At 39.3% G+C, this 72,089-nt stretch overlaps 1 protein-coding gene, 1 long non-coding RNA gene and 1 other non-coding gene across 3 annotated transcripts in view; 2 read left to right on the top strand and 1 right to left on the bottom strand.

Moving 5' to 3' along the window:
- Nucleotides 1–18,365: 18,365 nt before the first annotated feature.
- Nucleotides 18,366–21,138, top strand: LOC141630245 (uncharacterized). Its single transcript, XR_012537464.1, has 3 exons — nucleotides 18,366–18,550; nucleotides 18,646–18,706; nucleotides 20,909–21,138. It is a non-coding gene; the product is annotated as an uncharacterized LOC141630245 (long non-coding RNA).
- A 1,069-nt stretch (nucleotides 21,139–22,207) lies between these two features.
- LOC141644651 (small nucleolar RNA R71) lies at nucleotides 22,208–22,314 on the bottom strand. The gene has a single exon (XR_012544263.1). It is a non-coding gene; the product is annotated as a small nucleolar RNA R71 (small nucleolar RNA).
- A 35,245-nt stretch (nucleotides 22,315–57,559) lies between these two features.
- LOC141641284 (uncharacterized) overlaps nucleotides 57,560–72,089 on the top strand; it is an 18,336-nt gene continuing 3,806 nt past the window's right edge. The window contains exons 1-2 of the mRNA XM_074449955.1: nucleotides 57,560–57,600; nucleotides 57,682–57,795. Of these exons, the coding sequence (XP_074306056.1) occupies nucleotides 57,560–57,600; nucleotides 57,682–57,795 (155 nt within the window). The remainder of the gene's footprint in view (nucleotides 57,601–57,681; nucleotides 57,796–72,089) is intronic.

Below are 72,089 nucleotides of genomic sequence, written 5' to 3'. Positions count from 1 at the left end.
GTGGTCCATGAAAGCTTTTAGCCAGGACTCGCGTCCAAGTGTGGAACTTGGCATAGGGATTTCGTTATTTCCAGCCATTTGTTGTAAGAGTATTATCGATATAAAACGAATTCTACACTGCGGAAAGAAGAATAAATATAATAAGCATACTCATCGTTTATGATTTAAGTCTAATGCAATACTGTTATAACGCGAAGACTCAAACATTTATACAATTGACCTCCCTTAAGAATTATATAAATAATCCCAAGACTCAATTATCTGTAAACTGATAAGCCAACCTTTTGGCTAATTCTACTTTTAGAATTCTTGGTCGATAAATTTCTGTAAATTCTATCTTTAGTCCACCATAATCACGAGAAACTCTTCGGATTATAATGTTGAGGTAAACTAAGTCAACACAAACTACTTACCCAACGTAGAAGGGGTCATATGGAGAGTAAGGTCATATATGCCTACCGACGAAGAAAGGATTCATAGTTGTTTGGCCTATAAAGACTAGTCTCAATTTCAGTTTTAGAGGAAGATCCCATCAGCTTTATTTTAATTCATTTTAAGTGAACTAATATCTAGAATGCGAGAATGATTAAACTAAGATGATGGCATAAAATTGTGTGACATCTGTATGTCTATGAAAACTAACATCCAAACTACATGAGTAAATTTTCATGCATTTTAGTAGTAGGTGGTTTGGTTTAGGCGGAATATGATGCACTAACTATCATGCGAATGAAAAGCAATAGGAATGGAAAAACGTTAAACAAAAACAAAGTCCTAGTGTGGCCTATCTCCCAAAATGAACATAAATACAACTTTGGAATCCTTCCTAGGACCCGAGAAGCTTGTCTTGATGTTCCATCTTGGTCCATGTAGCGGGAGAGAGCAATCCAATCTCCATCTTTAATCTTCTTTAAAATTACAATTAAAAATTACATAATAAACCTATTTACATTCTAATTTCAAAAATGCATCAACTATAAATTAAACATTCAAGACATAATTCCTTAATTATGTAGAGTAATTTATCCAAACCACCTATTTTAAATTTATCAAAATTATGTGACAATTCCTCAATTACTCACATTCAATCTTAATTAACATTGACCTATAATATGAAGTAATCTAACATTATTTTAAACCTCTTTAAAATAATTTGGGTATCTCAAATTTGTGAACTTTTTCACAACTAACAATCATACATTTTAAATGTAATGTATAATTAATATTGGCCAAAACAAAACAAACAAAACCCAAAAAAAAAACCGTTTTTTTCTTTTTGTTCTCGGCAAAACAGAAAAAACCAAAAAAACAGAATTTTTTTTTCTTTTTTCTCTCGGCATTTTGCAAAAATAAAAACAGCCTATTTTTTTTTTCTTTGCTCACGGTTTTCAGCCAAAAAAAAAAAAACTGTTTTTTTTTTCCGGCATTATGCCCTAAAATGCGAAAAACCATAATTTCAAGATGAACAAATTTGTTTAATGTTGCTACTAGAACAAGATTGGCATAATCATCAACATTTTCTTCTAGCTCGGGGTTCAGTGTTGGGGCTTCCTTTGGGCGTGGCCGTGGGAGCGGTAGTGGTAGTTGGGGGATGACCTGCTTTGACTGTGGCGGTGTAGGCCACAAGAGACATGAGTGCACGAGTGTACCGGGAGCTTTTCTGAGATCGGCTCAGAGGAGCTATTCTCGTGGGGGCACGAGTTATGCGAGTAATGATCGGGTCGGGTCATGGTCTAACCGGGGAGGTCAGAGCAATCAGGGTGGAGGTAACCGCAATGGCGGTAATTCTTATTAGAAACCAGCTACAAACAACAACAACAATTAGGGGTCGGGTGCTAAGCCTACCACTTCAGCCAGTACTGTCCAGGGAGGTGGACAGCAGACCAGTGGAAAGTTGTATATGATGGACAAGAAAACAGCTGAGGACGACGCACATGTTATCACTGGTACCTTTCTTGTTAACGGTATTCATACCTTTGTTTTGTTTGATTCGGGGGCGTCTCAGTCGTTTGTATCTTCGAGTCATGTAAAACGGTTGGGTCTGAGGGTATATGAGTCTGTAAGTGAGAAAGTTTTTATACCTTCGGTTGAGTTTGTATCATGAGGGAGGTTGTATAGAGATGTATCTATGATAGTTGGGCAAGTTGATCTACCTGTAGACTTGCTAGAGTTTCCTTTAGACGGTTTTGAGATGATAGTCGGGATAGATTGGTTCGGAAAGTACAAAGCTAAGATAGACTGTCATAAAAAAAAGTGTCTTTGAGAGGTCCTAAGGCACTAGTGTGTCTTATCGTGGGTTTGTGGTCAAACCCAAAGTTAAGTTGATTGCAGCTGTGACCTTGAAGTCCTATCTGAGGAAGGGATGCCCTTTGATCTTGTGCCATGTGAGAGATGATCGGATAGAGATTCTGACAGTTAATCAGATACCAGTGGTGGGTGAGTTTTCAGATGTCTTTCCAGAGGAGATTCCGGGGTTGCCACCGAAGAGGGAGATAAATTTCACGGTTGAGTTGAAACCGGGGACGGGGCCAATCTCTAAGGCACCGTACCGGATGGGTCCTAAAGAATTGGAGGAGCTCAGGAAGCAGTTAGATGATCTGATAGAAAAGGGATACATTAGAACTAGTGTATCACCGTGGGGAGCACCAGTTCTTTTTGTGAAGGAGAAAGATGGGAGCTTGAGGTTTTGTATAGATTACAGGGAGCCGAACCGAGTGACGGTGAAGAACAAGTATCCTTTTCCAAGGATAGAGGACCTATTTGATCAGTTGAGTGGTGCATCAGTCTTTTCCAAGATTGATTTGAGGTCGGGGTACCATCAGGTGAAGATTATAGAGGAGGACATACCAAAGACAACTTTCACGTCAAGGTATGGCCACTATGAGTATGTGGCGATGCCTTTTGGGTTATCTAATGAACCGGTTGTGTTTATGGAGTTGATGAACATAATCTTCGGTCAGTTTTTGGACAAGTTTGTGGTGGTGTTCATTGATGATATCTTATTCTATTCCAAGACTAAGGAGGAACACGAGGAACATCTGAGGATTGTGTTGCAGACCTTGAGGGAGCATGAGTTATATGCTAAGTTGTCCAAGTGTGAGTTCTGGTTAGAGAGAGTTGCTTTTCTGGGGCATGTGATCTCTAAGGATGGGGTAGCTGTGGATTCGGCAAAGATTGAGGAAGTTACCAAGTGGGAAGCACCAAAGAATGTTGCTGAGATCAGGAGTTTCTTTGGTTTAGCTGGATATTACAGACGGTTCGTGAAGGATTTGTCCAAGATTGCTAGACCTATGACAACTTTGATGAGGAAAGAGAACAGGTTTCGTTGGGATGAGAGTTGTGAGACGGTGTTCCAAACATTAAAGGAGCTTTGGACCACAGCTCCTATCTTAGCATTGCCTGAAGGGAGTGAGAACTTTGAGGTTTATACAGTTCCTCAAAGAATGGGTTGGGATGTGTGTTGATGCAGAACGGTAAAGTGATTGCCTATGCTTCTAGGCAATTGAAGCCTTATGAGGAGAATTATCCTACACACGATCTAGAGTTGGGTGCAGTGGTGTTTGCTCTCAAGATTTGGAGACATTACCTTTATGGGACGACCTTTAAGGTATTTTTTTATCACAAGAGTCTCAAGTACATCTTCACTCAAAAGGAGTTGGACATGAGACAGAGGAGGTGGATGGAGCTGATTGGCGATTATGATATGGATATTATCTACCATGAAGGGAAAGTCAATGTTGTTGCAGATGCTTTGAGCAGGAAGAGTGTACATTCTTTGTGTACAGCTTTATCTTTGATGAAGTTGAGAGATGAGGTGGGGAAGTTTGGGATACATATGATGCAGGGAGGGGATGCCATGGGAGATTTGACAGTACAGCCTGATCTTTATGATGATATTCTAGGTAAGAAGGTGTTGGATCCTAAGATGGTAGAGTGGAGAGCTGGAGTAGAGAAAGGGACAATGTCCAGATTCTTTATTCATTCAGATGGTAGTTTGAGGTTTGATTGGAGGTGGTGTGTCCCTAATGATGAGAAGTTGAAAAAGACAATCATGACAGAGGCACATTTTACACTATATTCAGTACATCCAGGTGGTGACAAGCTATACAAGGATTTAAAAAACATGTTCTGGTGGCCTGGGATGAAGAAAGAGACGGCTAAGTTTGTGGCCCATTGTTTGACATGCCAGAGAGTTAAAGGGGAACAACGACGACCACAAGGTAAGATTCAGTCTTTAGAGGTACTTGAGAGGAAGTGGGAATCCATTTTTATGGATTTTATCGTGGGTTTGCCAAAGAGTCAACAGGGTAACAATATGATATGGGTAATAGTGGATCGATTGACCAAGTCAGCCCATTTTGTGCCGATGAAAGATACATGGACTAAGGCACAATTAGCTATGGCTTATCGGAAGAATATGCTAAAGTTACATGGGGTCCCTAAGGACATAGTATCTGACAGAGATGCGAGGTTTATCTCAAAGTTTGGAAAGAGTTGCAAGAATCTTTGGGAACGACATTGAAGATTAGTACAACATTTCATCCTGCGACAGACGGTCAGACTGAGAGAACAATCAAGACTCTTGAGGATATGTTACGAGCTTGTGTGATGAACTTTGGTGGTAGATGAGAACAGAGATTAGATTTGATTGAGTTTTCTTACAACAACAGCTATCACACCAGTATTGGTATGGCACAGTTTGAGGCCTTATATGGGAGGAGATGAAGGAGTCCGATTTGTTGGGACGACAGTGCTGACGCAGTGGTTCTAGGACCAGAGATGGTACATGAGATGGTTGAGCAGATTAAGATGAGCAGGAAAAGGATGAGAGCGGCTCAGGATAGGCAAAAGAGTTATGCAGATCTACATCGCCGGGATATAGAGTTTCAGGTTGGGGACAAGGTTCTTCTGAAAGTGTCTCCAATGCGTGGGGTTATGAGATTTGGGAAGAAAGGCAAGTTGAGTCAGAAGTTCATCGGACCTTATGAGATCTTAGATCGAGTTGGAGAGGTTGCTTATCGTTTGGCTTTACCAGCTGCGTTGGAGAGAGTGCATAATGTGTTTTATGTATCCCAGTTGTGCAAGTATGTGAGCGATCCATCACATGTGTTAGAGGCAGAGAGCATAGAGTTAGATGAGTCCTTGTCTTATCTTGAGGTGCCTAAGCAGATTCTTGACCGGAAGGTCAGGAAGACTAGGGGTGGTGAGATAGTTTTGCTTAAGATCCTTTGGTCTAATCATGAGTTCGAGGAAGCTACGTGGGAGGCAGAGGACACCATGAGAGAGCGTTACCCTTTTCTTTTGGATCAGGTATGTATGGTTACGGAGACGTAACCTTGTTTCTTTTAGGGGGGTAGGAGATGATTGCAAAGAGTTTTAAAGAGTTTTTACACCCTTTTTGTGTTGTGTCAGTATGTCTTGTAGTGGTTGAGTCGGGTTGATTTTGGTTGGTAGCATGTTTTTATGTTGAATTTCATGTTGGTTGTTGTGTCGGGAGTGTGGTAGTGTGTTTTGTTTTGTTGTGGTTTGAACTTCGGGGACGAAGTTCTTTTTAAGGAGGGAAGACTGTAATACTACGGTTTTATGAGCCTATGGGTACTCTATCGAGTGGGCCTTACTCTGTCGAGTAAGGGTGTTTTGCATTTTAAAATAGTTTCTGACTTGTAGGGAACTCGATCGAGTAGCCTTGGTACTCGATCGAGTAGGCGGCACTCGATCGAGTACGTCAGTTACTCGATCGAGTAGCCCGGTTTACGGGTAATGTTTTGTCGGGTTTTGTTAATAATGCGAATTAGTATTTAAATCTTTCCGTCACTTTCATAAAACGCTTTTACAAACCTAATTACTTTGAAAAGAGATTGCAACCTACGTACTTCGCATCCTTCGCATTATTGACAAATCCCGGAGTTTGGGAGGTCGGAATTCATCGTTCCTTACATTCTTGTGATCCTTGCGTCGAGGGTAAGATCTACGTACTAAATTTATGGTATTTTGTTAAGGTTGTTTAAACCCTAATTTGGGGGTTTGGGGATTTTGTTGTCTTTTATGATTGTTAGTAATTGTATGATCATATGTTAGGAGGAGGATTCGTAGAGGAGGCCTTTTGATAACAGCTGTTGAGACCGTCTGATTGTATTGCATTCCAGGTAGGGTTTCCCTACTCAGTATTAGTCACATGATGTGTTGGTTGTGCTTTGTGATTGTTGAATATTATCATACGAGTATTGTGACGGCTATTGGTTTTGATTGTTAATAGTAGTTGTGGTTGATTGTATCTGTCTGTGTTATTCGGGGTGTGTCCCTGGCTTAGTGGAGTCACTTGCGGGAGTGGCTTCACGCCCATTATTCGCCTTCGGTGGAACCCGCCACAGAAGGGATGTGCACATTAATGGATTTGGGTTTATCACTTGATGGAGATGAGCGGGGCTTAGGTGGGAATGACAGCGGTCCCCCACTGGCGGCGAGGAGTACACTGTTGCGATGGGTACTCTGGCAGGGCTACACACTTTAGTGTGTAGTCAGTATTGTGGATTTGATGATGGAGTTCGGAGTATATCTGTGACGATTGAGCTGTGTTGTTCGTTGTATTGTTGAGTTATATAAATTGTGTGAATAGTACTGACCCCGTCTATTGTTTTAAAAACTATGGTGATCCATTCGGGGATGGTAAGCAGTTGTTGAGCAGGTATGAGTCGAGATACATGGGATAGCTGGGACGTGTCACCTTCAGATGATAGAGTCTTCCGCTGTAGCTTGAGTAGTTGTCAGACATTTCATTTAGTTGATTAGACAGTTATTTTGGGAACTTGTAACACGTATTTTGGGCATTTGGTTTTGGATTGTATTTATTCACTAAACTTATACTATTTAAATGTTGTTTCGTTATTGTCTTATGATTATCATTGCCTCGGGAAACCGAGATGGTGACATCTTTATACCTGAGTGGTCTTGGTAAGGCACATGGAGTATGGGGGTGTCACAGGTACGGCCCGGCCCAGTTGGGTTTGAATTTTCCCCTCGGATCGATGGGTAATGGTGCTCGGACCGACTTGAGGACCAAACCGCCTTCTCGGATATTCCTGGGTTTAACCTTCTTGTTGAATGCCCTTTTTATACGTCGTTGGTATAACTGGACGTTGTGCAAGGCGTTGAGCCGCCGCACGTCTAGAAGAGTTAGTAAGTTGCTCGTACCTTCAACGGGTCCATTCCGCCTCAGGGACCTGACTCTCTAGTAGGATGCGTAGAGAAGGGACCTCTAACTCTACCGGTTGAACCGCCTCCATACCATATGCTAGGTAGAAGGGTGTGGCACCTGTCGGTGTTCGAATAGAGGTTCGGTATCCCCAGAGTGCGAATGGGAGTTTGCTCGGCCAATCGCGGTAGTTGTCGTACATTTTCTTGAAAATGGTGACGAGAGTTTTGTTAGCTGCCTCCACCGCTCCGTTGGTTTGGGGATGGTAGGGGGATGATCGATGTCGTTTAATCTTGTATTTGTCCAGCAAGGCCTGAATTTCTGCTCGGAAATGAGAGCCTTGGTCGCTGATGATTTCATGGGGTACCCCATATCGGTAGATGATGCTATTTTGGATGAACTTGGCCACTTGTTTGGCGGTCAAGACTGCATATGACTATGCTTCCACCCATTTAGTGAAATAGTCGATGGCAACGAGGACGAAACAATGCCCCTTAGTGCCTATCGGGTTAACCTTCCCGATGATGTCGATGCCCCAGGTTGAGAAAGGCCAGGGTGATGTCATGGTGTATAAAAGGGATGGTGGTATGTGTTGTATATTGGTGAAGATTTGGCAATTGTGGCAATGTTGCACGTAGTTACGGCAATCGGCTTCCATGGTGATCCAGTAGTAGCCTAACCGCATGATCTTTTGGGTAAGCATCATTGCGCTCATGTGAGGGCCACATTCTCCGTCGTGGACCTCTCCCATGACTTTTTTGGCTTTGTGATGGTCAATGCAAAGGAGGAGAATCCTTTGGGGTCTTCTTTTGTATAGTTGATTTTGGTTCTTCACGAATTGTGATGCAAGTAAACGGATGGCTCTTTGTCCTCTTGGGTCAGAGTTCGGAGGGAATTCGTTTTTGGTTTTGTAGTTGAGGATGACTTGGTACCAGGGTTCATCATAGCTTTCCTCGTCGTTGTTGATGGCACAAATGTGAGCTGGCTCGCTCCTTCTCTCGACACATAGGGGCATCGATGTCATTTCATCAGGTATGTTGACGAGCGCGACAAGTTTTGCCAGGGTGTCAGCAAATTGGTTTTCCTCTCGTGGCAAGTGGAAGTAGTCGACTTGGTCAAAGAACTCGGCCTCTTGATTGATCTTCGCTCGGTAGGGAGCTAAGCTGTCACTTCGGATTTTCCATGATCCGGACACCTGATTGATGATGAGTGAGGAATCGCCGTGGATCCTCAGTCTCTTGATGCCAAGTGTGATGGCTGCTTGTAGGCCGATGAGGCATGCTTCAGATTCGGCGGCATTGTTGGTGACGGCGAAGTCTAGTTTGACTGAGATCGGAACATGTTCTCCCTCTGGTGATATTAGAAGTATTCCTACGTCGAAGCCTCTTAGATTATATGCACCATCGAAGTATAGGTCTCATGCGTCGGAGTCAGCACAAAGGTTGTGTTCGTCAGGAAGTGACCATGTGTCGGTCGTTGGATCCTCGTTGACGGGAATTCTCTGCTAGGAAATCGGCGACTGCTCTTCCCTTGATAACCTTGAGGGGTATAAACTTGAGATCAAACTCGGACAGCATGAGTGTCCACCTAGACAGCCTTCCGTTTAGTACGGGTTTTTCGAAGATGTATTTGACCGGGTCCATCTTGGAGTAGATGTGGACCGTGTAGCTGAGCATGTAATATCGCAGCTTCTTTGTTGACCATACTAGGGAAAGGCATGTCTTCTCCAGTTGGGTGTACCTTGTTTCATACTCAATGAACTTTTTGCTGAAGTAGTAGATGGCTCGTTCTTCGCCGTCGACTGTTTGTGCTAGCATTGCTCCCATGGCTGTGTCGGTAACAGTCAGGTATAGGGATAGAGGGATCCCCGGTTGAGGTGGCATGAGGACAGGAGGTTTGGATAGGATTTCCTTTATCCTGTCGAAGGCCTTTTGACAGTCGTCGTCCCAATCGGTGTGATCGGAGGCGCGAAGTTTCTTGAAGATTGGTTCACAAATCATGGTGAGCTTGGCAATGAAGCGGCTGATGTATTGAACTTGACCGAGACATCCCCGAATCTCCTTCTCGTTCTTAGGCCGAGGCATTTGTTAAAGGGGTTTGATTTTGGTTGGATCAATCTCAATGCCTCTCTTGCTGACAACATGTCCTAAGCGGTTTCCGGAGGTGACCCCGAATGCACATTTCTGAGGATTTAGTCTCATATTATACTTCCACAGACGAACGAAGAATTTCCGAAGGGCGCTGATGTGGCCGTCCCGTTCCCTTGACCTGACAATCATGTCATCAACATACACCTCTACCTCCTTGTGCATTATATCATGTAGGACAGTGGTAGCGGTTCTTTGTTAGGTAGCCCCGATATTGATGAGGCGTAAGGGCATGACCGTGTAGCAATAGGTACCCCACTGTGTAGTGAATGCAGTCTTGTGCATGTCTTACTCATCCATTTTGATCTGGTTGTACCCAGTATACCCATCCATGAATGATAGGAGAGCATGTTAGGCAGTATTGTCCACCAGAATGTCAACGTGTGGCAAAGGAAAGTCGTCCTTTGGACTCCCCTTGTTCAGATCCCTGAAGTCGACGTAAACCCGAATTCTTCAGTCCTTCTTTGGTACAGGAACAATATTGGCCACCCAGTCGGAGTACTCAGACACTTTGATGAAACCAGCCTTGAACTGTTTATCCACTTCTTCCTTTATTTTCAGGGCCCATTTAGGACGCATCCGACGCAGCTTTTGCTTTACGGGGTTTAGCTCCGGGCTTAATGGGTATCCGGTTCTATGCAATTTCTCTGTCAATCCCAGGCATATCTTTGAGGACCAGGCGAACACGTCCTTGTATTCATGGAGGAGGTTAATGAATTGTTGTCTCTCCGAGGGGTCAAGGGTTTTCCCTATCCTAAGTTCTTGAGGTGTGTTGTCGGTTCCTACGTTAATAGGTTCGGTCTCCTCAATGATGGGGTTTCTGATTTCCCGTTTGTCAAGTTCTTTGGCTAGGTGAGGTGGGTAGTCACTCAAGTCAAATTCCTCATAGTCATTCAGAATCGCATTGCAGTTAAATTAAGACGAGTCATAAGCATGCATAGCGTTCATTAAGTTGACACGAGCGAAAAGCTCAGAGAAGAAAGACATCTCATGGTCAGTCAGAGACGGCACAGCAGAGGAGGTGGCCCCTGGAACAGGCTCCAGGTTGTCACATTTCATGGGAGTGGGGGTGACCCTAGTAGACTCAGCCTCTGAATCAGCCACGAGTTTGTGATAAAACAGCGGGAAAGGGGCCTTGAGTGGGACATCAGGAGTGTTAGGAGCTATGACAGACTCTGGCTCCGACTCAGACTCAGATTCTTCTTCACTTCCCTCTTTGAACATAGGGCCTTCTCCAGTTGTGATTTTGAAAATGTGGCCTTAGCGATCGGTCCACTTGACGATTTTCCTCCAGCCCTGTGTAGCTTTCTCCGGGTCAGTGTCGGAGATCAAGGTGGCCGGATCAAATTGGTTGTCCTTCAGAGCGATGTGATGATGTCCTCATAGTCGAGGTGCTTGATGTTATCCTCTCCAAAGAGGAGAGTGACAACTTGTTCGTCGAGGCACGAGGACGGCTTAAACTCAGTTGATGTAGCTTCAGTGTTGTTGGGGATGAAGTAGCAGTCCTGGAAGACTTCTACACCCGGGTGTCTGACCTTGGCCACAGAGTCATAGATCGGCTCAGGAAAGCCGTGGTAGAGCTCGGACTCTCCCTCAGGGACAAAGTATCAATTGAGGGTCAGATGATTGGGACGGACGAATTAATCTCTACCCCTTTTTACCCACTTCTAACACATAGAACCTTCTACGTTTCTCATTATCATCACATACGCTGCTTAACTCCATCACAAATTCACCACACTATTCTAACGTAGTTATTGTACCGACACTAACTTCAACAGAGACTCAACCACAAATAGTTCTCACCTAATCACCATACACGTTTAATTACGAATTAACATCTGCGTAACCGGTTTGGAACCTAACATCTGCGTAAGCGGTTGCGCATAGCTTAGTATCTCCTCCATAAGTCAATACCCTATCCTTAGTCCTCCGTAGGTACTTGAGGATATTTTTAACAGCTATCCAGTGTGTTTCACCTGAATTCTTTTGGTACCGACTCGTCATACTCAATACATATGCCACGTCTGGACGTGTGCATATCATGGCATACATGATTGATCCTATTGCAGATGCATAAGGAACACGACTCATGCGCTCAATCCCTTCAGGCGTCGTGGGTGACTGAGACTTGCTCAACTGCATCCCATACGTCATTGGAAGGTTCCCCTTTTTGGAGTTGGTCATGCTGAACTTCTCAAGAATCTTATCTAAATAAGACTCCTAACTAAGTGATAACGTCCGTCGTGATCTATCTCGGTAGATACGGATTCCCAAAATGCGTTGTGCCTAACCCAGATCGTTCATCTGGAAATGGTTATTCAACCATCCTTTTACCGAAGATAAGAGAGGAATGTCATTCCCAATCAAGAGTATGTCATCGACATACAATATTAAGAAAGCATTCTTACTCCCACTGGACTTGACATATAAGCATGGTTCCTCGACCGATCGAGTGAAACCATACTCTTTTATCACCTGGTCGAAACGATGAATCTAACTCCGAGAAGCTTGCTTAAGTCCATAAATGGAACGCTTAAGCTTGCATACTTTCTTAGGATGTTCAGGATCTATGAAACCTTCGGGTTGCACCATGTACAACTCTTCCTCCAAATAACCGTTTAAGAAGGCGGTTTTCACATCCATTTGCCAAATTTCATAATCATGAAAAGCGGCAATCGCTAAGATTATCCGAATGGAACGTAGCATGACTACAGGTGCAAAAATCTCATCATAATGCAATCCGTGCACTTGAGTGAAACCTTTTGCCACTAGTCGTGCCTTATAGGTATCTGGTTGCGCGTCTACAGAACGCTTTATTTTGTAAAGCCATTTGCACTATAGAGGTTTTACCTTATTAGGTAAATCAACTAGATCCCATACGTCATTCTCATATATGGAGTCCATCTCTGATTGCATGGCTTTGAGCCATAGCTTTGAGTCGGAACAAGCCATAGCACCTTTATAGGTAGCGGGTTCATTACTCTCTAGGAGTAAAACGTCATTCTCCTCGACCATACCAATGTATCTGTTCGGAGGATGAGAGACTCTACCCGACCTCCTAGGTTCCTCAGGATTATTAACCGTGTCATCAGTTGGAGGAACAACTTCCTCCATCTGTTCCTCGGTTGTTGGTTCTGGAATCTCCGATAGCTCGAAGGTTCTATTACTCGTCTTGTTCTCGAGAAATTCTTTCTCTAAGAACGTCGCACTAGCCGCAACAAAAACTCGATGTTCGGTAGGCGAATAGAAGTAATGACCAAATGTTCCTTTTTGATAACCTATAAAGTATGTCTTGACTGATCGCGGGCCGAGCTTATCCTCGTGTCTCCACTTGACATAAGCCTCGCAGCCCCAAACCCGAATAAAGGACAAGTTAGGGACCGTTCCCTTCCACATTTCATATGGAGTCTTGTCGACAGCTTTAGTCGGTCTTCGGTTAAGTATAAGAGCAGCTGACAAAAGAGCAAAACCCCATAATGAATCAGGTACTACCGTGTGACTCATCATGGATCGAACCATATCAAGTAAGGTTCGATTTCTCCGTTCGGACACACCATTTAATTGAGGTGTTCCAGGTGGAGTTAACTGCAAAACGATTCCACAGTCTTTAAGGTGTTGATCAAACTCATTTGAAAGATATTCTCCACCCCGATCTAAACGGAGTGCTTTAACCTTTCTACCCAGTTGGTTCTCAACCATGTTCTTGTATTCCTTGAATTTCTCAAAGGACTCACTTTTATGCTTCATTAAGTAGACATATCCGTATCTACTCAAAACGTCCGTGAAAGTGATAAAATATCTATAGCCATCTCTAGCGGTAATATAGTTCCACAAACATCAGTATGTATGAGTCCTAATAGGTCACTAGCGCGCATTCCAACACCTTTGAAGGAAATTCGAGTCATTTTGCCAATGAGACATGATTCACACGTGCCATATGTAGAAAAATCGAATGCGGGAATGGTCCCATTATCGACGAGTTTCTTTACGCGTTTCTCATTTATGTGTCCCATTCGACAATGCCATAGATAGGTTTGATCTTTGTCACCAACCTTTAATTTCTTATTATTCATGTGTAATACTTCCGTGGTTTGATCGAAGATGTAAATTCCATTCATGGAAACTGCTTTGCCATAAATCATTTCATTGAAAGAGAAAATACAGCTATTATCCTTTATTGAAAATGCAAAACCGTCTTTAGCAAGTAGGGAAACAGAAATAATGTTCTTAGACAAATGGGTACATAATAGTGATTATTTAAAAATAACTCAAAACTACTAGGGAGTTGGATTACATATGTGCCCTTCGAGACAAAGCAAAGCAACTCGTGCTCCATTCCGACTCGCAGTCCACATCACCCTTTTCGAGAGGTATGATGTTCTTTAGGCCCTGCAAATGATTACACAGATGAGAACCACAACCAGTATCAATTACCCAAGTTCTGAAACTTGCATGGTTAATCTCAATCATATGAATATAAGATGACATACCAACTGGAACGACGCGGCCTGCTTTGATGTCCTCACGGTAGACGGGACAGTTCCTCCTCCAATGTCCAGTCTTGTGACAATGATGGCACTCAATCTCACCGCCCTTGCTCTTTGCCTTGCCCTGTGAGCCACTAGTCTCACCGGGCCCACTCTTACCATTTCCCGGCTTTTTAAACTTTGGCTTACCTACAGCTAGGTCGCCATGAGCCTTGCCCTTACCTTTACCCTTGTTGGAAATCGTGAGAATATCCTGCTTCATGCTCCCACTCAATTTCATATCCTTCTCGGTCTGTACGAGAAGAGAGTGTAGCTCATGAGGACTCTTTTTCAAGTCATTCATGTAGTAGTTTGCTCTAAAAAGGGCAAAACCATCATGAAGAGAATGAAGCATTCGGTCAATGACAATGCTCTCACTGATACAAAAATATCCTCAAGTACCTACGGAGGACTAATGAAAGCATATGTGATGATAACCGATTACATTTAATTACGAATTAACATATTAATTCGTCCAAACTTACATCATATACATTAATTAAATATAACTTATTATACTCAATTTACGAATTGACAGTTAATTCATCTCAACTAATATTATTTAATCGGCATTAAATAATCGTCTCATCGACAGATTGACTAACTGTTTAGTCATATAAGGCATCAATGTGATTACATTTCCATAACCACATCTCTCAAACACATCCTATAGGTGTGACCTTTAGGGACCAGTTGATCACCGCCATCTGTATGATAATAACGTCAAACTTTCTAGCAAGCCAACCGTTATTAGGTAATCATTAATCAACTGATTAAAATACGAAGTATACCCTTGTGAACCAGTAAGAGATTTACAAATGTTATCACACTAATTTGTGGAGGACACAAGCTCCAACAAACTCCCACTTGTCCTCACAAGTGTATGCGCGATAACCGATTCTCATATCCTAAAATTTCTCCCACTCAATGTAAAACAATTTGCAAAATCTGTATTCACAAAGGTCGTATTTTACAAGTGATCTGCATCAAGAGTGGTTTCCCCGACTAGAGAGTAACTTAACTGATAAACGAATCAACATTCGAGCATGGCCATGCATTTCAGTTACAACTCCTCGAGTGGCCCTGAGAAATAACTATACCTGATAAGGGTTGGATATTTTCCTCAACTCGAATCCTGCAGATGTAAGCACAGTATGAAATGACCCAGAAAAAATCTACTTAGCCTCCAGTTACGGCAGACCGTGAGAAAGAAACCAAAGTCACCCAAAAACGGCCTTAATCTCAAGAGACAGTCGATAGTCAAAAGAATCAACTCTAGGAACACAATGGATGTCCTATCCACGACCTGGCACCGGATGTTTTTAAACATTTAGGTCTCCATTACGTTGTCACAAAAAATTGTCCTACGAGGTATCGTTATAATCTCGCCTTTGTGATCGATCAGTTAACAGTTTGACTTATGGCTCGTTGAACCCACCATCAATCGACTGCACAATATAATAGCCAGAGTTATCAGCTCATTAAGACGATTACGGACCAAATAAAATATAATGTAATTCAGTTCACTTTGTGGAGTTCAAAGTTGTCAGTACAATCCACATGAAAAACAAAATATTATAATAAAACGATGAAGTTATAAATAGTATATGAAAAAGATAATGTATCAAATCCATAATTAACTACTACAACTCAGGAACACATTAAATACCCATGGAAATAGCGTGCCCTACATGCTTATCATAATTCAACGATTCAGTAGTAGAATCTGCTACAACACTCTGTTTGGAACTCTTCCAGCTGACCGCAGCACCATTAAGAGTGAAGACGAACCCGGACTGAGATTTTGTATCATCTCGATCCGTTTGGAAGCTAGCATCTACGTAACCGGTTGCGCATAGCTTAGTATCTCCTCCATAAGTCAATACCCTATCCTTAGTCCTCCGTAGGTACTTGAGGATATTTTTAACAGCTATCCAGTGTGTTTCACCTGGATTCTTTTGGTACCGACTCGTCATACTCAATGCATATGCCACGTCTGGACGTATGCATATCATGGCATACATGATTGATCCTATTGCAAATGCATAAGGAACACGACTCATGCGCTCAATCCCTTCAGGAATCGTGGGTGACTGAGACTTGCTCAACTGCATCCCAGACGTCATTGGAAGGTTCCCCTTCTTGGAGTTGGTCATGCTGAACTTCTCAAGAATCTTATCCAAATAAGACTCCTGACTAAGTGATAACATCCGTCGTGATCTATCTCGGTAGATACGGATTCCCAAAATGCGTTGTGCCTCACCCAGATCTTTCATCTGGAAATGGTTCTTCAACCATTCTTTAACCGAAGATAGGAGAGGAATGTCATTCCCACTCGACTTGATATATAAGCATGGTTCTTCGACCGATCGAGTGAAACCATACTCTTTTATCACCTGGTCGAAACGATGATTCCAACTCCGAGAAGCTTGCTTAAGTCCATAAATGGAACGCTTAAGCTTGCATACTTTCTTAGGATGTTCAGGATCTATGAAACCTTCGGGTTGCACCATGTACAACTCTTCCTCCAAATAACCGATTAAGAAGGCGATTTTCACATCCATTTGCCAAATTTCATAATCATGAAAAGCGGCAATCGCTAAGATTATCCGAATGGAACGTAGCATGACTACTGATGTGACCATAATTAGCGCATATTTAGTCCCCGAATTAGCCTTGTTCCCATGCTTTTTAGTGCCTATTTGGGTTATTTATTGTCTTTAGTTCTTTGTTTTGCACATTCTTTGAGGTTTTGTGTCCTTGGTAGGAAAGGAGTGCAAACCTTGCATTTTCATGGCAAAATGAGACTAAATTGATTGAATCCAATGACCAAGAATCAAGGAGAGACAAGATTAGAAGGCGTTTGTACATATTATAGTAGTTGGGCAATGATGAAGAAAGATCCTTGCATCCCCAAGGATTTTATGAAGAAAAGGGAAGAAAAGAAGAAGAAACAAGTCTGAGCAGCAATCCGTGCGGATTGTCCTGAAGTCGCCCGTCCCCAGCACCACAATCCGTGCGTCTTCCATACAAGACGCCTGGGCAGCAGCTACCAGAAGACGCCCGTCTTCGGGCAGAGACTCACGAATCCGGCCGTCCCGAGCCTAAGACGCACGGATTCCAAGACAGCGCAAATTCGTTTCTTCAAGCTTCAAGAAAGATGCCCATCCTTCAGAAAATACCGGCGTTTCCTTAAGTAGGGACTTAATCGTCATTTAAGCCCTTAGTTAACCCTAATGCATCCACCTAATTTCCACTATAAATACCCCATTAGTCTAATTGGAAGAGCATGTTCTTCTTATCAATTCTTAGAGTAGTTAATATCAATCAAATCTCTCTTTAGTTTTGTAATCAACAATTAATCAAGTTTTAATACAAGTTTTATTTCCTTAATCTCTCTTTTGTTCAGCCTTTATTTTGGGTAATTGAAGATTATTTGGGTTATTATTGGGCGATTGACAACCTCTCAATCAAGTATCAAGTACTTCTATTATTCTTTGCTTTATTATTGGAATCATTAGTAGGTATAATTCTCTTAATCCCTTTTTAATTATTGCTAATTACTTTCATTTGTTCATCATGTTTCACTTTGTTGGTATGATTGACAACCTTGCTAGCATGTTCAACATGATAATGAGTGAGTAGTTCCATAGCTAGGGTTAATGGGTAATTAAGGGAAACCAACATGGGGAATGATTCATGCTTAAATTAATATGCTTTCATGGTTTATTTGCTTGCGTGTTTTGATCTCAACTCATGCACATGTTATGTTTGATGAAATGCGAGCCTATGAATCCTTGCATTTTTTACCCATCACCTCTCTTTTCAATGAGACTTGTAAGATATAAACCAACTCGAGTCTCATTAGACCATGCATGTTGTTGAGTAGGGAAGACTAAGTCGACTTGTAGGTGTTGTACAATCTAATCGATTCGGCTCGGGGACCCAAACTTTCCTAGGATTGTAAGATATAACCTAACTCAATCCATCACAACAATAATAGCTTGCTTATAATTTGAGGACATGTTTGTATGATCAATTCCCATGAATCCCCTATGACTGTAACACCCGCGAATTTTCTATTTTGACATTTAAAATTTATTAAACCGTTTGACTACTTTATTGAATAATTTTGAATTATTCAATTTAATTAATTTTATGTCAAACACGATTTTATAAACGTATTATATAAAAGCTCATTTTTATAAAAATACGTATTACTAAATTATATTTTTGAGGCGTAATTTATATAATAATATATGTATACGTATTTTTGGTCGGATAATAATGATGACTGTAATAATCATAATCTCCGTCTTAATTTCCGTCTAAACTTTAGACCGTCACATTTCATGTTGTACCTAATTTAATATGGACCAATCAAAAACCAACAACACATTCCCTCACCTTCAAAATATCTACTATTATCATTATTATATATTATTATTATTATTATTATATATTATTATTGTTGTTGTTTTGTAACCCGTCCCCACCCCCCATTTCCCTTCTCCTTCTTTTCTGCGTAAAACAGCAACAATAACAAAAACGCAGCAGCAGCTTCAATCCAACGCCAACCACCATTTCCGCCTCCTTCAACCTCCGTTATCTCCCTCATTTCTCAACCAAATTTAATGATTCTTGCACCCTTGGCTTCCTCTCTTCTTCCTCCTCATTTCTAGGTAAGAAAGTCTTATTCTTGTTGAATTTTCGAAATGGGCACCTTATTACAAACCCGGTTTTGTGACCCATGTTGCTCGATTTTCCTCATTCCTAGTTGAAGACCGAAGTAAAGCTCGTGCCTTGGACGTTTTCACCCGAGAATTTGAAGAGTTAAGGTAACGGTGATAGGTTACTCGACAAAATGTCGATATTTCACCCTTCCCACTCGTTTTTCACCTTTATATGTCGTAAAGCTCAGTCCTTTTTGTCCTCCTCTTGTCTGTAGTTAAGTTTATGGTATTAGTCGTTATTTCACGCGGCTGTTTGGGTATTTTCGGCTCGTTTCCTTCTGGATTCGGGTACGTGGAAGGGAGTTTCGAGTCCCTATAGTTGTCGGGTTTGTGTACTGCTCCTTTCCTATTGTTCATCCCTTTTGAGTTCCTTGGGTGAATCTTATGATGGTCATTTATACTGTAGACGTGTTTCGTTTCCGTCTCAACCCGGGTTTATGTCCGTCCCTGATGGAACGAATTTGGGCTGCTTGAAATTCTGTTTTGTAACCGAATTGGACTGTTTATTCCTCTGTTTGGGAACGGTGTTAGTGCAACCTTCAGACTGTTTTGGAACAGTCAAAATGTAAGTCATTTGGGGCCTGCGTTTAGGCTCGGGTTTAGGCGTCTTATGGCTCTGTTTTTGGGCCGATTGAGAGTCAGGATATGAAGTGAGGTGATGGGCGGTTGTGGGTAGTCGAGCATGGGCTGTGTCAGGGCTGCTCACAGCCTGCTCTTGGACGAGTCGAAGGTTGACAATGGCCTGACCGTGGCCTATGGTCACGGGTTTGAGGCCTCGTTGGTTGTGGACTCGTAAAAATGGTTGCCCAAGTTCCCTCTTTGTGTCGTATTAGGTAGTTGTGGCAACAAGTGTTTTGGTTTGATTATTTATATTTCCGTCTTGAGGATAGTATAACGGGAATTATTAATATAGTTCATTTATATTTCTTTCCACTCATGTTTTATATTTGTGGGATTTCGTTACTTAATTATTTAAATAACCGTCTCATATATTATATAACGTAATTCGTTAATATCGTTCGTTTACATATTATTTCAATTAGGCTCATATGAGATTAAAAGCTGGGCTCATTTGGTTTTGTTTGTTGGGCTCACTACCTTAAGATTTTTGGACTCACCATGGTGGAATTATTAGGCTCACCTCATTTCTTTTGTGGACTTTATTTGATTCATTTGTTGGACTTCACATGATTACATGGTTGGGCTTTGCTTGATTAACTTGATGGATTTCTTGTGTCTTCAAGTATTGGGTTTTTATAACTTGTTGATGGGCTCATAAACGAGTCACTTGGACATGGTCACATTTTATCCCGTATATTTCACATAACGTAAATTATGCATTATCACTTGTTATATTTTATTTAACCGGCATGTTAAATTATAAAATGGAGTATTCCTTAATATAATACAAGTATGAGATATTTATTATAGTTATTTGTGAAGGGTCATAATTTGATAATGCCTTGTATTGTTCTATTGTGAGAGTCTTGGTCCTATCGGATACTAGGGGTGAGCTATAAGCCCTCTAGTTGCGATAAGACCGTTGGGATTAATGTTCCCATCTGTACTTATGGTGAGATGCAAGCCACAAGTATGAATGTGACATTAAAAGATCCCGTGTCATATGATGTCTGCATGATCATTCTTATCCTTATTGTGACTCGAGTGTGACATTTTACATTGTGTGACTACTTGACATTCCTCATTTATTTGCCCTCGGACATTGGGTCACGGTTAGGTGCCATTGTTTCCGAGTTGGGCCATTTTTCCTTCCGCCTCTTCGGACCGGGGGTCACGGTTAGGTGACAAGGTCCCGTTTGAGGTTACTCGACTGTCGGGCACGGTTAGGTGTACCATGTTTCGAGTCTTGGATACGATTTGGTATCGTTTGTCGAATCGGGTGTCGTCCATCCCGAGAGTCTGGCCAGGTTTAGACTAGGACCGTATTATGATCGTCGTCCTACCAAGAGGTTGGAGTCTAGAGGGTTTGTCTTGTTTGAGTTCATACTAAGTATATGTCTTTCACTTGTTGAGTCGTGTCCACATGAGTGGGTTGACTTGGTGATTCTATTTCCTTGATTGCATATTCATCCTCATGCATCATGCCTATTCTACTAAGAAAGTATTATGCCTGTTTCACCATGATTGTTCATTATATCTCCTTATTCCTTATTGTTCGTATATGTTGCATGATTAATATGTTTGATTAAGTGTTGTTTGTTATCTGCATTTCGACATATTGTGGCTGGGAGAACCTTGAGTTACTCCCCCCACCGACCGTGGCGTTCATGTTTACATGAATGACAGGTTTTGAAGATGCTTACGTGGGGAAGACGTGTGGGCTAGCGAGAACTAAACCCTTGGACCTTAGTTTCTAATTTAGAAACCCTTGATTTGTTTATTCGTGGGATATCTTTTCCCCGCTTTCTAGACTTGGGTTGTAATAACCTAAAATTTGTCTATCGTAGTATTTGTTTCTTTTCGTTAGTGGCACCCGCGTGCTAATCTTTAGTTAGTAATTTAAAAAGTTTTTAAAATCTCACTAATTTCCGCATTAAATTATTAGTTATATTTTCCGCTTTATCGCGGAGTGTCACAGTGACCCCATGACACCCTAGTGCTTTTTCTCAATTGTTTACAACCCTTTCAATTCATCTTGCTTATTTACTTTCATTGCTATTTAGTTTAGTGACCTTCTACATCAACCCAAATTGTGACACCCCTAAGACACCACTAGTCTTAATAGAAATCTCATCTCAATTCCCGTCCCTTGGGATCCGACCTTTACTTGCCTCTTTACTAATTGTAGAGTTGTTTGTGAAGCTATAAATTGTGTTTTGGTCTAGGTGCTCCTAACGACAAGTTACCGAAAAGATTTTAGCCCCGACCAAAAATGGTGTCGTTGCCGGGGACGGTGTTATCTTTATTTAGATTTTCTTATATTGTTATTAGTTGTGTCTTTCTTTGCCTTGAGGAAGTAAAACTCCTCAAGGTTTGTTCTAATTGTTTTCAAGTTGTTTGATATTTTGCATGTCTAGAAGGTCACAAGGTGATTTGTTACTTTTTGATCGTGAAATTGAAAGAACTTTGACAACTAATAGAAGACTTGCTAGCAGAAATTTGAGAGGTATTAGTGAGGTTGTGGATATTCAACCAACTATTGAGTTTATCAACCCTTTTGCAAGAGAAGGTGAGGAGAACCCAACACAAAATACAACACAAAATCAACTCACAATGCCTAAGTTTTCATCACATTCCGTACCCACCGAGGAGAACCTACCCAATGGTACTCCCACACCACAACATCTAACCGGAAATTTCATTGCCAAATCCGCATTTATCCAATTAGTCGAAAGAAGCCAATTTGGGGGGATGCCTAGTGAAGACCCTCACTCTCATATGGAGACCTTTTGTGACTATTGTGATGCGATTTCTCAAACCGGTGTAACTCAAGACCAAATTCGATGGGTCTTATTTCTTTTTTCTCTAATTGGCACCACGAAACAATGGTTGAAGGGCCTTGATAAGGCCACTCTCGGAATTGATTCTTGGAAGAAGTTGGCTCTAGCTTTCTACAAAAAATTCTACCCACCGGAAAAGACTAACATGCTAAGAGCTCAAATTACGGGTTTTAAGCAAAGGGATGAAGAATCTTTGTATGAAGCTTGGGAGCGGTTCAAAGGAATTTGTCGCTCATGTCCTCACTATGGACTTAGCGAGTGGTTCTTGGTACAACAATTTTGGAACGGTCTATATGAAGATTCAAGGAACATTCTCAACGTGGGATCAAATGGAATGTTCACCGAAGTTGATGACAATCAAACTTGGAACAAAATTGAGGAAATGGCGGTCCATAACTCACAATATAGTAGACCTCGCAAGGCTACTAGAGGAGGAAAGCATGAAGTGGACTCCGTTACTCAATTGGGTGCTCAACTTAGTGCTCACATTGATACCATCAATTTGAAGTTTTAAAAAGCTATGGCTAGACTTGAAGAAGCCTCAAAATCACCAAAGCATCATGTTAATGCCATGACGGCATCTTCATCAATCCCAAGTGGGATATGTGAGAATTGTGGAACATTGGTACATGACTCAAGTGAATGTAGGGGAACAAATGAACAAGTGAATGCTTTCCAAGCATACAAGAGTGGTACCCCTTATTCCAACTATTACAATGAAAACACCAAATTCCATCCAAATCTCTCATACAAAAGCCAAAATGTTCAAAACCCTGAAACAACATACACCCCACCTCCCATGAGAAACCAAAATCAAAGACCCTTTTACAACCAAAACCAAGGTTACCAAAATCAAAATCCATACAATCAACAAAATGACCAAGGTTTTGATGTTCAAAAAGCGGTCCTCCAAATGCAAAAGAATCAACAAGAATTTTTCACTCAAATGCAAAAAGATAGTCAAGCAAAGGAAACTACCATCAACAACATCCTAGCTCACACCAAAATGTTGGAAACCCAATTGACTCAACTAGCATCTTCAAGCTCACAGAGACAAAAGGGGCAATTACCACCTCAAAGTAATCCCCCAAGACATGAAACGGTTAGTGCCATTCACTTGAGAAGTGGTACAAGGTATGAAGCACCAAAGAAGCAAGTTGAGGATGAAGTTGTGGAAGCTAGTGACAAGGAAGAAATTGTGCAAAACTCCAAAGATGGAGAATCATCAAAAGAAGAAATTTCAAAGAAAAATGAAGACAAGGTCAAGGAGAAGGAGCCCATTGTGATTAGACTTCCTTTTCCAAGTCGTCAAGCCAAGCCCAAATTTGATGACCAACTTGGAAAGTTTATGGAAATTGTGAAGAATTTGGAAGTCTCAATTCCTTTCACAGAATTAATCAATCACGTGCCGGCCTATGCGAAATACATGAAAGACATCCTCACAAAGAAGTCAATCCAGAAGCTTGAGACTATCGCCTTCACTAAGGTGAGTAGTGCAATACTTCAAGGGAGTTCACCTCCAAAACTCAAGGATCCAGGAAGCTTCTCAATACCGTGTACCATTGGCGACACCACGATCAACAAAGCCTTATGTGATCTAGGGGCTAGTGTGAGTGTTATGCCATACTCGGTGAGTAAAAGGTTGGGGATGGGAGAGCTTAAATGCACCAATATCACAATCCAAATGGTCGATAGATCGACGAAGACACCATTAGGGATATGGGAAGATGTTCCTGTACGAATTGGGAAATTTTTCATCCCGGTGGACTTTGTCATTGTTGATATGGAAGAAGATTCCAATCATTCCAATAATTCTAGGAAGACCTTTCTTACACACCGTGGGTGCGGTGATCGATGTGAAACATGGAGAGCTCACTCTAGAAGTGGGAGATGAGAGTATAACTTTTAATCTTGACAAAACTATGAGAGCTCCCCGTTTACATGAACCATGTTTTATGATCGATCATTATAGCCGGAAGGATGATAGGAAGAAGTCGGAACTCCAATGGAAGAAGAAAATTGAAGATGCTCCATTCAAAGAGCAAGTGAATTGCAACAAAGAGAGCTTGCAAAGCTCACCAAAGTCAAGCAATGAAGAAGATGGCCTTATTGGCCAAAACAAGCGAATGAGAAAGTTGTCTCTATCAACTCAAGAGATCTTTAGTGATCAAGTAGATGAAGTTTGTGGTCTTTGGGACGATGAGTTTGAAGGGATTTTCAATCCCTACATTGGTAATGCTATCGATCAAGACCGACAACAAGGGCAAAGATCTATTGAAGAACTTTATCACGATAATGAACAAGCTTTTGATTATTTTTTCAAGGTGTTGAGCAATATCAACAACACCTTGGACATGCCCCCTTGACATCTCATCATGAATGAGAGTTTGGTGGAGTCCTCCCTAAACCACCATTTGTAAATATTTCTAACTCCCTAACTCGCATTTTAATTCTTAATTTGCATTTTTGTCATTTTGGGATTTTTATGCCTTGATCAAGATAATTATCATGTTTGAGAGAAGTGAGGGAGGGACTAATAATTTCAATTAATGTGTAGTGCTTTAGCTTAGTGTGGGGATAGCAATTGCCTAGGCTATTCATGCCTTAGTAGTGCCCCCACAATGAAGAACACGAGATTTTGAAGAATGAAAAGTGACAAGGGATATGCAAGGTACACGGATGGAACTGAATCCGGGTAAAGGGGGTAGAATCCAAGCGGTTTCAAGAGAATCCGCCCGTCTTCAGGCAATCCGGGCATATTGGGCAGAAGACGCCCGTCCTTCTGAGCTGAATTTTTGAAATTTTGTGACTGTTAACGAATCCGGGCGTCCTTCAGTAGAATCCGCCCGTCTTCATAAAGTTTCCCGTCCTGAAAGAGAAGCCGCCCGTCTTTTTGGTTGAGGAAAACAAGAAAAATCCCTGTAAAGGAATCCGCCCGTCTTCTCTGAAAGACGCCCATCCCGCATTTTCAAATCCGTCCGTCTTTGCTGCAATCCGCCCGTCTTTAGGCGAGAATTCCTGAAGCCCATCTAGATAGAATCCGGGCGTCCCGAAGGAAAGCCGCCCGTCTTCCCCGTGCATTTCAAATTTTTCGGGTTTATTATAAACCCCATCCCACATTCATTTCCTCATTCCTTCATTCAAAACACTACCCATAAACCCCATAACTCCAAAACCCTCATCCTCTCCATCACAAAAACAAGATTCCTCAACAACATTCACCAAAATCAAATCAAAACATCCTTTTAACAATAAATTAATCACTCCTCTTTCAACAAAAACCAAAACCAAGCACAAAATCTTCAACCTTTGAGTCGATTTTTGAATTCATAAAGGCAAAGCCTTTCATCTTTAAATCGATTTGGGTACACTAGAAATTGAAGATTTTCGCTCTTTTCTTTGTTTATTCATCAATGGTAAAGACAAAGGGAGCAACAAAAGCAACAAAGGCAAAGGCACCAAAGGCAAAGGCACTCTCATCAAGACAAAAGAGTCTTCAAGCAAAGAAAGCATTGGCTATGGTGGTAGCTAGCCCAAACTTGGAGGTGCAACAACAACAACCTCCCATGGAAGCAACAACATCTACTACTCCGGAAATTGCTCAACTTTCGAATTATCCGGAGGTAATTTTCATTTCCAAATCCCATAGGAACACTTTTGCCAAGTTTGCTAGAAAATCATTTCTATCCACCAAGTTTATTTGTGAAGATGCCTTAGATAAATTGGGTGTCCTTGAGCAAACTAGAGCCTTCTTTAAAGCCATGGGGTTGGAGAAATTGTTTACAACAAAAGAATTGACATACCCCTCCCTTACCTTAGAATTTTTGAGTTCTTTGAAAGTTAACAAGGTTGAGACTATGGAAACCATCGAGTTTCGCCTAGCTAATGTTAGTAGGCGCATCTCCTTCGAGGAAATGGGTAAAGCTTTGGGTCTTAGTGATTCACCAAGTTATTTCAAGAATGTTGGCAAATATGACCCCGACCCTCTTTGGGAGGCGATTTCCGGAAGGAAATTCAAGAACTTTCATGCTAGTCGTGCTCTATTAGTCCACCATCCGGGCATTAGAGTGTGGCACAAGGTTGTAGGGAACACCATCATTGCAAGAAAAGACACCAACCATTTCACCAAACTCGATTTTGTTCTTCTTGAGTCGGCCTTGAACATTGGAAGGGAATTCACCAAGCCTTTCAACTCTCTAAGGCTTTTGGTGGATAGATGGCTAAATGTTGATTGTGGGAAGCAAGGCACTACCGTTATTGTGAATGGAGGTCTAGTCACTATTTTAACTAAATACTTTGATCCGTACTTCAACAAGGATAGCAAGTATGTGGCGAAAAAGGGTGGTCATCTCATTGATATTGATACTATGATAAACAAGTACAAGTGGGTCTCTCATAACCCTCTTGACACCAAGTATGGGTGGCTCACTAGTGAGGCTAGATCTTTTACTTTGCCTTCGAAGATTTGTCGTTTAAGTGTTCACCGGACCAACTATCTCCTTCCCCTTTCAAAAGAGGCCGAATACATTATCCGACAACAAAAGGGTGAAATTGAAATGCCCTCCTCTTCCATTGTCACACCACCCTATCCTTTCAAGTACGAAGAGTTCAAACCCGAAGGTGTTGAAGCAAGCAAAGATTATATGACTCTTCTTATGCAAGAGATGCACAAGAAAGCTTTCAAGGATCGGGAAGATGCTTACTTATCCCAATATCCACCCCTCCTTCACTTAGCTAGGTAAGGACTACTTGACCCTTCATGTCCTTTGCCTAGTTGGGCGGATAGGGAAGTCTTCTTTCCGAGTGCATCTAGGGGTGAGTTTCCGGGTGATAATGAGGTTGTTGGTGATGAAGAGGTTAATGATAACATTGATGAAGAAGCTAGTGAATAAGGAGAAGAGGATGATGAGCAAGGTGAACAACAAAGTGAAGAGGGAAGTGGTGATGAGTCCACTTCTAGTGAGGAAGATGATGATAGTGATGATATGATGGAAGATTAGCAAGCTTTGGAGGCTCCTACCCTCTTGAGGTTTATCTATTTCTCTCTTTGTTGTATTTTATTAATCTTGATCATTGTTGGAGTAGTCATAGCACCATAGAGGACAAACACCTCGGCCCCATTGAGGTGTTCTCATCTTATTGTTCCCACTTTTAAAAAAAATCCAAAATGACAAATTTAGTTTCATGCATTGCATAGTGTGTGCATGAACTACACCTAACCTTAGGACATTAGCAATAATGTCTAACTCGGTTTGGGGAAGTACATACATACACAACGGGTGGTAATCTAAATTATCCTCTCCGTCATAAACAAAAACCATGCATCATGTAGCGTAGATTAGTGAAGCTTGCATTTAGTGTAGAAATCATGCATCATGTTTGCATAATTTCCCATCATTTTGGCCATTGAGGACAATGCCCATATTAGTGTGGGGATGGGGAATTCTAATCTAACTTTTATTCAAAAATTCAAAAAAATTGAAAAAATTCGAAAAACCATAAAAATTTGAAAATTGAAAAACCAAAAACATGTTATTTTCCTTTGTAGTGTAGTCAAGTATATATTATTGTATATATTGTGTTTGTTCTATCCTTGTTCACATTGATCGACTACGCCACATCCGAGACATGAGGATAATGAGGACCGCATGGTATGATCTTTCCAATCTCCTTTTTCCTCTTTATGTTAATGACTATGTGGCTTTATTTTGATTGATGCGGTATAACAATGTGAACTTAGGACTTGTATTTAGTTTATATGTCATATTAGTTGGTAGAATCACTTGCATTAGGATGTATATAATTGTTGCATCATGGCATATAGTTGCATTTAGATGAAATTTTTAAAAAAAGTGCCTAATTGAGAACTTTGACAAGAGCAACTAAGCCATTACAAATACTTTTTCAACTTAAGACTTCGCCTACTAGAATGGTTGTAAAACACCCTAGATTTTGTCATACTAGTGTCTTTCGACCCATGACCCAAAGCCTAGTCAAGGGTTTGCATGTGAGTCACCTATCCAATCCCGTGATGCGATATGGACTCGGTTAACTTGTCTAGGTGACCTTGATTGACCTTGTGGTATGGCAACCCAAAAATATTTTCTATCAATAAGTTTGAAGTGCTCATTTCAAAGATTTTGTATGTGGAAACGTTTTATTGCCAAGGAAACCTCAAATGTTATGAAATGTTGAAATATTGAGAATTTTAGTTGTTTTGATGGAGGCGTACCACTTCGATGTGCTTTGGAGAGGGATCCATTGAATTAGGCCCCCACACGGTTGTGAATTCAACCGCCCAGAGACTGAGTGACTATCACCCCGAAAAGCTATTGTCTAGAGGTTAACCGGTTGCCTAATAAGCGATTGGCGAAAGCAAAGGACATTAGCACGGAAGGGACAAACCCCATCTCTAATTTTTGAAATGTGAAAGTTAAATGAGGCCAATTTTTGAATGCTAGTCATATCCACCCTTGTTTACAACGATTTGAGTATTTCATTCCCAAAAAGCCTTTTTGTCAAGCCACTTTGTCGAGCTTGGGACGATCCATGATCTTTACTTTTGTAGAGAACTCGAGACTTGTCATGGCATATGCTACTAGCATCATGAGGATCATCATTCCACACCATCCAATCGCTCTTGACGAAAGTATTTGGAAATTGAGGATGAAAGTATTCTAGTTTAACACCATTTGGAGGTGATTTAGTGCCATCCTCTTAGCCTTAGTGATTTGTTGAACTAGTATTTGTGACGGAATATATGCTCTTAAATTTGTTCTCTTTTAGTTGACTACGCCACTTGATGAGGAAGTGGCTATTCCTTTTGTAGATGCATCCATTATTTGATTTTGTGTGCTTAATGTTTGGATGTGTCGCCATTTTGGCAAGACCCACCATGCCTTGCAAGAAGGCATCCTACCTCATGGTTGTCTTGTTGTGAGTTGAAGGGGCAGAGTGAGACCCGATAATTGTCTCATATCGGCTATGTTATTAGGTTAGTTTAAATAATGGTCCTAGTCTTTGTCACCTCTTTACTCGGGACGAGCAAAGGTTCGGTTTGGGGATATTTGATGTGACCATAATTAGCGCATATTTAGTCCCCGAATTAACCTTATTCCCATGCTTTTTAGTGCATATTTGGGTCATTTATTGTCTTTAGTTCTTTGTTTTGCATATTCTTTGAGGTTTTGTGTCCTTGGTAGGAAAGGAGTGCAAACCTTGCATTTTCATGGCAAAATGAGACTAAATTGATTGAATCCAATGACCAAGCATCAAGGAGAGACAAGATTAGAAGGCCTTTGTACATATTATAGTAGTTGGGAAATGATGAAGAAAGATCCTTGCATCCCCAAGGAAATCCCAAAGGATTTTATGAAGAAAAGGGAAGAAAAGAAGAAGAAACAAGTCTGAGCAGCAATCCGTGCGGATTGTCCTGAAGTCGCCCGTCCCCAGCACCACAATCAGTGCGTCTTCCATAGAAGACGCCCGGGCAGAGACTCACGAATCCGGCCGTCCCGAGCCTAAGACGCACGGATTCCAAGACAGCGCAAATTCGTTTCTTCAAGCTTCAAGAAAGATGCCCATCCTTCAGAAAATACCGGCGTTTTCTTAAGTAGGGACTTAATTGTCATTTAAGCCCTTAGTTAACCCTAATGCATCCACCTAATTTCCACTATAAATACCCCATTAGTCTAATTGGAAGAGCATGTTCTTCTTATCAATTCTTAGATTAGTTAATATCAATCAAATCTCTCTTTAGTTTTGTAATCAACAATTAATCAAGTTTTAATACAAGTTTTATTTCCTTAATCTCTCTTTTGTTCATCCTTTATTGTGGGTAATTGAAGATTATTTGGGTTATTATTGGGAGATTGACAACCTCTCAATCAAGTATCAAGTACTTCTATTATTCTTTGCTTTATTATTGGAATCATTAGTAGGTATAATTCTCTTAATCCCTTTTTAATTATTGCTAATTACTTTCATTTGTTCATCATGTTTCGCTTTGTTGGTATGATTGACAACCTTGCTAGCATGTTCAACATGATAATGAGTGAGTAGTTCCATAGCTAGGGTTAATGGGTAATTAGGGGAAACCAACATGGGGAATGATTCATGCTTAAATTAATATGCTTTCATGGTTTATTTGCTTGCTTGTTTTGATCTCAAATCATGCACATGTTATGTTTGATGAAATGCGAGCCTATGAATCCTTATATTTTTTACCCATCACCTCTGTTTTCAATGAGACTTGTAAGATATAAACCAACTCGAGTCTCATTAGACCATGCATGTTGTTGAGTAGGGAAGACTAAGTCGACTTGTAGGTGTTGTACAATCTAATCAATTCGGCTCCGGGACCCAAACTTTCCTAGGATTGTAAGATATAACACAACTCAATCCATCACAACAATAATTGGTTGCTTATAATTTGAGGACATGTTTGTATGATCAATTCCCATGAATCCCCTATGACCCCATGACACCCTAGTGCTTTTCATCAATTGTTTACAACCCTTTCAATTCATCTTGCTTATTTACTTTCATTGCTATTTAGTTTACTAACCTTCTACATCAACCCAAATTGTGACACCCCTAAGACACCACTAGTCTCAATAGAAATCTCATCTCAATTCCCGTCCCTTGGGATCCGACCTTTACTTGCCTCTTTACTAATTGTAGAGTTGTTTGTGAAGCTATAAATTATATCTTGGTCTAGGTGCTCCTAACGACAAGTTACCGAAAAGATTTTAGCCCCGACCAACTACAAGTGCAAAAATATCATCATAATGCAATCCGTGCACTTGAGTGAAACCTTTTGCCACTAGTCGTGCCTTATAGGTATCTGGTTGCGCGTCTACAGAACGCTTTATTTTGTAAAGCCATTTGCACGGTAGATGTTTTACCTTATTAGGTAAATCAACTATATCCCATACGTCATTCTCATAAATGAAGTCCATCTCGGATTGCATGGCTTCGAGCCATAGCTTTGAGTCGGAACAGGCCATAGCACCTTTATAGGTAGCGAGTTCATTACTCTCTAGGAGTAAAACATCATTCTCCTCGACCATACCAATGTATCTGTTCGGAGGATGAGAGACTCTACCCGACCTCCTAGGTTCCTCAGGAATATTAACCGTGTCATCAGTTGGGGGAACAACTTCCTCCATCTGTACCTCGGTTGTTGGTTCTGGAATCTCTGACAGCTCAAAGGTTCTATTATTCGTCTTGTTCTCGAGAAATTCTCTCTCTAAGAATGTCGCACTAGCCGCAACAAAAACTCGATGTTCAGTAGGCGAATAGAAGTAATGACCAAATGTTCCTTTTGGATAACCTATAAAGTATGTCTTGACCGATCGCGGGCCGAGCTTATCCTCGTGTCTCCACTTGACATAAGCCTTGCAGCCCCAAACCCGAATAAAGGACAAGTTAGGGACCGTTCCCTTCCACATTTCATATGGAGTCTTGTCGACAGCTTTAGTCGGTCTTCGGTTAAGTATAAGAGCAGCTGACAAAAGGGCAAAACCCCATAATGAATCAGGCACTACCGTGTGACTCATCATGGATCGAACCATATCAAGTAAGGTTCGATTTCTCCGTTCGGACACACCATTTAATTGAGGAGTTCCAGGTGGAGTTAACTGCAAAACGATTCCACAGTCTTTAAGGTGATGATCAAACTCATTTGAAAGATATTCACCACCCCGATCTAAACGGAGTGCTTTAACCTTTCTACCCAGTTGGTTCTCAACCCTGTTCTGGTATTCCTTGAATTTCTCAAAGGACTCACTTTTATGCTTCGTTAAGTAGACATATCCGTATCTACTCAAATCGTCCGTGAAAGTGATAAAATATCTATAGCCATCTCTAGCGGTAATTGACATAGGTCCACAAACATCAGTATGTATGAGTCCTAATAAATCACTAGCGCGCATTCCAACACCTTTGAAGGAAATTCGAGTCATTTTGCCAATGAGACATGATTCACACGTGCCATATGTAGAAAAATCGAATGCGGGAATGGTCCCATTATCGATGAGTTTCTTTACGCGTTTCTCATTTATGTGTCCCATTCGACAATGCCATAGATAGGTTTGATCTTTGTCACCAACCTTTAATTTATTATTATTCATGTGTAATACTTCCGTGGTTTGATCTAATATGTAAATTCCATTCAAGGAAACTGCTTTGCCATAAATTATTTCATTGAAAAAGAAAATACAGCTATTATCCTTTATTGAAAATGCAAAACCGTCTTTAGCAAGTACGGAAACAGAAATAATGTTCTTAGACAAACTGGGTACATAGTAACAGTTATTTAAAAATAACTTAAAACCACTAGGGAGTTGGATTACATATGTTCCCTTCGAGACAGCAGCAACTCGTGCTCCATTCCCGACTCGCATGTCCACATCACCTTTTTCGAGAGGTATGATGTTCTTTAGGCCCTGCAAATGATTACACAGATGAGAACCACAATCAGTATCAAGTACCCAAGTTCCGAAACTTGCATGGTTAATCTCAATCATATGAATATAAGATGACATACCAACAGGAACGACGCGGCCTGCTATGATATCCTCACGGTAGACGGGATAGTTCCTCCTCCAATGTCCAGTCTTGTGACAATGGTGGCACTCAATGTCACCGCTCTTTGCCTTGCCCAGTGAGCCACTAGTCTCACCGGGCCCACTCTTACCATTTCCTGGCTTTTTAAACTTTGGCTTACCTACAGCTAGGTCGCCATGAGCCTTGCCCTTACCTTTACCCTTGTTGGAAATCGTGAGAACATCCTGATTCATGCTCCCACTCAATTTCATATCCTTCTCGGTCTGTACGAGAAGGGAGTGTAGCTCATGAGGACTCTTTTTCAAGTCATTCATGTAGTAGTTTGCCCTGAAAATGGCAAAACCATCATGAAGAGAATAAAGCATTCGGTCAATGACAATGCTCTCGCTGATTTTGCAATCAAGTGCCTCCAGCTTCTCGACATTCTCAATCATGTGAAGAATGTGTGGGCTAACCGGTTGGCGCTTCTGGAGTTTCGCATCAAAGAAGCGACAGGTATGCTCATATGTAACGATTCTCGGTGCTTTTGAGAACTCGTTAGTGAGCGTGGTGAAAATCTTGTTCGCACCATGGGCAATGAAGCGTCTCTGCAAATTGGTTTCCATTGCAAAGATGAGTACGTTCTTTATCGCACCCGTTTCCATAACGAAGTCACTATAAGCGAGTGACTCGTTGACTCCTGCATTGGGGCCTAGGTTTACCGGTATTGGCTCAGTTAAGTACCTGAGCTTACCGTCAGCAATGGCAGCATTCCGTAGTGCTGCCTCCCAATCCGCAAAGTTGGACCCGTCGTTTTTCAGCCGTGTGAACTAATTCATTTGGTCCATGAATATTTTCAGCCAGGACTCGGGTCCAAGTGTGGCACTAGGCATTTGGATTGCGTTATTTCTAGACATTTTGTTGTAACAGTAAAATAAACGTGTTCTACACTGCGAAAAGAAGAATAAATAATAAGCATGTGCATCGATTTTAATTTAAGTCTAATGATCTAATGTCATAACACGAAATGATCCCAGGAATTATATAAATGATCACAAGACTCAATTATCTGTAAATTGATAAGCCAACCTTTTGGCTAATTCTACTGTTAGAATTCTTGGTCGATAAATTTCTGTAAATTCTATCTTTAGTCCATCATAATCACGAAAACTCTTCGGACTATAATGTTGAGATAAACTAAGTCAACACAAACTACTTACCCAACGTAGAAGGGGTCATATTATGCCTACTGATGAAGAAGGGATTCATAGTTGTTTGCCCTTATAAAGACTAATCTCAATTTCCGTTTTAGAGGAAGATCCCATCAACTTTATTTTAATTCATTTTAAGTGAACTAATATCTAGCATGCGTGAATGATTAAACTAAGATGATGGCTTAATAAACATGTGACATCTGTATGTCTATGAAAACTAACATACAACCTATATGTGTCAATTTTCATGCATTTTAGTAGTAGGTGGTTTGGTTTTAGGCGGAAAATGATGCATAAACTATCATGTGAATGAAAAGCAATATGAATGAAAACGTAAAACAATAAAAGTCCTAGTGTGGCCTATACTATCAAAATGAACATTAAATACAAGTTTGGAATCCATCCTTGGACCCGCGAAGCTTGTCTTGATGTTCCATCTTGATCCATGTAGCGGGAGTGAGCTCCAATCTCCATCTTTAGTCTTCTTTTGAAAAATACAATAAATAAAATTTACATAATAAACCTATTTATTACATTCTAATTTCAAAACCCAAAACTAAAGAAAAATAAAGGAGATTCGAGATCTCATAATTACATAAAAATTATGTTTCCTTCATTACGAAAACATAATTAACTAAGGCCACACTAAGTATTACAAATTACAACCGATTGCAAAAAAAAATACGTAAATAAATTCATTCAACAAAAATAAAATGCATCAACTAAAAATAAATTAAACATACATGACACAATTCCTTAATTATGTTGATTAATTTATCCAAACCACCTATTTAAATCAAATTAAGTGACAATTCCTCAATTAATCACATTAAATTTAATCTTAATTCATATTAAACTTGTAATATGAATTTAGTCCATCAATATTTTAAACTGCTTTAAAATAATTTGGTATCTTAAAATTGTGAACCGTTTCACAACAATTAATCATACATTGTGTAGGTAATGTATAATTAATATTGGCCAAAACAAACAAAAACAAAATCCCTTTTTTTTATATTTCTCGGCTAATCAAGGAAAAACAAAACAAGTTTTTTTTTTTCGGCAATAACAGCAAAAACAAAAAAAACAGCCCTTTTCTTATTTTGTACACGGTTTTATCTGTAAAAACCGAAACAAGAAATTTTTTTTTTTTTAAAAAAAATATGTCCTCTGTGAACAGTAACCACGTGAACAGTACAAGAAAAAAAAAATTCTTTTCTCGGATGCTTTTCAAATCGGCATAAACAAAACAGGCGCAAAAAAAAAAAAAAAACTTTAATCGGTTTTTCAGGAGAAACCGAAAGGAAAAAACAGAATTTTTTTTTTAATAATACTGTTCATCCGTGAACAGTAACGGAAACGAAAAAAAAAATTCCACGGCTCAAAAAAAATCCAGCCGATTATATTTTTTTCTCGCAAACCCTAATTATTGTTTACAAACAATTTTATGAAAATCATCAAAATTAAAATTCGTGGCCTTAGCTCTGATACCACTTGTGGGATTTATCTGTATGCATCCCTTTAACTTTAAAGATTATAACGAATTATAAGATGATGAATGCTAGTCATAAAATTAAATTACATAAACAAAAGTAGAGAATGAAGAAATCAACCTTTGGTCCTTGCTAATTCGGCCTAAGAACAATATCGCAATGATATTCGCCTATTAGTTGCACCCAAGATGCTCCGAGAAATACCCCTCAAATTACTAGAATGAGTTCCCCAATTTTCTGTAAAATATTTAGGATTTTGTGTTTTTCTTTGATGAGAGGAGGCAAGGTTAGCATTAGGTTAAGAAAAAATGATCTCCTTCTCACTTCTTATATCTGAAATTAAGTGAGAATAGAGGGAGATATTTCTTTTCCTAATTTCGGCTACCCTAACCGAAATAAGAGATCACTTTCTCTTATTTTCGGTTTATTTACCTACCAAAAATAAGGAGATTAAATCTTCTTATTTTGGTAGTATGCAAAATGTATAAAATGTAATAAATATAAATTGTCATCTAGTGAGGATCGATCCCATAACCTCTTGGTTTGAGTACCCTTACTATTGCCACTATGACACATTCATCTTGTTGATTAAATATAACCGATTATATTTAATTACGAATTAACATATTAATTCGTCCAAGCTTAAATCATATACATTAATCAAATATAACTTATTATATTCAATTTACGAATTGACAGTTAATTCGTCTCAACTAATATTATTTAATCGGCATTAAATAATCGTCTCATCAACACATTGACTAACTGTTTAGTCATATAAGGCATCAATGTGATTACATTTCCATAACCACATCTCTCAAACACATCCTATAGGTGTGACCTTTAGGGACCAGTTGATCCCCGCCATCTGTATGATAATAAGGTCAAACTTTCTAGCAAGCCAACCGTTATTAGGTAATCGTTAATCAACTGATTAAAATACGAAGTATACCCTTGTGAACCTGTAAGAGATTTACAAATGTTATCACACTAATTTGTGGAGGACACAAGCTCCAACAATGCGTACTGTGATATGAAATGTGGTAATGTTGGTGTTTGTTTCAGGTTGTTAGTGATGGTGATTCTATACGAGTTTATAAGTCTTACCATAGCCATAATAATGATAGCTAAAGAAGTGTTGAGTTATAGTATGAGAATTATCAAAATAGTAGTGGGTATATACAATGTTTAATGGTTGAAAGTTTCCGCTGTGTGGTGATTAATTTGTGTAGAATAATTTGATTATGTTGAAGCTTGAACGTGTTGATAATACACTTGGATGATATGTGGAAAATTTATCGTTAATTATGTGTTTTGTATGACGTGAGTATAAATATGTTAATAAGGTAGTAAAACAAGTCTAGCCGTGATATAATATTTGCATACATAAATGACTCGGTAGAAGGTAAACCATGTTGTGTGAAGTTTGTTATAGCGTAATGTGATACGAATCGTATCTGATAAGACTGTATGATATGTTTGCGTAGTAATGGGAATATATGAGTGAATACGATAACCAGTGACGACTTCCGAACTTGGTTTGGAATCGACACGTGATATTGTTTTGCAGGAACCTTCAGTTAATTTTGTAATTCTGACCGCGTACTCAACCTTACTTGACCGAGTGCGAGTGCTTACTAGACCGAGTAGACATCACTCGATCTAGTTAGGAAGCTATGACGTCGAGATGTAGGAATTTTCTGCGGATACTCGATGAAATAGCACCTACTCGATCGAGTAGGCTACAGTACAGGGGCTTTCACGGGTTTCATAAAACCCTTGCTTTTCCTCATTCCTCTCATTCTTTCTTCCTATTTCGAAACCCTAATCTCCTAAATCTCTCAAAAACTCTTATAACTTGTGTTTGTGGTGATTAATTTGGGTAGTTTTCTTTGCTTTGATTCGTTCTTTCACTTCCTATTTGATAAAGGTATGAATTTCCTTCCTATTTTCATGTTTTCATCACTTAGAATCTATTGGAATAGTAGAATAATCTGAAATTTCGATTCATATGGACGAAAAGTTGCTTGTAATTGTTGTAATATGATCCACATGCTTCCCTTTCATGATTGTTGATGTTTATTGTGCTAAAAATAGAATAGAAATTGCAAATTTGGGGACGAATTTTCTAGGGTTTGTGAAATCAAATTGATTTTTGGGTGTTTTCTACATGTTGGATGATGAAATTGAGTAGTATATGTTGCATATATCATGTTGGAAGTTGAATTTTGTCATTTTCACCTTAAAATTTGCCTTAAAACTCCGTCTTAAAAGTTCCCCAAACTGGAATTCGTTTTCTATAATTGGGATTTTGTGTTGAATATGAACATATGTTTAAGAGTTAAATCTTTGATATAGTAGTAGTGATGTTAAATCTTGCTAAATATGTCAAAAATTGTTACAGCTGTAGAGACCGTCTGATTACTGAAATTGGGAAGTTTACTCATAATGTTGAGTGTCTGTAATGGTGTGTACCTAGTTGCCCTTTTATGAGCATACATGAATGACTCGCCTGTTTTCATATATATATGGTGTAGTATTTAAGCCTTGTCTTAACGGTTCATGTTATCCATGCTAAAATTCTCATAGCTGTAGAGATCATCTGAAATGCTATAAACTGAATTTATATATCAAAATTGGGAATTTGTTGGTGAAAGTGTGTACATAGATGATTATTCAATGTTCAATTTGTGAAGATTACATGTTTGAGTGCCTATATAAGTACGTTTAAATTGTATGCTGAAACAGATGCCGAGACTAAACCTGGGGACCCGTCAAAGTGAGAGGGGGAGGGCTTCTCAGCCCGAAATTAGGGAGGGTAGCGGACCGGTCGTACCGTCTGTACCCGAGTATCCTTCGGTAGTATTTTTGTACTTCAAATAGAGGGAGAGGTTTGTAGCGTTACAGAAACGCAAGATGAGACCCACCCGTTGTGTGGACACCACACTTCTTGATGACCTGGGGATTGAGACGGATGTCCGTCATATTTTTGAGACCTTGGGGTTCACGGGGCTGTATCGTTTAAGGAAGCATTCCTATCCTTTTCTGACTTTGGAGTTCATGAGCTCGTTTAAATACGAGCCAGCTGAACAGTTTGTTGAGTTTCGTCTTATGAACACGAGTTTTGTGTTGACCATGGACCTCTTTGCTTCTAGCTTGGTTTGGCTAAGCCTCCCAAGGATTCCATCAGCGAGATTCCAGCTGAGTGCGGGGTTTCCCGCCTTATGCCTTATCTTTCTGGGAAGTCAGCTCCCACCGCCAGTAACATGTTGATTAATGATGTTCAACATGTCACTTTGAGGGTCTTTCTTCGTTCTATATCGAATCTTCTTTATGAGAGACCGGATATGAGTAAGTTGAACAATCACGAGTTGTTGCTTTTGATGTCTTATCTTAACCCGGAGGGGACTGAGAGGGTGGTCTTCAATGCTCCTGCCATGGTCTGTGATACCGTCGTTTAGTATCAAAAATAATATTTATAACCTAAATACTACTAACAGAAGCTAGTGGTAAGCAGGGTCGAACCCCAGCGAGGTAGGGAATTATTAGTTGCCTATATTTAGTCTATAAGTGATAGGGGGTTTGATTTTTAGCTGTAACTAATGAATGAAAATAAAATAAATCTAAAATTAAAGCGAATAAATATGCGAATAAAGTAAAAGGATGTGAACAATGACTAAAAGGGAGCTAAGACGATCGGTTCACTGCCGTTTTGACGGCGGTAATCCTAAGTAAGTCTGATAAAAAACATGTAGATGGGCAAATAAGAAGTCCTCTCGGTCCAACTTAACTAGAAGCGCCTTTCAGCCTATGATACTGGTCCCTAGGTCTCACTAATACTAGCACTCGCCCCGAAAAGCGATTCCTAAAGCCTAAATTACTTATCTTTCGATCTTAACGCTATTTAGTCGTTTCAATTATTAGTTTATTTCCCTTCCCTATCTCTCGATTTTCTGGGTCGGTCAATTCCTAAGTATTTAACAAGTCTCCTTTCGGTCTCGTCCTTAATATTGCAATTAAAACATTGAAACGGTGCTAATCTAACATGATGCAGTCGATCGACCAGTTAAGCCAGTCGATCGACCAACGGGTACATTCGATCGACCAACAAGGTCAGTCGATCGACCATACCCCGACTCAGGTCTACCTATTCTACGCCGTCTACACTACATATCCCCTCACATCTTAGCAGGGTGAATTTAGCTGCTAATGGTAAATTTAACAACAACTACGAAATTGATAACAACAATTAAAGAAGGCATAATTAACGTAACTGAATAATAAACTTGTAATAATTGAATTAAGGGTTTGGGATGTTATTCTATCAGTTCTAATCTAACAAAAGAATTAAAGTAAACTGAAATTAAAGGGGATTATTGAATTAAAAAGGGCAGGAAGCAATTCCGAATGCAAAAAGAACTTTTATTGAAAACTAAACTTAATGAATGAATGATAATTGAAACAATAAAATTGAATCTGGAAAAAGAGTCTTTACTCAATTCTCCTCCCCATTCTCATGAATGAGGTCACGTTATATAGGAGTTTAACGTGACTCTTATTTCCTAAAACCTAATTTCCATGGGCTTCTAATTCTCGTTCTTTTAATTTCACATCGGAGTCGTGGTGTGGTCGATCGACTACTGAGACCAGTCGATCGACCAAAGGTGCTGTACAGTAATGCATTCTGACGAATTCTGCAGTGCGCACCGATCTTAAAACGGCTGCCATTTCTTTGTTACTTGGTCAAATCAGGTGTTCTATGCGGCGTTGGAAAGCTAAGAAGATAAGATTTCACCTCCAATTGATATCACTCAATTATCAGATTTAGAACTCTAGATATAGCCATTTTAAGCAGTCTGCAGTAATGTGAGGCGATTCTTTGCTCGTTTAAGCTTTGCAATTTGTACGCAACCATGCTTTTGCTATCTTTAGACCTTGAAACGCATCCTAAACTTCAAGTCCGAGTCAAATCTTCATGTCCTTCCTAATATTAGCTCTTGGGGTCAAGATTTGGTCCATTATCTACTCATTTGCGCAATAATCTGCAATGTTACATAAAACACGAGAGTAGACGGAAATAGGGAATATAGTAGTGTAAACTACATAATAAGGCTCTGAAATGCATGTAAAATAGGGTGTAAAACATCATATTATAGTCACGTATCAAACTTCCTCAAACCAAACCCTTGCTTGTCCCCAAGCAAGAACTAGACTCGATCTTAGAACCTAATGGAACACGTTCATTCTTAGAACGAAATGCAAACTGTAAAGCCTAAACCAATTTAATGCAACAATTGACAATCAACTAGCAATATGAATCATGCAAACGATTTATGAAGTCATTAAAAGCTGTTGAACCGTTGACCGTAGAGATTTATCAAATTGGACTCTCACGGGTCGCTCAAATCACAAATAAGCATAGGTGAATATTTGAAAAAGATAGAAAGAAGTAATTTTGTAATGACTCTCACCTAACTCCGACCTATGAGAACATGCCTGCAATCTAATATGAAAATGATCTCTACAACCGTACATATGTATTCCAACCATTAAAGACCATGACACATGCCGAGGTGATTATGGGTAAGTGAGGTAATGTGTAAGAAGGGATTAAGATGAATTTGGATAAAGGAGTTAAAAGCCAAGCTAGCAACTACTGAAAACCAAACTATAAAATATTCCAACTTCATACTCAAGATTTCAATCGAAACGGTGCTAAATATCAAGCACTAATCTCACAATTCCACAATATATCAATTCCCCAAATAATATTAATCGCAACATGGGAACAAAATCACCATCTAATAATAAATCCAATCATGTGATTTTTCGAATTTTCTTTCACTACTGCAGCAAGCAGTCGATAGACCAAGTGGGACGGTCGATCGACTGATCCTTTTTTTTTTTTCGAATTCCTGTTTTCTTTTTTTTTTCTTTTTTGTTTTCTTTCCCTTCAACATTTCACCAACATATTCTCAAAACGAGACATAAAAACCAAAATGCAATAAAAATTTCCCGAACGACTACCAATACTAGCTCAGCAAGGGTAGGCTAAATATGGAATGTAGCTTATGGGACAAAAAGGGCTATTTTGGCTTTTGTGGGGCTTATGGGTAAAATGGATAAAAGGGAACCTCTACCACATGTGTCAACAAACCACAAACCGAATGCATACAGGTATTAAGCAGATTAAGTTCATATTTATGCATATTTATATAACATGTCTCATAAGGAGTAACTACTCACATTCCTAAATAAACCGGTCATGGATGTCACCAGTTATAAGGCTCTAAAACTCAGAATATAATGTAGTTTGCCAAAAATCTAAGTCAAGTCTCAAGATTCAGCGAATAAATTAGCGAAAACTCGTAGACTATGCATATATGATTTTACTAATAACATGTTAATTAAGCACGGCTTAGGCATAAAACAACTGAAAATGCAATGTCATCTTTGAAATACTACCGTTCCGACTCGACCTACATGCTAGAATAAACGTGCAATTTTTGAATTTTTGGGATTTTTTTTCAATTTTCTTTTGAATTTTGATTTTTGTATATATATATATATAGGAAATAAATACAATGCAAGCAGAAATGCAATAAACGTGTAACTGAAATGCAGTAAAAACAATGCAAATGCGACGCAAAACCCTTCCCCAAACCAAATCACACATTGTCCCCATTGTGCAAAATCATGTAAAAGAAACAAAAGGGAAATGGGATTTTTGCGATAAATAACTAAATAAGACATGAAAAGGAACTCGGAAACTCACAAGATTTTAAGCGCGGAAGGAAACCTCCCCAAACCAGCGTGAGCTAGGAGGTTTCAGTAGCCAGCAGTGCTACCATAAGGTACTCTCTTTCGTGCTCCGCAAAACGACCAAACACAGCAGAGGAATGATCGCGAAACAGGTACAACAGCAATAGTGGTCGATCGACCGCTGGTACAGGTCGATCGACTAGGTCAACTAAGACAGAAGCTCCCGTGCTGAAAAGGGCAGTCGATCGACCGATGGGTCTGGTCGATCGACTGCCTTACTTGACGAAACAGTACTTTCTTCAAATTAACTCAAGAAATTGAGTTAACTTGGTCTAAAACCTGCAAATTGCACATAATAACGTGCCCAAAATTGCGCTAAACCCAAATGCAAAGTCTATAGTCTATAGAATCCTACGCAAACCAATAAAAGCGAAGTCTCGCGCAAACCAAAACAGTAAATAGTCTAAAAACAGCAATAAAATGGTCTTTAAAAGCATATGAAATGAATAGTTCATCCACCCAAGCTGCGGAATATCTCCGACCACGGCTTCTGGCTATAGGAAGTTCCCTCCACGGTACGAATCTCCTCAGCAGGTCTCCACTCTACTCCAACATCAGGAATACTCAGCGGGTTATTTCCAGCTCTAGCAACCTCCCAAGCTCTTGGATCATCCGGCTCATCGAACTCCAAATCATACTCCGACATTTTCCTCAGCTCTTGCTTCGTTGGGCTCTCCTCCGGTTCCTCATCTGTGCCGTAACTAAGACATCCCAATCCACCTCTCTGACTAATTGGTTCTTTCACAGCTGGAACAACAGGTGGTTCTTCCTTCCCCAAACCAGTTCCTGCAATAGTCAAAACAGAAGAATCTTCCTCTATATTGCTCCCAATCTGGGGCGGAGGTGTTATAGCAGGAATAGGCACAGGTACCGAAGCATGAATGTTTGGTAACACAACATAGGATTTCTTATCAGACACAACATTACAAGTTACAGGGCACATAGCGTCCTTCTTTTTGGGGATTTGGGCAAAAACAATTGACTGCTTCCCCACCTTGAAGAAGAGATTCTTATTCCCTACATCAGTTATTGCACCAACAGTGTGCAAAAATGGTCTACCCAATATAATTGGGATCTGAACATCCTCTGGTATATCCAAAAAAATAAAGTCAACCGGGAAAAAGAATCGGTCAATCTGCACAGGAATATCCTCTAAGACCCCCCTTTGAACCGCAAAACGATCACCATCTCATACGATCATATTAGTAACTGGAAACTTGGTTATACCCAACTTCCTAGCTAGACTCAATGGCATAACACTATTGCTAGCTCCTAGATCACATAATGCCTTCTCAATTGAGAAGGTACCAATTTTGCAAGGAACAAAAAAACTACCAGGGTCTGCTAACTTGTGAGGAGCAGTGTGAGTCAAATAAGAAGAAGACTCTTCAGTTAAAGCAACCGACTCGACCTTATTAAGTGACCGCTTTTTAGACAATAATTGCTGCATGAATTTCATATAAGCAGGTACTTGATTAACTAGCTCTAGAAAAGGAACTTGAACATTCAAAATTCTAACAACAGCTTAAAATTTTTTGAAAGATACCTGATCATTCGAAGGCACTAGTCTCTCTGGATATGGGGCCGTCAGAAGTAACTTGGCCCTCTCCTCTAGGTCTCTCATACCGGCATCAGTGGACTTAGGCTGAAAATCCACTAATTTGTCCTTGTTGTAGCTCGAACCTTCTTCGGACCGTCTCAAGAATGAACCATTGACCATTGTCGGGTCATATTTCAGAGCTTGAATCGTCCCATCAGCATTGGGAGCTTGCTTCAAAAATTGCGGGGTCGTCTTACCCCTGAACAAAAATTACCTCAACTTATCAGGTAAAGGAGGACGGAAAGGCTCGTTGTCAGCAGCATCTTCAGTCGATCAACCATGTAGGTCAGTCGATCGACTGATCTCCTCTTCCCCAAAATTCTCAGCAGAATAAAAAACTTTCTCTGAAGTACTGTAGTTGGTCAATCGACCAATGTGGTCAATCGATCGACCAACATCGCTGTTGCTCAATTTTTCAGATTTTCCAGAAACATCAAAAACTTGCCACTGTTGACTGGAAGCGGTCGATCGACCACCCTTTGAAGTCGATCGACTGCCTATGCTGCTGTTCGTTTTTTCTGATTTGTTCCTTTTCGCTGTTTCAGTCATTTTTCTCGTTGGTTCAGCCACGTCTCCCTCGGAAACACCTTCTACCATAGTGGGCCCATCAAGGGTAGACCTACTCCTCAGCGTCATTGCATGTATGGTTTCTATACGCTGATTCAGAGAAAGAAATTGACCCGGAATTTCAGCTGCATTCTTGTCTAAGTTAGCTAAATGAGACTTCAGCTCCGTGATAGAGGCCTCGTTCTCAGCATTACTTTTCTGCACTTCCACCATAAGCAACTGCACTAAATTTGTTAACTCTGCAACTTCATCATTTATTAGTTGCTGCGGCGGAGTGGGTAATGGTGGAGCTACATAAGGAGGCATATAATGTTGTTCAAAATTAAATTCCTCCTGCTTCTTCTCCAGCGTATCAAATCTGCCACTCATAGCCTCCAATTGTGCCAGGATAGCACTATTATCATTCGAGCTCAGCCGTGTGTTAACCCTAGGATTACCATATTCTGCACGGTGTGTCGCCATCTCTTCAATTGTGTTCTAACCCTTATTATTACCAATGTTGTTTTGGAACCGGCCATTAGCTGTTGCATCAAGAATACTCTTGTGGTCATCGTACAACCCAATGTAGAACTTGTTGCACAAATACCACTGCTGAAAACTATGGTGTGGAATAGAGCGGACTAGCTTCTTAAATCTGATCCAAGATTCGTGAAATTCCTCATCAGGCCACTGCTTGAAATTTGCAATTTGGGCTCTAATTGCATTTGTCTTGGACAGTGAAAAGTATTTCTTATAAAAAGCTAGAGCCAATGAATTCCAATCAGTAATACCCAAAGCTTCTCTATCCAAATCCCTATACCACTCCCTAGCAGCGTCTCGGAGAGAAAAGAGAAACAGAGTTTCTTTGATCTGATCCTGTGTCACGCCCTCTGGTGGAGGAATAGAACAGACATAATCAATGAAAACCTCCATATGCTTTTCTGGGTCTTCATCTGCAGCTCCACTAAATTAGTTCCTCTCCACTAAATATATATGCGAAGGACGGGGCTCAAAGGAACCATCTGTACCAGCTGGGAGAGCGTATCCCTTTGGGATATCCTGAACTTTAGGCCCAGAATGATGCGCTATGCTTCTGCTCTCCGTCTATCAGGAGTACTCAAGCCTTCCTCCTGAAATAACTTCTCTAATAGTCTCTGTCTAGCGCAATGTGGCCTGCATATAAGAAGAAACTACAAGAAGAAGATAAATATTGCCTCAAGGAACGGATACTCCTTGAGGCCAAAAACTAAAATTAAAACAACTAAAAATTTACGTTGCCTCCCCGGCAACGGCGCCAAAATTTGATACCGTCGTTTAGTATCAAAAATAATATTTATAACCTAAATACTACTAACAGAAGCTAGTGGTAAGCAAGGTCGAACCACAGGGAGGTAGGGAATTATTAGTTGCCTATATTTAGTCTATAAGTGATGGGGGGTTTAATTTTTAGCTGTAACTAATGAATGAAAATAAAATAAATCTAAAATTAAATTGAATAAATATGCGAATAAAGTAAAAGAATGTGAACAATGACTCAAAGGGAGCTAAGACGATCGGTTCACTGCCGTTTTGACGGCGGTAATCCTAAGTAAGTCTTATAAAAAACATGTAGATGGGCAAATAAGAAGTCCTCTCGGTCCAACTTAACTAGAAGCGCCTTTCAGCCTATGCTACTGGTCCCTAGATCTCACTAATACTAGCTCTCGCCCCGAAAAGTGATTCCTAAAGCCTAAATTACTTATCTTTCGATCTTAACGTAATTTAGTCGTTTCAATTATTAGTTTATTTCCCTCCCCTATCTCTCGATCTTCTGGGTCGGTCAATTCCAAAGTATTTAACAAGTCTCCTCTCGGTCTCGTCGTTAATATTGCAATTAAAACATTGAAACGGTGCTAATCTAACATGATGCAGTCGATCGACCAGTTAAGCCAGTCGATCGACCAACGGGCACATTCGATCGACCAACAAGGTCAGTCGATCGACCATACCTCGACTCAGGTCTACCTATTCTACGCCGTCTACACTACAGATCCCCTCAAATCTTAGCAGGTTGAATTTAGCTGCTCATGGTAAATTTAACAACAACTACGAAATTGATAACAACAATTAAAGAAGGCATAATTAACGTAACTGAATAATAAACTTGCAATAATTGAATTAAGGGTTTGGGATGCTATTCTATCAATTCTAATCTAACAAAAGAAATAAAGTAAAATGAAATTAAAAGAGGATTACCGAATTAAAAAGGGCAGGAAGCAATTCCGAATGCAAAAAGAACTTTTATTGAAAACTAAACTTAATGAATGAATGATAATTGAAACAATAAAATTGAATCTGTAAAGAGTCTTTACTCAATTCTCCTCCCCATTCTGATGAATGAGGTCATGTTATATAGGAGTTTAACGTGACTCTTATTTCCTAAAACCTAATTGCAATGGGCTTCTAATTCTTGTTCTTTTAATTTGACATCAGAGTCGTGGTGTGGTCGATCGACTACTGGGACCAGGCGATCGACCAAAGGTGTTGTACAGTAATGCATTCTGATGAATTCTGCAGCGCGCACCGATCTTAAAACGGCTGCCATTTTTTCGTTACTTGGTCAAATCAGGTGTTCTATGCGGCGTTCGAAAGCTAAGGGGATAAGCTTTCACCTCCAATTGGAATCACTCGATTATCAGAATTAGAACTAGAGATATAGCCATTTTAAGCAGTCTGCAGTAATGTGAGGCGATTCTTTGCTTGTTTAAGCTTTGCAATTTGTACGCCACCATGCTTTTGTTATCTTTAGACCTTGAAACGCATCCTAAACTTCAATTCCGAGTCAAATCTTCATGTCCTTCCTAATATTAGCTCTTGGAGTCAAGATTTGGTCCATTATCTACACATTTGCGCAATTATCTGCAATATTACATAAAACACGAGAGTAGACGGAAATAGGGAATATAGTAGTGTAAACTACATAATAAGGCTCTAAAATGCGTGTAAAATATGGTGTAAAACATCATATTATAGTCACGCATCAGTATGTGCTAGCCTTGCTTTGATGGCTACTTCTACCACTCGGTATTTGAGTTGTGGTGCTTTTGCCACCCGGTTCGCTGAAAAGATAGCCTCCTTTGAGGCTTCTTCTGAGTACATTCCTCGAGCCACACCGGTGCCTACCATGGACAGAGACTACTACCTTGACCTGAAATGGTTGAGAACCTTAGAGGATGGAGCCTACCTTGGAGGGTGTGGAGTATGAGCGGGATAAGGATACCGGCTCCTGAGCACCTCCCACCGACAGAGTCGTTAGACCCTGTTGTAGTTGTTGTGGACTCCGATGAGGAGGAGGATGATGATGTACTCCGGCCGCGACAGACGTACCTCATTGATGATACGATTCTTCAGGTGATGCCCGGGCCGAGGAAGGGGGAGAACGTGAGAGCAGCGGAGGATAGACCCAGGCTAGGGAGGGGGCCACGTCGTGTGAGGGAGAGGACGACTGAGACCCAGCCACAGCCAGCAGCGCCGCCTCAGTACCCATTTCCTTGTTACCCCTACCTCGATACCCCGGAGACACGTTCGAGCTACATGGCAGAGAGAGTATCCTCTACCTTGACGCTCAGGAACATGCATGAGATGGCATATGCTCAGGGTATTGGGACCGAGGGACCATATCCAGTGTGGTGGAGCGGAGTTGGGGACTACAGTGGAGTTTTCCACTCTTACGGGGTAGACCAGACAGCATGGGGGACACCACAGTGCTTTGCTTTTGGTGGTTTGACCCCATGATATGAGAGTCCTGGAGTTGGGGCAGGGGTCAATGCGGGTCTCGGATCATCAGGAGCAGGCACCTCGGGAGGGGATGGTGGAGGAGATGAGATGATGGATGAGCAGCAGCAGCAGGAGTGATACTCCTTTCTTTCTCTTTGTCTATGGTTTGGTTGTGTTGGATGGTAGTAGTCATTTTTAGTTAGTACTTTTATATTTGGTTTGTTTGGATGGCCATAAGGCCGAATTTGCTTGGCTTAGACTTGTTTGCAGGATTTTGACGGGTCGGGTTGTCATCCCGACTCGCGTTTATCGGACATCTTATATATATTATGTTATGACGGGAAAATTTGGAAGTTTTTGACCTGTGGCCACTCGACAGAGTGCCCCTCACTCGGTCGAGTAGCTGCAGGTGTGACAATAATGGAGTATTCTGATCTCAGCCTACTCGATTGAGTAGCTAAGGCACTCGATCGAGTAGAGGGCACTCGATCGAGTACCCTATATACTCGATCGAGTAGCACTATTACAGGAACATTTCGTTATTTAAAATCGTTTTAGTGTTTGTATCATTGCATGTTTTGGTGTTTAACATGGTTATTGATGATTGGTAATATGTTTGAACCGTTAATTCGATTTGTTGGAAGTCGTGCTTGGAATGTGAGTGCAATTAGCGACGAATAGTGAAAGAAATAGTTCCTTTTATTGCCTTCTTATATACCTTCAATAACTCATTCTGTTGGAAAGTCTCGTTATATTTCACGGAGTTCGCATATTTCCCGTACACATTTGATACACTCATACATTCGTGTCTATGACTAATTATTCGGATAAAGTTGCATATGCTTTTATGAACTAATGGTTGTATGAGTAATGAGTAATGTCACTAACGAATCATAGGTGTTGGTACACGTCTAAAGGTAGGTTTTAAGTAATATGTGTAATAATTCGGTGGGGAACTTCGGGGACGAAGTTCCTTTTTAGAGGGGAAGAGTAATGTCGCAAAATAAAAAGGCCGATATTACAATCATTTTGTTGTTCATTTATGATGTTTTCTATTATTTCGGTTACATTTCTTGTACGAAACTATAATTGTTTTCACTTGTTCGTTGAGTAATTTGTATGTTGAAGTAAAGGTTGAATAGTGTGTTATGAAGAGACAGTCATAGAGAGATAGTTATGATGTCATGTGTTAGGAATAGAATCGTATCGTTGGGTAACCTAGTTGTGTTAATGTGACATGTTTCGTGTTGATGGTTGTTACTAGTGAACGTGTAATCTCGTAATGCGTGGCTAAGAGTGGTGGGCAGCAGTGTAGTCGTTGGTTGTGTTGGTCCATGTTGTGAGGTTGGTACTTCAAGGGGTAGGTTGCAGGATTTGATCTATACAATGTGTTAGACAGTTGATGATGATGACATGGAGGATAGTATTTCCGGGGAGTAGTGACCTATGTCGGAAGAGTAGTGATGTCGTTTTGTTTTCGTATCTTGTGCTTTGGGATAGGTGAGTTGAACTTCGAGGACAAAGTTCTTTTTAAGGGAGGAAGACTGTAATACCCGCCCTTTTAGAGACCCGTTGACCAGCGTTGACCGACCTTGGGAGCAGTAATAGTCCTTAGAAGTGCGTACCAAAGTTATCCTGTGTTTTGAGTTATGGGTGGTACTCGATAGAGTAGAGGCTACTCGATCGAGTAGCTTGGATACTCGATCGAGTAGGGGCCACTCGATCGTGTAAGTGGGTCACGCGATCGAGTAACGTCTTTTCAGCGAGGGTTTATAATCGTGTTTTGTTAAAACCGCAAATCATTTCCGCCTCATTTATTCAGATCCTTAGGTCGCCTCCTTCCTTTCCTTTCAGCATATACCTTCCATGGGAGCCTTTGAAGGTCGTTGTGCCTTAGGAGTGCATAGCTTGAGTCGGGTAGCGGTCCTTTGCCAGGTTTCCTCATGTAGGTATGTCATCATCATCACCCGTATCTAGGTCTTTGGAGTTAGGGTTAGCTTGGTAGTGATAGATGTTTGTATTGTGTATATAGGTGTTACTCGATTGCTGGGTATTGCGTGTATGGGCATGAAATTGTTCCAGTCGCTTAAAGGTCGGTTCGCCTACTCAGTTTCTGTGGATGGTCTAGTGTGTCGTTTGTTGTGTCGTGGTTGTTGTGTTGTTGTTGTATTCGTGTGGCAGAGTATATGCGGTAATCGGTTGGTGTATACAGTTTGTTGGTTGTCGTTATATTGTAGGTGTCTGTGATTGATTGTCTCTGGTTCTCGAGGTGCGTCCTCGGCTGAGTGGAGTCACTTGCGGGATTGGCTTCACGCCCTAGTTTCGCCCTCCGTGGAACTCGCCACGGGAGGGGATGTGCACATTAATGGGACTGGGTTATCGCTCGGTATGATGAGCGGGGCTTAGGTTAGAAAGGCTGCGGTCCCCCACTGGCAGGGCTGGTCCAGTGGACAGTCGGTGACGAAGATTGACTGGAGTGGGAATGATTGTGGGTGACTGGCTGTGTTTTGTTTTGTGTTAACGATTGTATTCAGTTAATGTTGTATCTTGTCTTAGTACTAACCTTGTGTGGTTATCTTGTTTGTTTATGTGTCTGCCGTGATCCCTTATGGTGAGCAGTCAGTCTTAGCAGGTGTTGATGTGGTTGATAGCGGGAGTCCTGGCAGGGATGAGTCGTCACGAGTTCTGATAGAGAGAGTGTGTAGCTGACGAGTTGTATCTTTATTTTGTTGGTTGGTTGTAACACTTGTAATATAACTATAATTGTTCTTTTATCGACTTTTGATGATTACTTTCCTCGGGTAACCGAGATGGTAATGCCCTTATATGCTAAGGAAGGTCTGGTTAAGGCTCCTCGGTATATGGGGGTGTTACAGGATGTTGGGGACCTTAGCCTGTTTCAATGGAGGTAAGGTATCTTTCAGTTGATTGAGGGGTAAACCCGGGAAGTAACCCTGGCGCATCAGAATGCGGTTGACTGTGAGGTTAGTAAACGGGTCACAATCAGAGAATGTTGATTCATTAGTTATGGCATGCACGGCTTGGAATCCCAACATTTCATTGTCATCTTCCTCAATGGCTTGGGAGGCTATTCCCTTTCTCATGACAGCTTTGATCGGAGAAGCAGGAATTGTGATTGTTTTCCCGTTGAAGGGGGCCTTGATTTTCTGGTAGAGAGTTGAATTAACTGCCTTGACGGCGTGAATCCAGGGGCGCCTTGGGAGCATATTGAAGGACGCGTCAATGTCGACTACCTGAAAACTGGTTTGTCTTTTTAGTAGTCCGGTTGCGACGGTTAGAGTGATAAGCCATGCGACTTTACGACGAGTGTCGTCATAAGCGCGTACTCTTTGATTGGTTGGGACCAAATCAGCTTCTTTGATACCCAGTTTTTTAGCCGTCTTGAGGGGAATGACATTCATTGCGGATCCGTCATCCACAAGAACCATAGGCACATTCTTTTTGAGGCATTGTACGGTGATGTACAGGGCCAGGTTGTGGTTGGATTCGAAGGGAGGGATATCCTCATCAGAGAAGATGACTGGGTTGCTCAAATCAAGGACATCCCTTGTCATATGTGCAACCACTTATTCCGAGGAGGAGGTAGAAGGCACAGTCAGTTTTCCCAAGGCTTGTAGTAGAGCTTGCCAATGCTCGAAGGATGTAGCAATCAGTTGCCAAATTGAGATTTCGGCTTTTGCTTTCTGCAGCTGTTTGAGGATCGAATTCTCAGGAGCCTTAGGTTGAGTGTCTATGTCCGGGACAACTTGGTCATTCGTTGTTGGAGCGACCGTTGAATTGTTCGGGTTTTGATAGGGGCGTCTGGACTGGGTAAGATGACCGATCTCTTTCACCTGTTTCACTTTCCCTGGGACAATATAGACATCTTAAACATCATCTCTCCAGATGCCATTGATTTCGGGATCTCGAAGGCACCTTGGAGGGGTATTCCTCGGTGGGCAGTTTTTGTGAGGGTAGTTTTTGTGAGGGTGATTTTCGTGAGGTTGATTGTCGTGAGGTGCATGCCAGAATGGTCGCAGGAGCAATCCATCCGGGTAAGGGTAGTTTTGGGTGTTTGGGGGACCTGCCCTTGGGCGTGGTGTTGGAGGATTGAAAATCAATCGGCGGTAAACATCGTCAAGTCGGGTGATCCTTTCGGAGAGACTGGCTATAGCTTCCTCAACTTGTTGGAACATGGCAAGCATAGTTGCGGCACTGAACACAAATACCCCGTCCGAGGCATCCTTCTCCACGGCATTCACCTCATCATCAATTGGCGGGATGAGGTGTGAGCAGTCCAAGGTCGGCTCATCACTGGAGATGGCATGGATTCCCAAAGGGTTCGTTTTGTTGTTTGGTTTAGTTGGTGGAGGCAAAGGCAAATCTCCTTTCTCGATCATATCTTGGATGATGTGTTTGAGTTTGAAGCAGGTTTCTGTGTCATGCCCTTTCCCTTGGTGGTATTGACAGTAGGCATTAGGGTTCTAGAAGCGGGATTTCTTAGCATCAGACGAATCGGGGGTGGGTCCGATCGGTTGTAACTTTCCTTGGTCCATTAGCCTTTTTAGAGCGCCTGCATAAGTTGACCCTATATTGGTGAACACTCTCTGGGGCACTCAGCTCTCTTGGCGGTTGGTTCAAGGAGGTTGACCTCATCAATCTTGTTCGTTTGACCATAAGGGCGAGACCCGGTTGATATGGATCCCTGGTAGCCTCTACCGGTGGTTTTGGCTAAGACACCCTTTCGGAGGTCGTCTTCAATGCGTGTCCCAAGGATTTGCAGATCCTGGAAGGTCTTAATATTTTGGTACCTCATTAAGTTGGCATACGTCGGGCGTAGATTGTTGACAAATTTTTCCACCAAGGTTGACTCACTCGGCTTGCTGACCAACTGAGTACTTACACTCCTCCAACGGGTTAAGAATTCGGTGAACCCCTCCTTGTCATTCTGGGTTAGGACCTCAAGAGTACGTGTATTGGCTTGGATTTCGACGTTGTCGGCATATTGCTTAGCAAATTCAACTGCGACCTCATGCCAGGTAGTAAGGTTCTTCGGGTCAAGGGAGTAGTACCATTGGCGAGGGATCGGTTCCAAGGATGATGGAAAGATCCGGGTGAAAGGTTCATGTTTGACCTCTTTTATGGCCATGTAGTCTTTGAAGGCTCGGATATGATTGAGCGGGTCCTCCACTCCCTTAAACTTGGGCACATCAGTCAGGGTAAAGTTGTCGGGTAGTTGATCCCCAACATGTTCAAATCTTCGGTTGTTCTCAAGATGGATATTGTTACCCCGGGCTAGGAGTTGTTCTTCCAAGAGCTTAAGCTTTTTCTCAGTTTCAGTCAAAGGCAGAGTGTTGTGTTCTCCAGCTTCCTTATTTTCCAGGGTGTCGATACGGGTCTCGACACGATCCAGAGTGACCTTAAAAGCAGTGAGTAGGCTGGCTAGCTGAGCAGTTATGACATTTCTGTTGTTATCATTGTTGTTGTTAGACGAAGTTGAAGACGGGGCCATGGCTCTGAGGCAGAAAAACGGCTCACATTACAACTTAATCCGACATGGTTCAAAGACTGAACGCAGAAAACACGAAGGACGAGACAAAGATCAGACTCAACAAGACGAGGATGACCATGTGTGGTACCTCGGTGATAACTCAATTTATGACGTGACGATGTTGACCGAACTTTAGACACGAGTCCAACGTAGGGGCGTGACGCCATTGGACGAGTCTCGTGGTGAGACGACTCATAATTAAAGACCCATAAGTACATTTGCTTCGACTTGATAGACACGAGGCGGAATTGGAATGGTGGACTGAAGTTTTCGAAAATAAAAATTTTCAAAAAGATTCATTTGTCGCTTTAGGGACGGCTTTCGAAGATAGAGATCTCCGCAAGTTGGTCAGTTGAAATGGTTGTCTTAATTTTGTTTGCAAAAAATGGTTTTGAGTTTGAGTCGGCTCGGAAAATAATGTACTGTTTCCCAAGACGGTTTTTGAAATTCAAAATTTTATGTTTTGAAAATCGGGTTTGAAATGTTTGAAGAGATCTCGGGGACGGTGTATGATCCTCGGGATCTCGAAAGTGTCTCGAGAAAAGGGTGTGTGCTTTTCTCGGGTTTTGAAAGAGCCATTGTCGGTGCGAAACGGGTTAAATTCCGTGTCTAGACGCAGCAATTATAACGGCGTAAAAAGGTGATTTGAAATGGTTGTAATAACCGAGTTTGAAAATCGTCATTATGACGGCCTAGAAAGGCGTGTTGAGATTGTTATAAAAAACCGGGTTTAAAAATAATCATTATGACGGCCTAGAGAGGCGTGTTGAAATGGTTATAAAAACCGGGTTTTGAAAATCGTCATTACGACGGCCTAGAGAGGCGTGTTGAAATGGTTATAAAAACCGGGTTTTGAAAATCGTCATCACGACGGCCTTGAGAGGCGTGTTGAAAAGCAACGGTCGGCGAAAGATCGAGGTTTGAAACGACCATTATAACGACGCAAAAAGGTGTTTTTGAAAGTTTGAAAATGACACGGAAGGACTTATGATTAAGTAGCACATAAGCACTTGCAGTTCATTATATTATGCATAATGCTGACACGGGTTTTGGCTTAAAAGGGTGGGTTACACACCAAGCAATTAAACCCCTATTTGCGAGAGGGATACCAATCAAAACAAAATGTGTAAGGAGGGTGCCCTAGCCTCATGCTCGAAAGTGATGAAAGCTCTTTGACGAAACAGAAATGTGTAACGTCAATGGTATGATTGACTCAATCGGGATCGAAACTCGGGGATGAGAAAACTCACGCCGAAGAGACGAGCCAATTGGTCGAAAAGGGTTAGGTTATGGGCCCGGACAAGGAACCCGACCGTGACCATAATATCAATTAATGCATTCCAACCACGACCTCGTTCGAGTCTCACCATCTAGGGATCACAAAGACACAAGTGTCCTAGTTATCCCCAGCGGAGTCGCCAATCTGTGGACATGTGCCCACCTACATATGCCAGCCGATCTGGGGACAATGGCAGCGGTCTTTTGAAAGCCATGTTCGGCGACGTAAAAATGCTTTCGACCGGATCGTTTTAGATCGGTCGGTTTCGTCTCGGTAAGGGTCTCGAAATAATTAGAGATGTTCGGAGTCGCCACCAAGCAGTGTTTGACATAGGTACTAAAGATAAGGAATCGTCCTTCTTTATCATCTTATCTCTAGAATGACTCTCGTACGCCCTGGATAAGGTCGTCCACTATCCAAAGTTTCTGAGTAAGAGGTGAAGGTACGTATTGGGAAGCCCTTTAATCAGACACCCAATCCCGCCCGCGGTAGCGGCCTCTACTGATCGATCTTGGTAGGTTGAATGCAAAAGTTGATAAAACGGTTTAAATTCATAAATGCGCATCCAATAATTTAAACCTAACATGTGAGAGCTTTCTAAGTCGGTTGATTTAATCCAAGTATTAAGTATAAGATGTCGAGTTGGATTTATGATTGATTTGCATGCAAGACGGAAATTAAACATCCATTTACCGAGTTAGGATTATGGTGCATAACGCGATCCATTTGTCTTAGTAAGGCATTTTGCAAATATGATTTTTGAATGAGAAAATTAGTCATCTGATCCGTCCTATATCCGGGTTAACCGGAGTCGGGGTCGTCCTACACTAAAGCTGGAAGGGGAACATACCCTGCACCAGGTAGCCATATGAGGCGCGAGCCTGTTGGTGGTGTAAGAGGGTCCCCCCTGGTTTGAAAATAGAAAAGAAATGGCCTCTTTAGGCGCGGGTCAGTCAACGGTTTAAGATGCATTCTGACCATTTTAAAAACGTTTGTAAAACGTATTGAAAATGGGTATTTGAATCCGTCTTGGTTTAAAAGGGTCGTTTAGACCGTATTTGTTAATTTGAGGAACGAGACTCGAATAATCAACTTTACTTTGATGATATTCGGTGTCGAGTTCGACTTGACAAGCTTGACATGAATAGTTTTGAAAATAATTATGAACTAACTGTTTTAAGTTCATTTGAATATAATTAGTCAATACTCATCATCGTACTCGGGTTAAAATCCGACATGGTATGTAGAACCAAAGATGACTTTGTATTGGTGGCTAATACATTTATTTTGGAAATGTAAAGAAATGATGAAAGGCTTTAAAATATCTTCCAAATGTAAAGAAATGAAATAAAAGGTTTTAAAATACCTTTTAAATGTAATTAACCAAATATTATCACCGAAACACGGATTAAACCGTCATGGTATTAAGAACCAAGGGTGAAAAATGTTTTATGGTTAAAAACTTGTAAAAATAAAAAGGATTTGAAAACATTTGGAACGGTAAAAACCGATTACAAATATGAAAATAGATTAAAGAGGAAAGACGAGAACAAACACGGTTTAGTCTGACCTAGACACCCCATTGAGGCGCGAGCCTCTGTGCATAACAAGGGGCTTCTGTCTCAAGCCAAAACTCAGTTTTGGCTCGTCTGACCTATATTTGGATCGTGTTATGCGTGATTTAGCATGTTATGGTCATGAAATAAGTAAAGACATGATAAAAGAAGGATTTTTACACCCTCATACTTACATGTTTGGTTATGGCGAGAAACCGACGTAAGTGTGTCAACTCGTTTGGTCGGAAAAGACTCAGTTTAAAACCGTTTTAGCAAGTAAAAAGAGTGTTTTATTTAGATTAGTGACGGTGTAGTGGTCTAAATGGTCGGTCAAGTGGTTTAATGCACGATGACAATACCAAACAATGTGTAAGGCTTGAATTTACGATCGGTAGGTCGTAAACACGCGTCGGATTGTGACTTAGGAAGTCGAGTTTAGAATTTTAAGGGAGAAAGAGGGGGCGGACACTCGTGTAAGTTCTTAAATGGGGGCATTTGAGGGGTATTTATAGGAAAATGAGTGGTTGTGTGAGTTTTGAGCGACATGGCCACCTGGGCTGCTCAAAGAGGCGCGAGCCACGTCGCGGGTCTTCGAGGTGTCTTGTCGCTTTCACACAAATGCAATCATGATTTGTTCTATCCTAGGATTTGTATGCACATGTTTGGTACTTGACCATACATGAATCCGGAAAATCTTAACATGGAAGCATTTGAATGGTTTCTTTTTTGTGTTTGACTCGGTTTGACTCGTTGTTGGAGTCGGGATTTGAATTTTTGAGTCGGTTTTTGGTCCGGTGTCGATTTTGACTCTAGTTAGTGTCATTGCGACCCCGTCTTCATGCATTAAATACTCCAGGTACTTTTGAAAAGTTTTGAAATGTTTTATTTTCGAAATCGTTTTAAGTTTTCTGACGTAAAGTTGTACACGAACTGTCAATCAAACGTTGCGATTCCAAAGCATGTTATAGTCCGATAATCATCGAGTGTTTGTTGGAGTCTCAACAGATACTGGGTATCTATACCTTCCAATGCCTCTTCTTCTTTTTGTGAGAGCTCCATTTGAGAGCAGACAGGTAGTTATCCCCTCCCCCCCCCCCCTCGGGCCAGTAATACCCATCCAAACCAGTATGCTATGCCAGATGCTATAAGAGTAAGAGCAGCAAAAGAAAAGATGTAAGTGACTTTCCTGTTGCATGTTACAAAGGGAGTACCTGTTAATGATAATCATCCCTTTGTTTGTGATATTGCCAATAGTGGCCAGTCTTCGTTGAGCAGAAAGCAAGGCTATAATTCGATGACAAGGGACAACTTCCATCCCAGTCAAGCTGTTGATCCACCTAATTTAGGAGCATTGTCCCTAATCATATTGTAAGCTTTGGAGAAATGAAAAGATCGCCAACTACACATGCATTAAGTGCAATCTGAGATGTTGTGCTGCTCCCTAGTTTCAGCACCCAATAGTCTCTAACTTTAAGGATGCTCTTAAAGCTTTCAGAGAAGTTGTCTTTACTAGGTATAGTCCAGATGGTCTCCCTGGCTAGGAGATATGAGTGTATCCACTCCTTCCAGAAACCACCATCTATTTGATTTATTTTCCATATCCACAGAGATAACAATGCTCTATTCCAAGATAGAAGTTCCTTTATATTAAAACCACCTTCCTCTCAAGGGTGACAGATGGCTTTCCAGCTTTTATAAATCATTCTCCTACTACCTTCCTGAATATCCCAGAAGAAGTTTTTGCAGAGTCTTTTAATGGCCTTGATGACCCCAATTGGAAGTATCTAATGTAATGTTTTTAGTGATTTAATATCATAACTAGGTTTGTAACCCGTGAAATTCACGGGTTTATCTGTTTTAGTTTTGATATTTTTATCGTATTGTTAATATTTGTTCGAGCAATTAGTTGTTGATCCATTTAAAAATATACAGTCTTGAAATACATAGAAATTAGTTAGTTAATACCTTATTTCTTTGACAATTTTGGTTTATTTTTTAAATTGAATCCTGCAAATGACAATGTGGTAGCTACTTATAATACTCCAATGAACCGAAGACGTTATTCTGGTAGGGAACTCCCTTGAAGAGGTCCATTAATATGCTTAAAATATGACTAGTGTTTAAAGGGATTGAAAGTACTACTCATATCAACAAAGTGCACTTTCTTTTCTGGTTATCCATGCAAAAGAACTCCACAGTTAAGCGTGCTTGGCTGAGAGTAGTCTTAGGATGGGTGACCTTCTGGGAAGGTTCCCGGGATGCGCATGAGTGAGGACAAAATGCGCTGGAAAGACCCATGTTGATATGTGGGCCATGTACACAACCTAATGACAAGCTACCATGAGTGACCGCTCCCGACCCTGGGTTTGGGCCGGGATGTTACACTACTAATTTTGGGAAACTTGACAACAGAGCAATGACAAGGACGACTCATTATATATATGTGTGTTTTACTCCACAATATAATAAAGTGAGTTTTTTAAATATTAAAAGTTGAAACCATCCATATATAATAAATTCCGTATGGAAAAATCTTGAAGGATGCCTTATAAGGTTGTAAACTCAATACCTCAGTATAGTCATCTCCAAAAATTTTCCAAACCTTTCCATCCACCCTTCTATGGAAATATCTTTGAAGTCTTATCACCACGTGTATGCTTCAAATATTATTTACATCCAAAAAACATTTATTATATCGATAGAAAAATATTAGATACGATTTAACGGTATGGTCGGTATCTACTCCATGTATGTATTACGAAATACATTTTCCTTTTAATTGCCCAATAATCTAAAAAACTATTATTCCTGTTTTGACAAAAAAATATACATAAACTTAAAAACATACGATACGAAGTAGAATTTAGAAATCATACTATTTAATATTTACCCGAAGGTTCACTTTCGCTTCCTTTTATTACATGCCTTGATAATAGTTCATATAAAATGAAAAAGAAAAATATATGTTAGAGACGATTATACTCGTGAATACAAAAATACAAATTCAAATAGGTTGATCAGGAAAGTATAATAGTAAAATTATACCACAATATACGTTTAATAACAAATTAAAAGAAATATTATAAGACATCTATTTTGAGATCAACAATCATCCATTACTTATCAGTTTCTACCTTACATTTTTTTACCTTTAATTTTACCTCAGTTTCGTGCCTTTTGTAATTTTTTCCCTCTTCATATTACCCATGTGATGGTTTGCCTTCTCTGCATTCACATACGTTTCATGGTGCTTTAAAGTTGTATAAAAAATACATTGACCAAAAGATAAAACATCAACCTAGCAAAAACTTGACAAATGAATCAAAACATTGTCACATGTAAGTCACTTAAATTAAACCAACTGGAAAACATGAATTCAAATATAAAGCAAACGATTCATAAAACCAACAACATAACAAATTAAAATATACTTTATTGGACATAACAACAACAACAACAACAACAACAACAACAACAACAACAACAACAACAACAACAACAACAACAACAACAACAACAACAACAACAACAACAACAACAACAACAACAACAACAACAACAACAACAACAACAACAACAACAACAACAATAAAACTCGACAATAATACTCAATATAATCAAATAAATAAATTAAACCATAAAATATAATCCACAATTTAGAAACACATGACAAATGGGCATATTTTAAATAAATAAAGTGAATAGAAACTATTATAGGTATTGTAGGTTATATAGTCATTACATAACCATAATTCTCATATTTTAATTTATTTTGTGATATTATTAAATTAGATAATTGATTGCCGAGGTCCTCAAGAGATGAATTTAATAGGACAAAATGTTTTTGAAAATTATGGGTGTTGGATAATATAAGGAGTTTTAATAAAATTATTAACATATTATATTACAAAAATAAATTAATTAGGAAAAACTTTTAATTAATTTGGTGCGTGTTAAGTATTATGAAGAGTTTTAATCAATTTATTACTATGTTTAATTAAAAATAAAAATTAAATAGGTAAATGTTAATAATGGTGGGTGTTCATTAATATGAAGATGTTTAATTAATTTATTAACAGGTTTTATTATAAAAAATTTAAAAACAATGAATTAAATAGAAAAATGTTAATAATGGTGAGTGTTTAGTAATATGAAGAGGTTTAATTAATTCCTTAACATGTTTTATTACAAAAATTTCAATTAAAAATTCAATTTTAATTATAAATTATGAAATTTATTAACTTGTTTTATTACAAAAATTTCAATTAAAATGTCAATATTAATTATAAATTATGAAATTTGATATAAATTTGTAAGGGTTTTGTAAATTTTGGAAGACAATATATTTAATTTACAAAATTAATTGAAGAATAATGATAATATCCTTTCATATTATAGATATAAGTGAATTAAATTAATTTATAAATAAATGATTTAAATTAATGTCATGTAATAATAAATTGATAATCCATGTTACATTAATTCGCCATGTCACATTAAAAATATGCAACATCATATTTAAATATGCCACGTCACATTAAATTTTAATCCAGGTGGCTTTTTGGATCCTACGTGGCTTTGTCTAGGTGGCGTTTATTTGTCATTTTAGAGTAGCCTTTTAATTATATTTTATAGATTGATGTTTTGGCATTTAAGTTAAAGTATTTGTATTTTTAATGAAATTTTGAAACATAAATTGGTGATTAAATTTTCACGAGGGCCAGATTTGTATTAAACTTGATTTTATGATATTAATCCTTATCTATACAATAATATAAAACACAAAAATTTCGGAGAGACGGTCTCTCAATAGCGTTATTGAGAGACCTCTCACATGATGGGGTGAGGGATCCACTGAATTTCTTTTTTCCCTATTATGTCTCCCACTAAATTAATAAGAGACGGTCTCTCATGAGACCTACAGAATATAAAAAGGCTAACATTGAGTGCCACATGGCAACATTACATAATTCATACAAACGTCATCTAAAGCATATTATAAAGTGATATCTCCTATTAAGGGCTTTAATTCTCTTTTTACTACAAAGGTTTCATGACTATTTCACTCCATATCATTAAAAAAAATCTCATATTAATTAGGCATTAAAAAGTTTAGAATTAAGACTCTTTATTTCTACAACTAAGGTAACTCTTTGTCTCCCTCTCTATTCATTGTATTTTCTAAAGTATAATAGCTTTAACTCTCTTTTTACTACAAAAGTTTCATTATTATTCCACTATCTATCCTTAAAAAAAAAAACAAAAAAAAAACTTCCCATACTCGTATTAATTAGGCATTAAAAAATTTAGCGTTAATACTCTTTATTTCTACAATTAAGGTATCTCTTTGCCTCCCTCTCAATTCATTATATTTTCTAAAGTATAATAGCTATATATACTTGCTTCTTCTTTTCAAGTAAATTACATTTGTTTTGTGTATATATGGGTTATCATATTTCTATTAGTAAATTAAGTATAAATTCTTTATTTTGTTGTGTTTTATAGGAGTGCTATTAGTATGTATAAAATATGGTTATATAAATAATTTTATCATTTTCAGTGTAAGTGCACATCTCTTCCTTTGTATTATTTATTCAATATAAGGCTTCGCTTCTTTCACTTAGCGTCTTTAGTTTTATTTTCCTATTAATTTATTGATTGATGTTCTAATTTATAGATATCTAATAGTCTGTTCTAAATCTTTTGGTTAATCCGTTGTCGAGTAATAGTATGATTTTTCACTAATTTCACCAACCTTTTCAATTATTCTGATAATTTTAAAACAAATATTTGCAAATGATAGTAATAATTCTTTTTATTGTTGCGAAAAAGGAAGCAAAAAAATGTACCATTGATGTTGTGCTTGACATGATGTAGGCAACTGGTTTGGCTACTAAGGCTTTATTATAATTGGTGAGACTATACCACTATAGCATTTTGATCATATTCTTCGTAATACGGTAATTTTTTTTTTTAAATTGGAGCATCAGAGAGTACGGGCAAATCTTAAATGCAGAAACAAAGAGTTAATTTAAATGAATTAATATAAATATGGATTTTGTGTTTGGGTTTCTTGACTTTCACACTCGAAGTCGTAAATGTTAAAATGTCATTATAATAGTTTCATCTTCACCAAAAGTTTATGACCTTAAATGTACTTGTATTGTCTCTTAACTAAAATCAAGCAATATACTTGTATTTTTTTTAATCTCATGCGTTATGTATTTATGCATTGTTGTCACTTATATTTGACCAAAGTAGTAATGTAACATGTGAAGAAAGTAAATGTTTGTAACTTCTTCGTTATGTATATTCTCCCTACGAATCGAGAGTTTAAATAATATTGTGCGTTTCAATGTCATAGAGTCTTATGGGTTAAATTGTTCTTATAGCTATGAAAACTTCAAATTTAATACTCTACACCTTAAATATTATATTTGCTTTATATTTTAGTCTCATGAACATATCTAAAGTATTTTAATCTTCTTTTCAGGTACATATCATACACATTACATGCGCATTAGCAAGACATGCACCCTAAGTTTTGTGTTCGCTAAATATTGTACATGATCATAGAAGAAGTGCCTCTTTATTCCATTTTAGGAGAAAAAAAATGAATCCACTAAAAAAAACAAATAACTGAACATCTTACAACATATTATTTTGTAAGATAAATAATAAACCTTTAGATTTTAGATGATACTCCATGTTATTTTGCAAGTATCATTAATTTATATCATTGATAGGAAATGATTAGCCAATTCGATGTTATGAGTCGATTACGATTGACCTAGTTTCCTTTCCTTATCAAAAAAAAAAAATCCATACTCCCATGGGAGTGTAGACGATGTAGAAGTTCCTTGTATCCCCACTCATCATTATTTTTATTTTATGGGTTAATTGATAGGAATACTCCAAACTATGAGTGTCCCGCTCAAAATACTCCAAACTCTAATTTAACTACCAATATAACTAACTAATGCCCTCATTCACTTTTATTATAATAGGTGACCCGCTACCTGCTAAGTAAGTGAATAAATTTCTAATCCTCGTTTAACCCCTCTTTCTCTTTTTATTTCTCTGTTAATCTATTCACCTAATCATACCATTAAAGCTCACTCTCTTCTCCAACACACAACTCCATTATTGATCTAACTCCACCTTGCACCACTTTCTAGTTTCTACCACCCTAACCCAACCCATATTGTCACAACCGCCAATGGTCCATCTCACCGAAAACCATATCATCAATGGTATGCAAACCCGCCGAAAGTAAAACCCTTGTCATCGTCGTTGTTCGCCATTGAAGGACCGCCAAAATAACTCATATTTTCTGGTCTCTCTTCGTCCTTTGATTTTTATGGGTACAAATAATTTAGACAGACTCATTGGGTGGTTTAAGATCCTGGGTTATGTGTTGGCAGATTGTTTGTATAATAAGAGGAAGGTTGACGATGAATTGTGTAAATCAGGGAGCATGTGAGGGATTGGGGTTATTTTGGGGCAAAGTAACAAAGTTGAATATTTAAATAATTTTCTTTAAATAATGTGTAACAGTCAAATGTATAGATCCATTGGAATTGAGGGAGTATATTGTTCGATTTTTGGTTTTTCGATTTTCGATATATATAATACTTACTCTTTATAAAAAAAATGGAAGAGAGATATATAATTTGTGAAGGAGGAAGATGAAAAATGGAGGAGGAAAGACGGGGTAAAGAAAGAAGATGAATATGAAGACTCATAAGGAAGAAGATGAAGGCTCATAAAGAAGAAGAAAATGGATACAAAAAAATAATGACCTGCAACCAATTATATTCAAAGCGAAAGAGGGCATTAGTTGGTTATATTGGCAGTTAAAATAAAATTTGGAGTAATTTGAGCAGCACACACATAGTTCGGAGTATTCCCATCAATTAATCCTTATTTTATTATGTTTTTCTTATTCATTATTTTTGCCATAAAAAAAACTATTTGGTTCTCTAATTTTCTTTGATGCGAATCCATAATTGTAAATTTTGATAATAGTTTATCGTTAATTGAATAATGATCGCTACGAACGCCTTAAATATTGCAAAAAATAACTGAACACACAAAACGGTTTCGAAAAACACGTAACTTTATAAGTCAGATGATAAGGTTAAAGTCTATCAGCTAAATCAAAGTAATCATATCTCAGTACTAACAAAATAGCTAGTGGCAAGAAAGGTATCGAACCCACAGGGAGGCGGTAATGTTCTGTTTGCTAATATTTAGATCGTCTTAAAGTAACCGATTTCTTGGGGGTTTTGTTTGTTTTGTTTTCTAACAACTAATAGCAAGTGAAATAAAGATGAATAACAATAATATTAAGAAGTCTAGGATGACGGTTCACTAGGTCAATTATACGGGGTGTATCTTAATCAATTGTTAGGTCAATCAAACTATCTACGGTCACAAGATTGATTAATTCTATTATGCCCTTTAGATTAAGTCTAACCTGCAATCGCTATAATTAAACACAATCTATCTGATTATCGCATCCTATATTAATTCTAACCCAGTCAGTGAAAGTATTAATTCGCTACACTAATTATAGACTAATGCCTTAAATCATATAACTAGAATAAGAACAATAATCAAACGATAGTTTATACGATATTATTAACAATCAATTAATAACCCCCCTTCTAATCAACCTAGATCCCCTTTATCCTAGATGATTGGTTTAGCTACTCATATTAAATTGATTAACAACAATAAAGGTAGATGTAAGCATGATTGAAGACATAAAAAAAGAACAATGAATTAAAAGCACAAACTTGAATAATAATTAATGAAGAACGATTAAATACCTTAACAATTAATGAGGAAAGATTATAGATCTCAAAGTACACTAAAACTTGGGAGAGACGGTCTCTCACTAAGTTATTGAGATACCAATATTTCGTACCCTTTTATTTGTATTTTGTACCCCTTTTATTGTTAATCGTGACATAGTAATTTCGTTCTTATTTACATAACAAATGTACCCATTTTATCATTAATCATGATTTGTACCTATTTTATTACCTTTAGTACCACTTTTTCTTAAAATTGTACAATAGTCTCTCAATAAAGCTTATTAAGAGACCATCTCTCAGGAGTCCTACTCCTCAAAGTATACAAGCCAACTAAAACTAAGAGTATTTTGCGGTATAAAAGTTATAAAAAGCGTAACCTAATAATTCTTACGAGTTTAGAATATATAGTACAAATAAGACGTGTTTTAGGAAAATACGGAAAACTATCAGATATAAAGATCCTCGATCGAGCCTTGACATACTTGATCGAGGACAAGTTACTCGATCGAGCCCATATATACTCGATCGAGGAACCAGCCATCCAGCTTATCTTCGTCTAATCTTCTCTTCTTATCTTCAAGTCTCCTCGTTTCTTGTGCCATGCCTCGTGTATTCCGCTATGCCATAACCGCAATGCTCATCTTTACTCGATTCACCTCGTAATGGCGTCATTTCTTCATTAAAATATAAAGTAGCGGTAGTATCGACATTTCACTAATAAAGGCATATAAATGACCTAATAGGCACGAAAACGGTATCAAAAACAACATGAAAGGAGTTATAAAAGTGTGTATAAAAGTGATACATCAAACTCCCCCAAACTAAACCTTTGCTTGTCCCTAAGCAAAGCAATCACACCATACAAAAGACAAACATGCAAATGGTGAATGAATAACTCAGAGCTAATATCGAAGCACATACAATTCCCAAGCTATCCATATCTATAACAAAGTAATGACAAAAAATTGTGCCAATAAAACAAATTCAAAGGCACAGGTAATATAAGAACGCAGCTCAACTCAAGATGTGACATGATACCGTGACTCAGCCAAATACTTTTCAATCTTGCAAGATAAATTAGTTGGATTCTCGCGGTTTCACTCATGCACTCATAAGGGGTAAGATATATGTAAGATAGAAAGAATTAAGACACTCACTCAACTTATGAAACATGCATGCAATCTAATGTGATAGAAATTTCTCCAACTAGTACGCATTCACAATAAAGACTAAGTACATATATCAAGGACAATAGGGTGGCAAATGGGCAAGGGTATAGAAGTGGTTTGTGCCGAAACACGTATGGATATTTGAGGTTAAGACGGTAGTCGCAGCGCTAAATCAATAACCAATTATAATAATAATAAACATGAGCTTCCCAACTGTTGAAATCATCTCAACTTTGACAACATATGAGAGAATATGAAAGATTCTCCAAAAATGCATTAGACTCTAGTAAACACCAATTATAATTTCCTAGGAAAACCGAATGAAGCAATTCTTTTTTTTTCTTTTTCTTTCTTTTTCTCTTCTCTTTTTCGGTCACTTTTTCTTTTTTTTCTCTTTTTTTTTTCTTTTTCTTTTCTTTTCTTTGCTTCATAATTATTATTTTTTTCCAACATAAGAGATCAACACAATTGCTTACAAAATTAAAGCTACTACCTACATGACATAAAAGTCCCAATCCCAACCAAAGTAGCTAAAATAACATGAGACTCAAGCAACTGCGACTGACCCGAAAAGGAAGACAAATTCTAGATTGTAGCTATGAAATAGGATATGAAATGGCTACAATGTTCAAACGGGCTAACAAAACAAGGTAATGTATGGCTTATTTCAACGGTAATGATGCGGGGACGAAGCGGGAAATTTAAACTCGAATTTACGCGATATTATTATCCGTTGGACCGCATAAAAATCACGAAATTCAGTCCCTTGGACCCTTGAACCGCACGCATCAGGTAAGAACCGCCTTTCCTCATGTACTTAATCATATGAACGCGCAAAAAGTTAAAAAACTAATGTCACACTTATGCAGTTTGATATTACACATTCCACAAGGAGACCACACTCTTTAGCCTAAATAACAATGAGACCAGTTTATTGATGTTCCTGGCCTAGGAAGCTCTATAGACCTCAGAAATTTAAGTGGTTTACCAACATAATATTTTCAAATTTACTTGGCATAAGGCATATTATGACGGTCAAGACTTGAGTTAGAAGCTTTGTTCATCATAAATAACATGTCAAAACAATGTACATGGACAACTTAAATGGAATTCAAATGTAAAGACAAAGCAAATTATCATCATTGCTAAACAATTCACTAAGACTCGGCCTAAAATAAATAAAAACATGTTTTTGTATTTTATAATTTTTTTAATTTTTATGGATTTTTGATTTTAAAACACACAACATAAATAAAACACACAACTGAAAGTAAATCACATAACATAAATAAATATACTCCCCCAAACCTAATTGTCAAAGTGTCCCCATTGTGACGCCTATAGCATAGCAATCACACAAAAATCCAGCAACCTAAAGGACACTACTAACAAAGGGAATAGGGAGATAAGAAATACAATAAAATAAATACAAGGAAAGATAGTACCAGCTGTGTAGCAAAAGCTCCCCCAAACCAGCTGAAAAGTGAGGGATGTAGTGACCAGCTGTCACTACTGCGCTCCTCCATCCACTACTACAAATACAGGCAACCACAACGGCCCTTTAACAACGCTTATTCACGAAAATCATCAAAACACGTTGTAGAATTTATTCCGCGAATTTTACCAAACTTAATTACAACGGTTATGTGTTGTTAGCCGTTGTTATTTGTTTTAACAACGGGTCATACTTTAACAACCGTTGTTAATGAAAAAACTAATAACAACGGTTAAATTTTAACCGTTGTTAATGGTTTGGCGCCAAATTAGTGAAAAGTAATCACAACGGTTATATTAGAACCCGTTTTTAATACTTTTTAACAACGGTTGTAGACTCAATAACCGTTGTTATTAATATTATGAAAATCTTAAGAACAACATATTGCTTTATTCTGCTATACGCTACAAACACAAACACAAGCTAATACTGCTACTATATCATCCTCCATTCCTCCCTGATCGTCTCTCTGTCTAAATCTCCGTCACTGTTGTCACGTCTTCTCTCCCTCATCGCGCGTGTTTATCAATCAGGTATATATATGTTTCTTAGCAACGCTTATAACTAGATATAGGATTTTTTGGGTTATTATCTAATTTGTTGATAATTTAGCTTAATTGCTTTCCTGAATTTCGTTTATTTGTTTGCCTATTATTGTATTTTCTGAATTAGTTGCCTATTATTACGAATGTAGAATAATGACTCGAACTTGGATGATTGATGCAAATATGAGTGACCGCACCTACAAGGATGGTTTAGCTGAATTTTATGAATTCGTTTCGAACAATTTGAAAGGTTCTTCTAGTATTGCATGTCCTTGTGAAAGATGTGGTAATATTAGCTATATGGCTTTTCCGGACGTTAAAATACACCTAGAAAAGTGGAGATTTAGTCGATCCTATACACTTTGGATTTTTCATGGGGAATCATTAGAGGAAGAGAATAACTCGGAAGAAGATGATGTTGAGGTACACGAAAGGCTAAGCGATGATCCCGAGTTTGCCGAGTTTTTTGAGTTGGAAGAGTTGGAAGTAGAGAAGTTGAATGTTGGGTCTATAGATAATGAAGAGAATGATGATGAGTCCATTGCTTTTGAAGATGTAGGTGATGACACTAGTAATTGGGATGACCTTAACAACATGTATGAGAAGTTGTGTGAGTCTGAAGCACCTCTGTATCCTGGTTGTAAGTTCACAAAAATGTCGGCTGTGGTGAAGTTGTATAATATCAAGGGGGCAAATGGGGTGAGTGACACGTGTTTCACTAGTTTTTTAGCCTTGATAAAGGAGTTGCTTCCTGATGGTAATGTTCTACCTGTTAAGACATATGAGGCGAAAAAACTAATAAGAGGAGTGGGTATGAAATATGAGAAAATACATGCATGTCCAAATGATTGCATATTGTATCGGAAATTATATCAAAACTTAACCAATTGCCCTAAATGTTTGGAGTGGCGTTATAAGGATAAGGAAGGGATCCCGGCTAAGGTGTTGTGGTATTTTCCATTGATATCAAGAGTCATAAGGATTTATGCGAATCCCGATGATGCAAAAATGTTAACTTGGCATGAAACAGGAAGAATAAATGATGGAAAGCTAAGACACCCGGCAGATGGTAAGCAATGGAAATCGTTCGACGCTAAGTATCCCGAGTTCGGCAATGAACCTAGAAACTTACGTCTAGCGCTGTCCACTGATGGAATGAACCCACACGGAAACATGAGTAGCCAACATAGTACTTGGCCAGTAGTGTTGGCTATTTATAACTTACCTCCATATGTGTGCATGAAAAGAAAGTATTTGATGTTGTCGTTGTTAATTTCCGGCCCTAAACAACCTGGAAATGATATAGATGTATATTTGGAACCTCTTCTAGATGATTTGCGATTGTTGTGGGATAGTGGGATAGAAGTATTTGATGCATATAAGAACGAAACTTTCAATTTGAGAGCGATGTTATTGTGTACAATAACTGACTATCCGGCTTATGGCGACCTTTCTGGGCACACAGTTCATGGGAAAGAGGCTTGTCCATTGTGTGGGGAGGCTATCTAGTCTGAATACTTGAAGTCTTCTCGTAAGTATGTGTATATGGGAAATAGGAGGTTCTTGTCTCATGACCATTGTTATCGCAAGATGCAGAAAGCATTCAATGGAAGACAAGAACTTCGTCAACCTCCTAGAATTTTGAGTGGGCATGAAGTTTATCAGAAAGTAAAGCATATTGAGATAGATTATGGGAAGAAGAGCGGCTCTAAATTGTCTACTCGTGGGTATAAGAAAAGATCCATATTTTTTGATAAACTTCCATATTGGCGACGACTGGAGGTCGGCATTGCCTCGATTTCATGCACATTGAGAAAAATGTCTGTGATAATATTATCAATACCCTTCTGAATGTTCCTGGTAAAACAAAGGATAACGCCGCAGCTAGGAAAGATATGAAAATGATGGGTATTAGGCTAGAGTTGGCACCACAGAAGAGAGGTAATCGTACATTTTTACCGCCTTGAGCTTTTACCCTTTCACGGAATGAGAGAAAAGAGTTTTGTGCATGCTTGAATGGAATTAAAGTGCCACATGGTTATTCGTCGAACATCAAAAGCCTAGTATCGATGCAAGACCTAAAACTCACCGGGTTAAAGTCACATGATTGTCACACTTTGATGCAACAATTACTACCTGTGGCTATTCGTTCCATTTTACCTGAAAAGGTAAGATATGCTATAACTAGATTATGTCTCTTCTTCCAGTCCATATGCGAGAAAGTCATCGATCCCGATGACGCGGATTCATTGCAGGACCTCGTTGTAACCTCTCTTTGTCAGTTGGAAATGTATTTTCCACCCTCTTTCTTCACTATCATGATTCATCTGACCATTCACTTGGTTAGGGAGATTTTGTACCTTGGGCCCGTGTACTTGAGATACCAGTATCCTTTCGAAAGATTGATGAAAGTCTACAAGGACTATACATCTAATCGGTATCGTCCAGAAGGTTGTATTGCTGAACGCGCTATTTTAGACGAAGCTCTTTCATATTGTTACGCTCATCTCTCCCCTAAGGAGTTGATTGGCGTTCCTAAGAATCGTCATAGTGACTGGATGACCGGAAAAGGTATTAGGGGCCGGGTTGAAAAAATTGTGACACGTGAAATGTTGCATTTAGCACACATGTATGTGCTAAACAACGAAGATGAGGTGCAACCTTATATTCAACAACACAAAGATGAGCTCAAATACGATCACCAAAACAAGACCGAGAAGTGGATTGCGAACGAGCATACGAAGACGTTTCCAGTGTGGTTTAGGAATATTGTCTTACGGTGTCGCTCAAACCGGTGATGACATCTCTCCTAGGTTACTACGTCTTGGTTTAGGTCCAAATGCCAGGGTCACCTTTTACAACAGTTTTGCCATTAATGGATATACTTTTTACACCCGCGAGCAAGATGAGGTGAGCACAATGCAAAATAGTGGTGTGAGTTCAGAATTTGAGGCAATGCACTTTGCTACTTCAAAAGATAAAAAAGCCTATTTGGGGAAAATGCCTTTATTATGGTGTTATTCAAGAAATATTGGTACTAGATTACATTGATTTCACAATGCCTTTGTTTCGATGTAATTGGGTTGATAACAACATCCATTGTGTCCGAAAGGATAAGATGGGATTTACGTTGGTCAATCTGGGTAAGGTTGGCAATAATAAGGATGATCCTTTCATAATGGCATCCCAAGCTAAACAAGTGTTCTATGTCACCGATCCTATGGATAAGAAGTGGTCATTTGTTGTATGTCTATAAGGAAAAGAAGGAGTAGTCCATCCGATAATGGTGATGATGATCAGGATGTCGTTTTTGAGGGAATGGATCGGTCTACCACTGTATCTTATTTCGACGATGTTGACACTGATCATGAGGACACCGAAAGCATCTATATGCGTGATGACCATGGTGAAGGTATTTGGGTTAACGAAGAAACTATGACATCCAAGAAACGCCCCGATCCCGAGAATAGTTCATCGGACACGGTATGCATGCATCTTTGGTGTTGTCTTATTTTCTTGATCTTATTATTAGATGTGGATGCTTTGGTGTTGAAATTTTGAATAATGTCAAAAAGTATGTATTGTTACAGGTTTGGACTGTAATGGAATTACAGTAATTTTTTTTAAAAAA

The sequence above is a fragment of the Silene latifolia genome, chromosome 2 (genome assembly GCF_048544455.1).
Source record: "Silene latifolia isolate original U9 population chromosome 2, ASM4854445v1, whole genome shotgun sequence".
Classification (NCBI taxonomy): Eukaryota; Viridiplantae; Streptophyta; class Magnoliopsida; order Caryophyllales; family Caryophyllaceae; genus Silene; species Silene latifolia.
The sequence above is the reverse complement of the archived record's forward strand: the minus strand, read 5'-3'. Positions and strand labels throughout refer to the sequence as shown.